Source organism: Phodopus roborovskii, unplaced genomic scaffold, assembly GCF_943737965.1.
Source record: "Phodopus roborovskii unplaced genomic scaffold, PHOROB, whole genome shotgun sequence".
NCBI lineage: Eukaryota > Metazoa > Chordata > Mammalia > Rodentia > Cricetidae > Phodopus > Phodopus roborovskii.
The window spans coordinates 32,648,317-32,709,264 of NW_026126407.1; the positions used below are offsets into that span (position 1 = coordinate 32,648,317).

At 40.6% G+C, this 60,948-nt stretch overlaps 2 protein-coding genes across 5 annotated transcripts; both read right to left on the reverse strand.

Annotated features, from left to right (window-relative positions):
* Nucleotides 1–18,996: 18,996 nt before the first annotated feature.
* Havcr2 (hepatitis A virus cellular receptor 2) lies at nucleotides 18,997–39,619 on the reverse strand. Its single transcript, XM_051179730.1, has 6 exons — nucleotides 39,217–39,619; nucleotides 37,730–37,813; nucleotides 28,909–28,949; nucleotides 26,819–26,945; nucleotides 23,648–23,684; nucleotides 18,997–21,741 (listed from the first exon to the last, which is right to left on the reverse strand). Exons 1-6 carry the CDS (start codon nucleotides 39,617–39,619, stop codon nucleotides 21,582–21,584), a joined length of 852 nt encoding a protein of 283 aa, XP_051035687.1. The 3' UTR covers nucleotides 18,997–21,581.
* A 15,725-nt stretch (nucleotides 39,620–55,344) lies between these two features.
* On the reverse strand, nucleotides 55,345–59,699 carry Med7 (mediator complex subunit 7). Of its 4 annotated transcripts, none has more exons than XM_051180891.1 (3): nucleotides 59,544–59,699; nucleotides 57,011–57,186; nucleotides 55,345–56,306 (listed from the first exon to the last, which is right to left on the reverse strand). In XM_051180891.1, the coding sequence occupies exon 3, from the start codon at nucleotides 56,287–56,289 to the stop codon at nucleotides 55,588–55,590; it is 702 nt and encodes a 233-aa protein (XP_051036848.1). In that variant the 5' UTR covers nucleotides 56,290–56,306; nucleotides 57,011–57,186; nucleotides 59,544–59,699; the 3' UTR covers nucleotides 55,345–55,587. The 4 variants fall into 4 exon arrangements, with proteins under 4 accessions (XP_051036848.1, XP_051036849.1, XP_051036850.1 ...); XM_051180892.1 differs by having other exon boundaries at nucleotides 59,373–59,629; XM_051180893.1 differs by lacking the exon at nucleotides 59,544–59,699 and adding an exon at nucleotides 59,233–59,380.
* Between the last annotated feature and the right edge of the window lie 1,249 nt (nucleotides 59,700–60,948).

The window sequence follows — 60,948 nt, forward strand, 5'->3', positions numbered from 1 at the left end:
ATGTAGTAGATACACATACGGATAAAACAACACACTGTATTTATTATATTCGCACTTTCTTATTTCCTTTCTGTTGTCATTCTTTCTCTATTTCTCTCTCTCTCTCTCTCTCTCTCCCTCTCTCTCTCTCTCTCTCTCTCTCTTTCCTTTTACAAACAGCACTCATTTCTGGCTGGCCTAGAAATCACTATTTAGCCTAGCCTAGAATTCATAGAGATCCACTTGCCTTTGCCTTCCAACTCCTGGGATTAAAGACACCAACCACCATGTATGACCTGTTGATTTGTTTTTAAGACAGGGGCTCACTCTGTAGCCTAGGCTGGCTTGCACTTACCATCCCCCTATCTCAGACTACTGAGAGATGGGATTACAAATTATCGACCAGCTCTAATTTTTAATTTTTAAAAGTGTAAAACTGCTGTCCAGAACTCAGGAGGTAGAGACAAGAAAGCCAGGAGTTCAAGGCCAGCTTTGGCTCACTAGTTAGTTCAAGACCAGCAGATGTCACTTGAGATCTAGTCTCAAACCACCCATTCCTCTCCCTCACAAAGCTATTGACAACGAAATAACTAACTCTTTATCCCCCTCTCCTATACAAAGAGCAGGGCCAAGGTTTTGTTTACAGTGTTGTTGAGCTAAAGATAGAACTTTTCTGACTTTAATATCAAATTTTTAAAGAGATTTAGAACATCATTAGGAGGGGATGAAGCTTTACTATCAGTCTGAAAAAAACAAACAAACAAACAAAAAAACCTAAGCAAGGGATTCCTTCTTATATGTCAGTAACATTCTAGAAATGGAACAGTACTTCCTTATCAGAATATTAAATCAAAAACTGAATTATATGAGTTTTAAAACTAGAATAATGCTACGAGTTTAGGATGCAGTTGGTAAAAGTACATTCCTGTTGCATAAAATGAGCATATACTTTGTACTGGGGTATATATTACTTGGTTTTTGCCTAATACCCTTTCAGTATCACAAATGAAATACATGCTATTACAATAAGTAGAAGCATTTGATAAGAATGAGCTTTCTTCCACAATCCCACCTCTCAGAGATTAGATTTTAGAATGTGTGCCATTTGTGGATGCTCATTCCTATAATCTCAGCTCTTGGGAGGTAGAGGTAGAAAAAACAGACATGAGAGATCATGCTCAACTATATATGGAGTCTGGAGCCAATCCAGGCTACCGTAGACCTTGTCTAAAAAAACATGCAATTTACTACTGTCACCTGTATCTTAAATTATTTTCAATTAAATAATTAAAACCAATTTTTAAAGGCAAAAAGATGTCACATGAATGCTAAAGTGTCCATTTGACATTGTATCCTTACCCCTCAAATGGAGAACACTACTATTTCCTCTGAATCTTCGAGTATCACATACATGCACATGTATTCTCCTCTTACTTGCCTGTCACATGCATATCACCCCATGTCTGACATACTTTTGTGGATCATGTTTTTTTAGCCATCACTTTTGAAATCTGTACAGGTTCAGTAAGTTCTTTGTAACTACAGGGGCCTGCTGTTTCCCTGCTCACTACATAACCCATAGTCGATAAACTCCACAGGATGTCTTTCTTCCTCTGACAGCTGTAGCCTCTGCAGCATTGCCAGCCACCTACTCACTTACCGGTGAGAAGTAAAACGACACCTGAAATGATGGCTTGAAGATGCATCATGGTGTTGACCTAAAGATAAAAGAGAAGACACTCCGGTTGGCTGTGGCACTCAGCACATAGTGCATGGTCAGGTCTTTAATTCTCAGAGGGCAACTTCCCATATCCTGATGATGTGAATGAAGCATGTGACCTGCATGGGACTGTGAGGAACCGTTTTCAAATCCTTCTCCAGGGCTCTGTTGGCTCCTAGGGGTGTAGGGCTCTGTGCCTTCCCAAATATATGAAAACCCATCTTCAATACAACCTCTTCTTTACCAGTCCTTCCATATATAGTCATCAATGTCACCCTTGATCTTAGCACAAATCAAAGAGCATGGAGCCTTCTAAAAGTGCACACATGCCCCTGGTGGAAAAGGCTGGTACTGCTCAATAGTGGTTGGTCGCTAAGCCTCAACCAACTTCTTCATTAGCAAGATGGACTGACTGAGCAAGAATATGAAGCGCTGTGACCAAGCATTCATATTGCCACACACATTGACCGCAACCACACCTTCCTGGGGGATATCTAGAGACACCTAGAAAAGTACTTGGTACAGCTCCAAACCTTCCTGATTACAAAGCTGGGTAGACCTGAGAGTTACAGGACCCATCCGCGCCTTATTAAATAACATTAAGAATATTTGCCCAGTCTTTTGAAGATTCTGCTGAATCTGCTGAAGCATATTCTAGGCTACTTATTCACAAGCATCTAATCCTCACAGAACTCCTGAGGCAGAATATTGGAAACCACTGGTGGAGCATGTGTGTTCAATTTCCAGCTTAGTGCAAAGTATAATGATTTGGATTTCATAAGTAGCAAATTATAATTTGCTTTGGGGTTATTTAATTAATATGTCACTAAAAGGTAATTCATTTATTTTTAGTAAAAACAAAGTTTTTTACTTTTTAATTTTTTTCTTTAATTCTTATTGCTACATGTAAATGTACATATAAACATATAAGTACAAATTATTCTGTTTGGAGACATTGGCACTGCTAGATGACCCAGGTTTGATTCCAAGTATCCATATGGTGGCTCACAACCATTTATTACTCCAGATCAGGGCAACCTATGTCCTCTTCTGGCTTCCAAGGGTACCAGGCACATATGTAGTACATACATACAAGCAAAATACCCATACACATAAAATAATTTAAAATAAATAAATACAACTTTCTGAGTCTGTTTAGTTTTGTTCTTATGTGTACATTTTATGGCTGACCATTTCATACTGGATAATTAATTAGGGAAATCATCCAGAGGGTAAACTCATTGTCCTTTTCTCTACAATTATTAATTGCCTGGAGCCCTTTATCTAAGATTCCTCACACCCATATTAGTGTGTTAACTGTTGTCATAGTTGTATGTTGTCATAGTTCAGGTCCTGTTTAGGCACCATGCATTTCATGGATACAGCTTCCCCATCCTATAGAGAAGACACAGTCTAAGATCCTTGTCCTAGGATCTTAGAATCTTTCCAAACATAATTGCATGATGTTCCCAAGCCTGGGGTGTATGGGTGGGTATACTGTGAAGTGGGCCTGAGAACCCCACAGTCAGTTTCTCTCTGAATTTTTGCCGGTTATAAGTTTTATTACAATCCCCATACATTTCATAGAGACTTTTCTTTGATGAGATGTAAGAACTACACTTAACTGGGTCCATGCTGTATAGGTCTAGCTTCCAACATGGGCAAGCCTGCCTGAATCCCACTTCAAGAACTCCATTTCTGCTCTAAAGATTCAGAAATTTCCTCAGAGAGGTGAGGGTGCCCCATCTCCAGCTTCTTGAAGCCAGTAGCAGCTGTAATGAATCTGCTGTGAGGTCCGCATCCTAAGGGCTGGGGCCCCTCACTGTTTAAATAATGGCCTTTGTACTTGGAAGAGATCAGAAAACTAATGCTGCAAATTAATGGTCAAATGTTGAGTTTTTTGTATGAAAATTAATTTTCCTTTTGAAAGACAACTTTAAAAAAATACATCCCACATGAAACTCAGCATTCTGACTTTTTGTCAAATAAAACAAGTTAGCAACACATAGCACTAACCATGCTGTCAATTTAGAGTTCTACTGAGGAAGGGGCCACTTACACAGGCATTCACTGACTCACACAGTCTGCTACGCTTCTTGACACAAACTGTCACTGATTTATCTCACATGGTGTCCTATGGCCTAGTTGCTCATAAAATGAAGAGAACAGACAACGATGTTTAATAGCTTTCCAGGTTCCCAAAGGAAACCTTCTCCCCATTCTGGAATTCACTGAGTAACTAGGTGAGGTCTACTATCGACTAAGCACCTTGCTGGTGGCATGAAAATAAATTTTTAAAAATGATAATATGCTTATAATAATTTCAAGATCATAAAGATATATAAAAATGACAAGGTATCCATGTTTACTACACAAAATACTAATATAATACTCACCCAATTGCTCATTCTACATATTTATTACCTATCTACAATGTCCTATGAATTTGACATACATCAATAAATCAAACCCTCCTGATCCCTTGTAGCTTGTATCTGTGCAGAAAATAAATTTGTGTTTTTAAAAGCATAACCAAAAAGAAAATCCATCAGGGCACACTGCAAGTGATAAATGATGTAATTATGAAAAACAAAAACAAAAAAACAAAGGGTTGGCAATGCAGAGGATCAAGAGGGAGGCCAGATATGGGAGTCGGGAACAACTTCACCAGGACCCCTTTTCCCAAGGAGCTTTCCCTGATTGTGACAGAATGAGTCACTGCTGGGATGGGAGTGACAGAACCTGCTATCTGAAGACAGCTGTGACTGCTAGACTGAGAAGCAAGGACACTTCAGTGTCTGTGGAAGAGACTGTATGGAACTCACCACCCCCCAGCCTCAGCTCTTGAGTTGCTTTCTTGACAGAGAGAAAGAAAAATCTTATGGAGCAATGGAAAGATGGGATCCAGTACCCAACTAGATGGCATCAGTTTAGACATAAGCAGGGTACAGAGTGTAAGAGCTGTGGGTTGGTGGCTTCCCCAATGAAGGAAGAAACTATCCAGGAGCCAGGGAGATGACTTAGTGAGTAAAGTCACTTCCTGCTAAACTTCATCACTTGAATTAGATCCTAAAGTTCCAAATGGTAAAGGAATAGAATAGGTTCCTGAAAGTTACAATCTCACATGTGGGTGAGCTCACATGCACACACATGCGCACGCACGCACACACATACACACACACACACACACACTCAAATAAAAAATCTGTAATATAAAAGAAATTTAAGTTCAGAGTGAGACTTCACAATTGTTGTGAGGATCTCATGAGAATCCATTGTGCCGTATTTGTTATATTATGAGTCCCCGTTTGTTTTAAGTTCGCTGTGCAGATGGGAGGGATGTAGGGGTGGAAGGGGCTTCCGAACAGTGAAAGTGCTGGCTGTTGGTGAAGCACATGATCAGGACAGACAGACAACCCAAGAAGAAGGGTCCAGCCACCAGCAGCCCCAGCTTTGGGGAGTAGTGGGAGAAATCCCTTAAAAGACATAAAGACTTTTTAAAAATCATTTTAAAGCTTTTTTCTAAATATTCCCCCTTTAGTTAAAGAATTCAGTGACTTCCCAGCCATTGAAGAATAAGTCCAAGTCTAAAAGCTGCTTATCCTCCCAGACTGACAGCTCCTTTCCCATCTCCAATACTCCAACTAAAGCAAAAATTTAGTTATTCCTGTCCTTGGCTACTTCACTGCTAACACAAAACCTCAAATGTCTGCAGCCAATTGAGGCTCTTCACACTGCATACAGCTATTTTGTACAAAATCCCCTGATCTGCAAACCAAAAGTCAATGAAGAACAATATATGGTCCCATAATATTGCATATTACTTACACACAATGGGCCTACATAAATAGAGCTTAATGCAGGCTATTTTCAATAGGTTTCTTCTTATTCCTCAGATTAACTTTGCTTTAAAAGACTTTGATAGCTCATCAATATGAGTTCATCATTCCATTTAGTAAGTCTTTCCCTTCCAAGAATCCAAAGAACTCTGTTGGATGCTAAGTGCCCTAATGTCTAGAGACTCAGTCCCCATTGTCATTCTGTCCCGCACACAATCCCACATCACCCCATAAATCATTCCATACAGTACAGAAACTCCAAGGAGCACTATCCTGATTGCTTCTCTCCAGCACAAATCAGCAGAAGACTGTACTCACTAGTTAAGTTGAAGAACCACAGCTTCCTTTACAGTCTCTCCTAGTCCTCTGCTGCAGATGAACTTCCAGAGCTGCCCATGGATAAAGATGAGTCTCTCCCAGAATTCCATCCTTATCTCCTAGTTGCACATTCACTTGAGTTGTTTGAAAATTGGGCCATTCCAGTTCTGCAATCTACATCCTAGATAGCATCATGATATAAACAGACTATAGGAAAATATTAGTGAATAGGAGCATTGCTAATGTGCTCCTGGGTTATCTCCCTAGCTGCAGAGAAAGTCTTCACTTTAGACCAGACTCTCAACCTGGGGATCATGCTTACTTTGAGATGACTGAAGAGTGCAGGTACTGTAAATATCTGGGCTGATCCTCTCAACTTACAGTTGAATAAATTGCACTCCAGAAAGAATAATGGATCCCGGCAAAGTCCATGGAGTAAGAACTGAAGTGAAAGCTGCCTTTAATTATACCCACTGTTCTATCATTCAGCTAACATCTTTCTAAAAAATGCTTACTAGCATCCCACACTCAGAGTGGAACAGTTGAAGGAGTACACCCAGCCCACAGTCTCTGCTTCCAAAAGCTTCGGGAATTAAGGGTGGAGCGGTGGATCTCTGTATAGTATAGTAACATGCTCTCCTGACAGAGTCCTAGGCCAGTCAAGGTAGCACACACGTTGAAATGCAATCTTTAAAAAGCTGAAGTCAAGCTTCTCCATACCCTGATGGGCTTTTCAGTTGTTACAAAATTGTCCATGGAGGCTCCCAGAGCCCAAAGTCACAAGGAACGATGTGACTACTTTCCTATCTGGCAACTAAAGGGTGCTATAGTGTTCAAATAAGAGTGTTTCCAGAAGGAGTTGTATTTAGGGCACATCCTGATGCCTCCAAATACAATATTATTAATTAATTGATTAATTAATGCCATATGTGGACTTCTTCAAGATATTGAAGATAATGACACAGATCTGTTAGGGACTAAAACATCAGCTGGATCACCACCGTCTGAACACTGCCTCTCAGAAAGATGGGTCACCCTCAATTTAATAACATTAGATTTCATGAAATGGAGTTAGGACAATCATTTGCATTTTGATTTGTGTTATTGTGATTATTGTTTGTTTCTTTCTCATTCTGTTTTGAGATGAAATCCCACTGTGTAGCACAGGATGGCCTGAAATCCCTTTTACAGAGGGTGACTTTGAACTTGTGACCTTCTTGTCTCCACTTGTGTTGGGGTCACCATCACAGGTGTGAGCTACCACCCAGGGTTTCCGCTGTGCTGAGGATCCACCACAGGGCTTCCTGTCTGCTTGGCAAGGACTCTACCAATGAGATACACCCACAGCCAGGGTGATCATCACAGAAAGAAATGTTAACACTCCAGGGAAGAGACCTTTCAGCTGCTGAGCACCCAGCTATACTGCCCATGCCAGGAACATCTGAACAAAGTGCATACTGAGTTTTGCCAACTGCTATCTGGCTGTCCTTAATCCATGGAAGTCAGTTGAATTTGAGTGATGCTAAAGCTGAGGATTTGTGTTTCCAGAGAAAAAGAGAAAAGGAGGACATGGTCAAGAACTCCTTTCCTGTGTCTTTCAGAATGGTGTCTTGCTGTGATCCTTTGCCTGGGTTTTGAATTCCCTGCTGCATTCTGACTTCCTGGAGGGAAAAACTTACGAATCTTTCTATCCATAGTGTACCTTCCAGATTTTATCAACTATGAATCAGGTGTTATGTAGGCGCCTATGGTATGGCATGCTATTAGTGACTAATTCTGACATGAGGGGTAGATTATAATAAGCTACCCAAGAAATAAACTGGGCTAGGAAAGAAAAGATTGTTGCTGTAGACAACAAATTTAAAATGGAAAGTGAAAGATATGAGGCAGGTCTTCAAACCATCAGACAGAAGTCTCCTAAAAGGGGGGGAGGGGGAACAGGGGTGGAATGGGTGCAGGGTCCAGGAGAACTCAGGATATCCTAGAAACAGGCAGGAAGCCAGCCGGTGTGCCTGAAACACAGAGGGCAAGGAGGGCTGGCAAAGTCAGGAGAAGGGCAATCCCCACCCTGGCCCCAGAAAATGGCTAAAAGATCCTCAACCAACAGAGTGGACGTATTTGACTGATAATCTTACAGAAAGAGCTGGAACACTTAGGCTATCATATGAGAAGGGATGAGGTGAATGAGCATAAAAATCACTGGGATTCCAAGGGAAACCTCCTGAGAATTGCTTGGGCCTCTGTGGTTAGGTTAATCTGGTTCTGTTTTGTTTTGTTTGTCTCCTCTGCTCCTCAGGCACCAGCCTCCTGACTGCTTGATTGCAGGTGTGTACCCTCATAGCCAGCTGAACCGGATTCCTCAGCCAAATGTGAAAAACAACTCAATTGAAAGACCATGCCAAGATAAAATTTTAGATTTCTGAGAACTGGAGTGTAACTCACTAAAATGTCCAGCATGGACCAAGCCCTGGCTTCAACACACAGCCTGGCGGTACACACCTACAATCCCCAGCACTTGGGAAGTAGAGACAGAAGGATCAGAAGTTCAAGGTCCTCAGAGAATACAAAAAGACTTGGGGTACAACATAGGGAACAGAAGACACTGTCTCAAATTTTTTGTTTGTTTTCTAAGGATTACTTGAAGCAGATGATATAGATAGAGATGATGGACATAGATACACATTGTTATATTGTTTAAACTGTCATTGCTTCATAGTTATAGTATTTTTTAAGTGTTATATTCTTTGACAAACTTCACACCTGCAACTCTAACCCTCAGCAGCATTTAAATGTAATAGGCTTTGTTATAATGTATACTCCTTTCAACCATATTTGAAATGGGGGAAAACAATCTGTATAGAGATATGGTTTAATAAAAACATATGGATTTGCTCCACCTAACCTACATATCTACCTAAAGTTATACAGGAAGAAAATGGAAAGTTGCAATATGTAATCATTTGTGGGTAGATGGATAAACAAAGTCTTATGGGAGATGTGCTGTGGGTCACAGGACATATCCCCTAGCTCATGGGACATATCCCCTAGCTCCAGAGGAGTGCTGAGCTCCTGAGATGTGACCAGTCAGGGTTGAGGGAATTTGTAAATGTAAATGCACATTGAATTTGTAAGACTTACAGTTGAAGAGAGTAAACACTCCCTAGTGACTGAAGCAAGTTCAGTGAAGGATTGTTTCCACAATATTCAACAGGTCTGCATGCTGCCATTAGAACAGAGACATTTCCTCAAACTGAATGAAAAAGACTATTTCTTGTTGCCTCTGTTTCTCCTTCTCCTGGCTCAGCAGGAGTAATGAAGACTGGAGTTCTCACATCTCATTGTGGTTATATAATCTTTCAGCTTTCAGGTGGATTATTCCATCTGGCGTCATACTCAGTGCTGAAGACTGAAGAGTCCTTTTAGGTTAGGAATAAGACAAGTCCACTTTTATTAAGAATTATATTTAAGAACAAGCCAAAGTAATTAAGCAAGAGAAAAAAACACCATGAAAATTAAAAACAAAAGTTCAGTATCGAGTTTTTATATGACATGATCTTAAATATAGAAAATCCTGAAGATACTAATGAAGCCAACAGACAAATATTAGTAGCATATTTATAGTCTAGTCCACATACAAAATATGAGTAATTAAAAGGGAATTGAAGACTAAAATACATGATAAACAACAAATATCTCCTGTATTAGAAAAGACAAAAGTTCCACTTCAGTGGTTTACTCAATGATGTTTGGATATAACCTCAAAGGCAAAAACAGCAAGAGTATACAACATGCGTGAATGAGGTTGCCTCAAACACTAGCAATTCTGCACTGTGAAGAATCTGACAACACACTGCAGAGAAAAATGAATGAACAAGGCAATATATTTATAAGCTATAGGTCTGATGATTGGTTAACACCCAAACACATAAATTACTAATAAGAAAAATCACTCATTTTAATGTTGAGCAAAGTCATTAGCACAAATTCAAAACAAGTCATAAGTCATCAGGAAATTCAAAATAAAACCAAGATAAATTAGTGACTTGCCATTGTTAGGATAGATGTTACCTAAGTGACAGATAGTATTAAGCATTCACAAGGTTATAGAGGAAAGGGACTATTGTAGAGTGTTGAAGGAAACACAATATACTGCAGCAGTTTATGAACAACATAGGAGATTTTCAAAAATTAAAAGTAGTTCAATAATATGCTCCTGTAATCTTTTTTTTTTTTTATTTTACATGTCGATCCCAGTTCCCTCTCCATCCCTCCCTCCCTCCCTTATACCCTCTCTGTCCCCTCACATGCACCCTTACCACCATCCCCTCACATCCTCCCACCACAATTCCATATGTAGGGCAATGCCATCCAGGTGGGGTCATGTAAATCTGTCAAGTCATTTGAAGTAGGGGCTAAGACTTCTCTCCTGTCTCTAGGTTAAGGGAGTATCCCTCCATGGGGGATGTGTCTGCAAGGTCCTTTGTGCACCAGGAATTCATCCTGGTTCCACTGTCTGAGGTCCCTTAGACTGATCACTCCTTATTGCTGAGACCTATATTCAGGGGGGCCTGAGTCAGTCCCCTGCTGGATTCCCAGCTATCAGTCTGGGGGCCCCTTAGCACCTCCTTGTTCAGGTCAGCTGTCTCTATGTGTTTCTGTAATCTGGTCTTATCCTCTCCCTCTGCATCAACTCAGTGTTTAGTTATGGTTGTTTGCTTCTGTTTCCAACAGGTACTAGATGAGGGCTCCATGTTGGTGGATAAGTTAGTTGTTGATCTCACTATCCGGGAAAGGCATTTATGGTAGCCTTTCCACAGTTGTTCAAATTGTTAGTTGGTGGCAGTCTTGTAGGTCTCTAGACCTTTCTTTAGGTTCAGTTTTCTCTTCAAACCAATAATGGCTCCCTCTTTTATGTGTTCTCTCTCTCTGTGTGTCTCACTCTCTCTCTATCTCTCTCTCCCTCACTCTCTGTCTCTTCTGTCTTCTATTCCTCCCCTGACTCAATCTTCCTAGTCCCACATGCTTTCCTCTCCTCCCCTTTCTCTTTCTCCTACTTCTCTCTACATTCACTGCCCCCCCTTCCCCTGTGCTCTGGGGGACTTGTCCCTTTCCCCCTTCTGTGAGTGACTTTATATGAATTTCTTAGAATACACCTTGTATCTTAGTTCCTGTGGCGGTGTGAATTATAGGCTGGTGATCCTTTGCTCTGTGTCTAAAATCCATATATGAGCGAGTACATACCATGTTCCTTTTGTGACTGGGTTACCACATTCAGGATGGTTTCTTCAAGTGCCATCCACTTGCCTGCGAATTTCAAGATTCCATTATTTTATTCTGCAGAGTAGTATTCCATTGTGTAGATGTGCCACATCTTCTTTATCCATTCTTCAGTTGAGGGGCATCAAGGTTGCTTCCAGGTTCTTGCTTTATTACAAATAATGCTGCTATGAACATAGTTGAGCACATGCCTTTGTTATATGGATGTGGATCATTTGGATATGTGCCTAAGAGGGGGATTGCCGGGTCCTGTGGTAAATTAATTCCCATTTTCCTGAGGAACTGCCATACTGATCTCCAAAATGGCTGTACGAGTTTGCACTTCCACCAGCAGTGGAGGAGTGTTCCCCTTTCTCCACATCCTCTCCAGCATAAGTTGTCATTGGTGTTTGTAATTTTAGCCATTCTGGCAGGAGTAAGATGGTATCTCAAAGTTGTTTTGATTTGCATTTCCCTGATAGCTAAGGATGTTGAGCACTTTCTTAAGTGTCTTTCAGCCTTTTTGATTTCCTCTATTGAGAATTCTTTCTTCACTTTTGTACCCCATTTTTAAATAGGGTTATTTGGTGTTTTGTTGACTAGTTTCTTGAGTTCTTTGTATATTTTGGAGATCAGCCCTTTGCCAGATGTAGGATTGGTGAAAATCTTTTTCCACTCTGTGGGCTGCCATTTGGTCTTGTACACTGTGTCCTTTGCCTTACAGGAGATTCTAAGTTTGAAGAGGTCCCATTTATTAATTGTTGATCTCAGTGTCTGTGCTCCTGGAGTTATGTTCAGGAAGCAGTCTCCTATACAAATTTGTTCAAGGGTAACTCCCACTTTCTCTTCTAAGAGGTTAAGTGTGGCTGGATTGGTGTTGAGGTCTTTGATCCATTTGGACTTGAATGTTGTGCATGGCGACAGACATGGGTCTATCTGTAGTCTTCTACACACCATCATCCAATTGTGCCAGCACCATTTGTTGAAGATGCTTTCCTCCCCCCCCCCCCATTGTATTCTTTTAGCTGTTTTGTCGAAAATCAGGTGTTCATATGTGTGTAGGTTTATATCAGGATTTTTGATTTGATTCCATTGGTCTACCTGTCTATTTTGATGCCAATACCAGGCTGTTTTCAGAACTATAGCTCTGTAGTAGAGCTTAAAGTCAGGGATGGTGGTGATGCCTCCTGAAGTTCTTTTATTGTACAGGGTTGTTTTGGCTATCCTGGGTCTTTTGTTTTTCCATATAAAGTTGATTATTATCTTTTCAAGGTCAGTGAAGAATTGTGGTGGGATTTTAATGGGGATTGTGTTGAATCTGTAGATTGCTTTTGGCAAGATTGCCATTTTTACTATATTTATCCTACCTATTTAAGAACATGGGAGATCTTTCCATTTTCTGGTATCTTCTATAATTTCTTTCTTTAGAGCCACAAAGTTCTTATTATATAGGTCTTTCACTTGTTTGGTAAGCGTTACCCCAAGATACTTTATGTTGTTTGTGGCTATTGTAAAGGGTGATGGTTCTCTGATTTCTTTCTCAGCCTCTTTGTCATCTGAATATAGTAGGGCTACTGAGTTTTTTTTAGTTTATCTTGTATCCTGCTAGTTTGCTGAAGGTGTTTATCAGCTGTCGGAGTTCCCTGGTAGAGTTTATTGGGTCGCTTATGTAAACTATCATATCATCTGCAAATAGAGACAGTTTGACTTCTTCCTTTCCAATTTGGATCCCCTTGATTTTTTTAAGTCTGCTTCCTATTGAGATGAGATAGAATTTTCAGTGCATTGAGTGAAATAAAATAAACCTTTAAAATTAGTATCAATGATTTCTATTTTTAAACTTTACTTATTAGCTGGGCAGTGGTGTTGCACACCTTTAATCCCAGCACTCGGGAGGCAGAGGCAAGAGGATGTCTGTGAGTTCAAGGCCAACCTGGTCTACAAAGCCACATAGAGAAACTCTGCCTTGAAAAAACAAACCAAAAAAAATTTATGTATTTATTCATTAATTCATTATTTTACGTATCTGTCTATCTATCCATCTATCTATCTATATTTATTTGTTGGTGTGTTTTTGCAGGCACATGTGTGTTCCTATGGATGTGTGTGCATGGACATACAGGCCAGATGAGGGTATCTCTTGTCCTCTTTCCTCACTCCATCTTTTCCTTTGAATCAGGATCTCTCCGTGAACTTGGGTCTCATGTTTTATCAGTAACTGGAAGCCATAAATGTAGAGCAATTCCCCTATCTCTTCCCACCACCCCCAAAGATTCAGGTGTTCTGGGGGCGGTGTCTTCTTATATGGGTGGTAGGATGCACAGGTAAGCTTGGGGTGGTGTCTTCTGTGGAGGCTGGGATGCACAGTCTGGCCTTAGTCATTGTGCAACAAGTACATCTAACTGCTGAGCCACCTCTTGAGCCTTGTCACCCGTTTCTTTTAAATACAGAGAGTAAAAATTTAAAATTGCTTATGTAGTTCTTGCTATATTAGTCCTGGACAGTGCTGGTCTAGAAGAAATTGAGTAATTTACACAGATGACTCCTGGGAAGTGAGAGGGATTAATGGGAAGAACAGAGACTAGGGGAATTCCAGTGTAAACATAAACTATATTTTTTGGTGTTTGCTTGGCTGGGTTTTTCACTTAATTGTTTTGAGATGAGGTCTTATGTAGCCCAGGAACCTCAAGTATCTATGTAGCTGAGGCTCTTATTAGATTCTTGAACCTTGTGGCTCCAGTTCTAGGGTGCTAGATTTCAAGTATACACCACCATGTTTGTCTTTTCCACTATATTTTATAACCTTTATTTTTTTAATATTTCCATATAGATTAGTGTAGCCTTTGCTTGTTATTTATTTGTGTTTGTATACCACTGACCAATATTTCCATTATTGTTTTGTTGTTACTGCTTTGTTTTTTGAGACGGGGGGGGGGGGATATATATATATATATATCCGATTGCTCTCACAAAAGCAATCCCCTTATCCAGTGCCAGAATTGCAGCCATCCCCCTGCCTAGTGCCAGAATTGCAGGCATTCTCCCCACCTGGAGTCAGAATTGCAGTCATGTGCAACCACACCTGGCTAAAGCATTCCCATGACTCCCCCTAAGGAACATGGCTCAGTTAATGGTATCATGCCAGTTTCTTTGTTTTGATCAAAGTTCCATGGGGTGTTTGATGCTGGCATTAGAGTAAATTGTATGATTACAGGGACACTTGCAATTTTGCTGCAGGTCCAAATTCTTCAGGATAAGAAAGTTGAACAGCAACAACAAGGAATAAAATAATACAAGGAGGTCTGTATCTTCCCAGGCCACTGTAAAGCAATTAGCTTCCATCAGGCTGCCCTGCCCAGAGTGTCCTTATGACACCTTGACTGGAAAGAAGCAGCTAGAAGGGTGTGAAATGTCAGAGATCTTAGCCTTTACCTGGATTTTCAAGATGGTGAAGCTGCTGCGTTGTATCAGGAACTGGTAACCTGAGGAGGATGGTTAATATCATTGTTGGAAGGAACAGTGAAAACCTCAGAGAACTGGAGTAGAAAGGCCTTGAAGCCCCTCACCCTCTGTGCTGAGCCTTCCTTCTACCACTGCTCAGTCAGGAGAGTTTGGCTAGGAGTTAGTCAATTGGGGAAATTGTTATAACCCATCAGAGAGGTACACAGCTGAGACCACACAACATTGGAGGTGGAGGTAGGAAAAGCAAGAGCTTAATGTTATCTTCCACTGCATTCTGAGTTCAAGGACAGGCTAGCCACTTAATAGCCACACACAGCTGAGCTGCACTCACAAAACACTGCCAAGCATTTGGTTGAGCCACAGCTGATCCAAAGGAAGTAAACAAACACCTGAGTGTAAATACAAAATCACTCATGAAGCTCCCCCCATTGTGCTTCTACTGGACAGTGCTGGTCTAGAAGTACAAAAGCAATGCTAAGGATCACTCCTTGGGGGAACAGGGGAGCTTCAGTGAAGAAGGCAGAGACTGGGAGGGGTTTACGTGATTTAAAACAAATGGGACCTAGTGTGGGGGTGCATGCCTCTCATCCCAGCATGCAGGAGGCTGAGCAAGAAGGATTACAGCAGATTTGAGATCCAGCTGGACTACATAGCAAATTGCAGGCCAGTCCTAAAGTACACAGCAAGAACCTGTATCAAAAAAATCAAGCAAACCAAAAAGAGAGGAAAAGAAAAAAGAAGGTCCAAGTTCAAGCAATAGGGCAGAAATTACAAAGGACAGTATGTCAGTGTATAAATTATAAGACTAAAATATAAAGTTACAATAATATAACTCAAAGGTGACACGCCTGTCATTATCATGTTAAAATAATTAGCTACTTTAACCTGATACCTCATTACTACATGTGAATAGTTAAATAATCCATTTTAAAAAATAATAAAACCTCATTGTTCTTTTTCTGGAAGAAGAAAAATCATATAAACAGAAAAGATTAGTATACAAATCCACACAAGGAATTGACCACAGAGGAAATAAGTGACTTGAAATACCCTTTATTTTTTATTACAGTTATTTATTTTTATTGTGTGGGCACGTGTGGAGGGTCAGAGCACAGCTCGGGGCAATCAGTCCTTCCTTCCACCATATGGAGTCCTGAGATCAAATTCAAGTCATCTGGCTTAGCAGACAATGCTTTCACCCACTGTGTCATTTTGCTAGCCAAAGCGACCTTTATTTCTAACAGCAGTAGACATGGTTAACACAGGACACAAAAGATCCAAAAGCCTGGAAAGAACACTTCTGACTCATGCTTCCTCTTTGCACAGGTCTCCAGATGAAAACCAAATGAAACTAAGCTTTCCTCAGTCTTGAGACCCCTAGATAAAATGGTTAACTTCCCCCTGCCTTCCCTACTTCTCATCCCAAGAACATGGAAGATCTCAGAATGGCTACGCTAGGACATCTCTTCATCTCAAGAAGGATCCAGATTATTTGCCTAAAAATCTGGGGATATATCTAGATTCTGTTCCTTTTCTGTAAATCAATAGATCACCTTTGGGAGTGGGCATGAGGGCCATCTGAGCTCCAAGTCCTACTGTTGTTTGATAATGAAGTTGGATACTGCTGGAAGTGGTATTGCACAATGACTATATTTCTCAAACTCAAGTCATGAGCTTAGAAATGAACACATCCTATTGTAAGTTGTATAGTATTTTCATAAATATCAATATGCTATTTCCACAAGCAATGCTATATTTATTTTAAAGGGGGAAATTATTCATATAAATTGACTTGCTATTATCAGAAGAGCCACTGAACTGTTTACAACTTATGTCTTGGGAATTTCACATCTATAAGTCATGGGCTAGGCAACCTCCCTTCTCAGAATCTGTCTGGTCTAATAGGAAATGCCTAAGCACTTGTAAAAGCAAGCTACACTATCACCACCACCTCTACCACCACCCCTTCTTTTTCTCTGAGACAGGGTCTTGTGTAGCCCAGGCTGGTTCTGATCTTTCCTCATACAAAGGATAACCTTAAATATAGTAAGGATGGCCTTGGGCTTCACCTTCAGATTTCACCTTCAGAGTGCCTGGATCCCCACCATACCCCACATATGCAATGCTGGTTTGTGCATAACAGCAAGTACCAAGAATTTGGGTCTCAAATTTGCTCTGCTATGCTGAAAGCCAGTGAGGCCAGGTGATTTACACACACACACACACACACACACACACACACACCTCAGAGATGGGGTTATAGACATGTGCAAGAAACTCATCTTGTTACATGGACATGGGGTTCTGAACTTGAGCCTTCAATAATTATAGAACAAATGTGTCTACCTGCTGAGGCATCTCAACAGCCTTTGATTTTTTTTGCTTCTTGGGAGGGTTTATTCTTGGTTTTGTTTTGAGATAAGGTCGCATGAACCCCAGACAGCTTGAACATGCTTTAAGATTTGAATTTTTTAAATTATTATTTAACTTATTAGTATTGTGTGTATATGATGAGTAGTGGTGAACATAGGCTCATGAATGCTGCAAGCTAAATGTAGAGGTCAGAGGACAACTTTAAGGAGTCTGTTCTCTCCTTTCATCATGGGCTTCAGGGATCAAACTCAAGTTGACGGGGGCTTGAGGATACAACTCCACTCATTTGGCCTTCACTGGATCATTCCATCCACCTCCCATCTACCCCTTGTTGCTCATTTGTTTTAATCACTTTTTATTTGGCTGCCCTGTCTCTCTCTCTCTCTTGAATTTATTTCTATATATTAGGTTTTTTTTCATTTTTCATATTACGGTGAATTGGATTTGTGTTACATTTTTAAAGATTTTTGTGGTTGTAGTTGTGTGTGTATGTATGTGTGTGCATACATACACGTCTGGATGTGGTACACGTGCCTAAGCATGTGGATAAAGACTAGAAGAGGGGATCTTGTGTCCTCCTCTATTCCTATTTCCATGAGGCAGGGTCTCTCTCTGAACATACCATGTGGAATGGTCTCACTCACATTTAGTGTAGGGCTTCTCACTGCAGTTAACCCAAACTAAAAAGTAACTCACGGACATGGCCAGAGCTGAGTCTCCAAGGTGATCTTAGATACCATCAAGTACAAGGTGATCTTAGATGCTATCGAGTTAGCACTCAATATCAACTATCTCACCATACAATCAGCCATTCTTCTAATTCTCTGTTAGGCAGGAAGCCAGGAAGCCCCAGCCATCCTCTTATCTCCACCCTTCTCCATTAGGGTGACAGGCATGCAGTAGACACCTGTCTTATTACACAGGATTTGAGTTCCAAACCCTAGTCCTCATGATTGCACAGCAACCACTCTTAACCACCGAGCCATCTCTCTACCCTCTTCCTTTTAAAGGCTTTAAGTTACCCCTTTGCTATTTACTGGGCCACTTATACTAATTCCTTTGAACCATCCATCACAAACACTTGATTCTAAGTGACTAAAGGTCCAAAACTAAGGGTTCTAATTCCAGTTTGCTGCCACCTTCTGGTGCCCTTGACCTTGACCTATTTTCTTTGATGACGACAGGAAACAAGAGAACATTGCCATAATACTTAATTTGACATTTATAAGCAAATGAAAACAAAAAACAATCAAATTTTTAATAAAGCATGTAAAAGGAAAAAGCTGAAATACTCTATGGTATAATTACTGACTTACGTATTTTTTCCCATATGCTAAGCAGAGAAATATACAATTCTAAAACATTCTTTCTTGGCTTTAAAAATGTAGCATTATCTTCTGGCAACAGTACAAACTTTGTGGTAGAGATTTTTGTTTTCTGCTGTTCTTAGAGACTAAACAGTGCCCAGCAGGAAGCAGTTACTAATAAAGATCTCCTGAATGAATTGGGCATTGATGGCACATGCCTTTAATCCCAGCACTCTGGAGGCAGAGGCAGGAGGATCTCTGTGAGTTTGAGGCCAGTCTGGTCTACAGAGTGAGTTCCAGGACAGGCTCCAAAGCCACAGAGAAACCCTGTCTCGAAAAACAAAACAAAACAATAAAAGGTCTCCTGAATGGATGGATATGATCTAGATATTTCACAAGGTCAGAAATGTGATTCATTCTAGTGTCCCAGTACCAAAGTGCCTGCACTTTGCAACTACTTAATAGTGTTTGTTGATAGGCAAGATAGACTCAGCACTCAGGAGGAAAAGGCAGGAGGATTAGGGGTTCAAGGCCATCCTGATGAGTTTAAGGGCAGCCTGAGATAGGAGACCGTATTTCAAAAACCAAAAGCCAAAAAGCAAAAGCTCTCAGAAAAGCTACCTGCTTCTTTTTGTAACCATATCCATACCATGAGCACTAGTTAGTTTTCTAGTTGCTATGACAAAATACCTGACAAAAGCCTCTTTAAAAGGAAAAGGTTTATTTTGACATATGAGTCAAGAGGACATGGTCCATCATGGTGGGGAGACATGGCAGTAGGAACAAGAACATGCTGGTCACATAGCAATGGTAGTCAGGAAGCAGGAAGAGATGGGTGCTGGTGCTAAATTTTCTTTCTCTTTTCATGCAGTTCAAGACACTAGCCCATAGAATGACCCCACCCACATTTACAGTGGGTCTTCCCACCTCAACTACCATAATCTAGAAAATGCCTCCCAGATCACCAGAAATTCATCTCCAAGGTGATTTTAGAACCTGTCAAATTGCAGTCAATAAACTATCACACCACATAAACAACCACCCCACCCCACTGATGTAAAAAGTCCCCTGCAAATACTAACACAGCAATCAACTTTGTTTCAATGCCCTTGCTTAGAGTCTTTGTCCAATGAGAACATTGATGGAGGAAACCATAGATCCAGTTTAAATATGCTCAAAGTCCTTCCCCAATAGTTTCACAACTTTAAAACATTTGTGAATACTTTGCTCAGCTGCGTGAGAGTTATTATCTCTATTTGATTTTTGTCTACTTCTCTCCCTTCCATACCCACCTAAGAAAGCCACGACTAGATAGATGTAGCCCAAACAACAAAATTCATACAAGAAAAACTTGTGCAAACAGGCAGACGCCTCTGTCCTCTGATCTACAAATGTCGTCTGATCTACACAGCAGTTCCTCAGTGCAAAAATCTTTCGACAAAGCTATCTTTCTGCTCATTTAATTTTTCCACTCTGGGCTGCTTTAATTAGGTTCTGTTACATTATGGGAGCCAACACAGATCAAGCCGTGGGAGCATATCACCATAAGCCAGACAAAATCCATCTCCACTAGCTCAGATATTTGGGTTGGTGACCACTGTCCTACCAAAGGAGCTGAGGCTGACTATACAGACTGCCACCAGGCCTCTGCCTTCTTTCTGTCAGCAAGGAAAATGTGTGCCCCAGTCACTGGTTCTTCTTCTGTGAAAAACACAGCTCCAGTTTCCTCTGTGAGCTTGACAGGAGAAGTTGCCCAAGGCACTTCCCCTTCAGCACACAACAAGCAAGGTTGGACTTTGGCAAAGAGTTTCCTTTTATAGTCACGGGCCAGTGAGGAACCTTTTCTTTTCATGAAGGAGGGTCTGGCTGTTGTAGCACAGGATGCTCACAAACTCTCCTTCTTCAGTCTTCGAGTGCTGGAATTAATCACAGGTCTGCACCACCACGATCCCACACAGGATGTAAAGATACACATCATAAAGAGGCAGCAGGCCCAGAGAGAACCGCCAAGAGGCCAGGCACTAGCAGGCAAGACTAACACCATTTTAGACTGGACACTATCTTGAGAAGCTGCAGATCCATCCCTGAACCCAGCTTTCGAGAGGAAAAAAAAAAAAAACTCAAACAACTAAAAGTCGTTCCAGGACCCTCATATCCTGCTGAATCAGCCTGACCCTTAGGAAACAGACATCTTATTATGGTCACCACATGTCCCAATAGGTCACCAGATGCTCTAGTGGAAAATTCCAAATGCTTACTTAACCCCAGGGCCAATTGACCCACGAAGTACACACCCAAGGCTTGCACTGCCTTAGCTTGAAGTTTTTCCCAGCTCACTCCCCTGTGGGTTCAGGACCCTCTTCTCACCCTCTGCATGGGAGTGCTGCTGGGTGACCCTAACTCAAGTTAATTTTTTTAAATAAACCTCTGTGTGTGGTGGTTGTGTTTGGGGGTCCCATGTCCTGGGCGTAAAACCTTCACTACTGCTAGTCCTGTTCTGATCCTTCCTTCCTTTATTTCTTGCATATGTAACCGTGTGTGTGTGTGTGTGTGTGTGTGTGTGTGTGTGTGTGTGTGTGTGTAGGTATATTTACATATGTGTGTGAAGACATATTATCTTTCCTCAGGATCACAGTCAACCTTATTTTGAGATAGGGGCTCTCAGTGAGTAGGAACTTACCAACTACGCTAAGCTGCCAGGCAACCAAGCCCCAGGGATCTGCTTTGGTTTGGTTTTGTTTTGTTGTTTGTTTGGTTTAGTTTGGTTTTTCAAGACAGGGTTTCTCTTTGTAGCTTTGGAGCCTGTCCTAGAACTAGGTCTTGTAGCCCATTCTGGACTCGAACTCACAGAGATCTGCCTGCCTCTGCCTCCCGAGTGCTGGGACTAAAAGCATGTGCCACCAACGCCTTAGGTTGCCTACATCCACAGAGAATTGCACCTATCTATCTTAGCCTAATATTCCCCCTATGTTTCCAGGAGCCTTGTGGACATATAACAATCCTGACTGTCCCAGTGCTCCAGAGACATCAGACAAAGAATTCTTAATGTGTGAAAGTACATGTGAGCTTCAACATCCATGATTAGCAGTCTCTGGGTTGGAAGATCCTATCCCTGAACTCAGAGGTAATGGTACATTTCAATATAGCATAGGTTACAGTTGAATCCCCTTATGAGCTAATTATCCCTAGGAAACAGGAACACTTTTCTCAGTGGCTGTGCACAGAAACCTCAAAGCTTTTTGAGTGACATATCTCATAGTTTTCAGAAAGGAAAATACCGAAGTCAAAAATGAAGGGGAGCTTTAAAAAGTGACAGCCCAGAGATGGTCAGGATGGCTGCCCACTGCTGGTGTAACAGTAGTACTCATCTGAATTCTGTATCTCATAGATGTTCTCCTCGATGGTATAGATATTTTCCTCAGATCGATTCCTGCCTGCTCCTGCATTCGCTAGCCCCACTGGAGGGAGGTTGGCCAGTGTGATGAGGCTGTGAAAACAAAAAACTACAGTTGATAGAAGAATCCCCAGACAACAGAGAATAGAGTTAAAGGAATAGTCTTCCCTGATGACAGCAGCCAATTGACACCCATTACCCTTTACTGGATGCTCCCTGAAGGGAACCCTGAAGGGAATTGTGGGGAACAATTAAAAGCATGATTAAGGGCATGTAATTATTCTTCATTTCCTTAGGTATGTAAACCATAGGTCCTTAGTCTTAGGAGTTGTGGGCTGAAGTGTTTGGGATGTGTCCAGATGCCTGCACCATACTTAAAAGTGGTTGAGAAAAAGCCCATGGCCTACTGAGAACTAGACAAAACAGGTGTTTCCAAATGTCAAGTAGGAGTTGAAGGTGAAGTGCTTTCATATACCCTGTGTGTTGTTTCAAATCTCTGTGAGTTCCAACAGTTTGAAAGGGAAGGAGAAAGTGTGAATGTATTACAGACACACTCAGACTGGAGTTAGAATTCTGTGTTTCTTTGAAACATCATGACTCGGTTGAACTTGTTTGTTTGTTCATTTGTTGGTTTATTTGTTTCTTTGTGGTTGGTTGTTCATTTGGTTGGGGTTTTTAAATTTTTTTTTTAGTACTACTGTACAAAACATAGGTTTCACGACAACCTTTTATAGCTATATATTCTGTACTCTGCTCGCATTCACACAGCTCATCATCATCTCTTGTGCACCTCCTCCTCTTCCCAAATAGTCTTCCATCTATTTTCATGTCATTCATATAAAATCTTTAATTCAAGACTGTCACACACTGTTCTGTGCATCTGTAGGCTACAAGAGTGAACAAAATGCATATATCCATAGATGTTATACTTTAGTAATCCTTGTGCCTCAGTTTTCTCAACTCTAGAAACGGGAATAGTGAGGGCCCAGCAGCGGGACTGCTGTGAGGAGCCCTGGATCTCATTCATTAGAGCTGATCACTGGTGTTTATCAGACACTGTGCTGGAGTTACAGAAGTCACACACACCACTCTGGCTCATAGTTCGCTATCGGTTTTCAGTTACAAGAGGAGCTAAATATCGAGCACATCATTTCACAGACAATGAACTGATGCCTGTCGGCATTACCTATGACTATCGTGTTTCCAGTTCCATTTCTAATGAAGAATAATGGTGCTGCTAATTAAATACTGTGTGTGGATTTATATGACCTTTCACTTTATATTACTTTGTCTTTGGAATATTCTGGATTTTCTTGATTCTGAACTAAGAGGTGGGTCCTATATTCACCAGGTAATCATATTTCCATTTGAAATACATTGCAATTTTTCATGTATTAAATCTTACTGAAACCATAAAATATGGGAGTGTGTGTGTGTGTGTGTGCATACAAGTATGTGTGCATGTGTGTGTGTGCAGTCAGGAGTGAAGTAATGATGAGGCTCACCTGAAGAGCTTTGAGAACAATACCACCTCGAGCTCTGCCCCCAAGATCCCAATTCAATTCCTTTAGGTATGTCCCATATCAGCAATATTAGTGCCTAGGTCATCTTACCACACTACCACAGTAGGAAATGCCCAGTCAGGGCTATAAAAACCCCAGCCACAGTGACTTGAGATTTGCTTTTTGTTGTTGTTGTTCTGTTTCTCTCTCACATGTTGATAACACCATGAAAATAGTAAACACTCAATCAGTTAAAGGTTCAAGTCAGTGGAAATTAGAGATAAAAAGTATTTGTTGGTAATAAGATGGCAAACTATATACCTCATCTTTAGAACTGAGGAAGCTAAATGTACAGGAGGACAACTATACATTGATTGTTTCATAAAGGAAGTCTAACCTAATTTTCAAAGCTCTGAGTAAGAACTTCTCAGGGGAACAATAAAATCATATGATAGTAGGGGTTCCCAATACCATTTCCCTTATTCCATCATTCTTACCTTGAATTCTGTAGCTTCTTTTTCTTATAAGAATACCCTAGGTAAAGGTGGAAAAGAAAGCAATTAATGCTTTTCTAAGATAATTTGAAATAAAATGGACTGATTGCAGATGAGAGTTGCTTGCTGAAGTTTGGCCTTGCCTTTGAACAAATTAAATCCACCTATCAGTAATGTCTACTGGGGCTATGTTAGCAGTAATAATGTGGAATTCTTCCTTAACAAACAGAAAGAAGATTATTCCGTGTGTGGGCTGCAGTTTGGTAGGCACCAAAGACACACAGCAGGAATTGTGAGCTCTGACTCCATGAAGTATGCATCTGAGTGAGGAAAGAAGGAAGGAGGAGAGGGAGAGTGGAGGAAGGGAAGGAGAGGAAGGACAGAAAAAAATAATTTCTAATTGCACTGTGTTATGAAATGAAACCAGCACCATACTAAACCATAACTAGAGAAGGTTAGGCAAGCACATTAGGACATGACTTTTGAGGTCTGTTACAAAGGATAAGAATGAGTCACCTATGTCTAGAGCTAGGAGAAATATTACAGGAACAGAGAATGCTCGGCAAAGACCTATATTGGTGTCAAAACCAAAACCGTGACTAGAACAAGAGAGTGGCCCCCAATAAAATTTGAGTGGTAAGCCGAGGCTTGGTCCGGAAGATCTTTTCTGTTACTACCCTGTAATTTCAGTCCTCGGGATGTGCAGGTAGGAGGATCAAGAGTTCAAGGCTAGCAAGCAATACCTGAGATCCATCTCAACCAAATAAACCAACTAAACAACAACAAAGAGAATTTGGACAGATGAGACAGGAAGAACTATATCATTAATGGCAGTATGATCTGGATACTGTGTAGAGAACTGATTAGGAGAAATAAAAACAAATAATCAGCCAGGCATTGGTGGCACAGGCCTTTAGTCCCAGCACTCAGGAGGCAGAGGCAGATGGATCTCTGTGAGTTTGAGGCCAGCCTGATCTCCAGAGCTAGTTTCAGGACAGGTTCCAAAACAATACAGAGAAACCCTGTCTCAGACAACCAAAACCAAAAAAAAAAAAAAAAAAAAAAAAACCAAACAGACAAACAAAAAAAAAGCAAGATGAAGAATAATGAAACAATCTTAGATATGTTTTTCACAGAGACTCTGACTGAAGTTGATTACATATTAAGATGTTGAAAAGAGAGGGTTCTGGGATGATTTCTGCATTTCTAGAATAAACAAGAGAGAGAAAGACACAGAGAGAGAGTGAAATGTTGGAGATGTCCAGGGCCTGACAGTTGGGTCCTGATGGATGGAATATGGAAGCAGGAGCCTTGTTTCTGACATATGAATGTATGAACCTTCAAATTGAACATACCAAGTGGACAGAGAGACAAGCTACACCAACATTTTAAGAGTTGAAAAGATTAAAGAGAATATTTAAGTACACAGAATATATGTTATAAAGTAGAAGGATCACAAAGAGGAAAAAGTCCAGATCGTGAGGAACTTCAGCTGCTAGACAAGGCAGAAGAGGAAATATCTAAATATTGGGGAGACTGACTGACCAATCAAATATAGCAAATAGTGTTTCCAAAGCCAAGAGAAGACACTTTAGAACAAAGTATGGAGCCTACCTGGGATATTATTGCAGAAATACTAACCACAATAAAGACAAAGCTATCCATGGCCATTAGGAAAATGAAAGCAATTGGGGATTAATTAAAATTGTATCTGTGACTCTTTAAGGATAGAAGTGAGATTGGCAGTTCAGAAGAAAACTGTAAATGGATAAATGAAGACTTGGCACAGTAAATAGACCTTTAATATATCCTTGGTTTGGAGAGGGTTGAAGAAGGTTAAGCAGTATTGAAGCATGGGTGGTCATCTAAGTCAGTAGACCATCCATCCACTCAAAAAGCAGAGGACTGATGGGTACTTCCCAGCCAGCTTGTGCCTATAATGTCATGGCTTAAGTGAAGGCCACCTCATTTGTCAGATTGCTACCCACAAAAATATTATAAGATGAACAGAACATTTTGATCTATTCCTTAAAACAACCCTCTATGCTAACCCTTGTTTCTCTAAATCCACTGTGGTGGGTTGAGGAACTCCTACAAACACCAAAATTCTAGTGTGCTTAAGTTCCTTGTATAAAACACCATTAATACCTGTCACATCCTTTCACACTCTTTAAATGATCTCTGGATGGCTTATAATATCTCTCGTGATATAAATGCTATACTTAAATAGCTGCTGCCTTCTTTGGGAGATTAAAAGATATATATATATATATATATATATATATATATATATATATATATATATATATATAAATTTTGACTTTATGGTTGAGTCCACACATGTGGAAACTGTGTGCACTGAAAGTTAGAAGTTATATGTGCTTTAGATTTCACCCATGCCTCTTTTAAAGACAAGAATAAGCATGGATTTATTAAACAAAAGAGAAATAACTCCCAACATGGGGTAGGATTCCAAGGGAGGAATACCCACCTACCTCCTTACCTTTTGCTTAAATTACAAAAGTCCCTAATTTCTAGGTGTTGGAAGAACTCAAAAAGTAGTTCATGTTATCATTTAGATTTCGTGTTCAAGTGATCAGTTCCCAGTGTTTACTGCAGTCTCTGGGCAAGCTCACGTGAGTATGTATGGGGTTCTTTCTTAGGAAACACCATTTACCAAAAGTGGTAGAAAACAATCAGGAGAAGTAAGGCTGATTTCAATCCCTATGTTCATCAATTAACTGTATGAATTTGAACATATTATTTAACATGTCGGCATGCTGGTTGCCCAAGCAGATTTCAGTGGCACCTAGTATATTTACATTGTATATTATAGTTATAGGACCTAACCTCCTTAAAGCCCTTGGCAACTTGAGTTCCCAGTCTGAATGACCAAGTCATCCTGGTTTTTCTCAGATGGCCCCAGCTTTACCAATAGAAGTTCCATATTTTAGGAAGTTCCTTTGGTCTTGTGAAAAATCTGAGATGGCTGATGACTCTACATAGATTGTCCCTGTTGTGTGTTAAGGACTGTCAACTTGTAGGACAAATGATTGTTTAGTCTAACCACCATCAGGTTTACCTTAAAAGTTATATTTCTATCTAGGTTTGCACTTGTTCCTATGGTAACCGTTCTTTATCAAAAAGAAAAAGAAGCAACATCCAGCAACTTACATTTAAGGATTAAAATACCAAAGATAAGAGCCAATGCCAGCCCAGCAGAGACCCCTACTCCAATGTAGATAGCCATTCTGATGGTTTCTCCAGAGTCCTTCATATCATCCGCCCATGTGGAAATCTGCTGGGGGCAGAAAACGGGAGCCAAGCTTGAGATGTCCAGAAACTAGTCATCAAGTCTCATGATTCAGGAGAAGGGCCACCCTTTTTATGGTTTCTTGGGATTATAGGAATGATAAAGCCCCCACCCCCTTGATCTATCTTCTTCTATGCTACACCAAAGGAATGAAATGTGTTAGCTTAATGTTTGTAGTTAGCAAGGAAATAAAATGCTCTCTCTCCAACGTTGTAGGTATAGAAGTCACTCTTTACCCTACCTGCACCCATCCCTACAGAGAGGCTTTATAGTGGAACCCTATTGCTTCAAAACTGTGTGTCCGGAGGGAGAAGTCCCAGAGTGGTCTACATGGGAAGTCTTTCAAGGAAACCTCCATTCACACAGAAAAGCAGTGCTGTAAGAACCACAACTTTGCAACCATACAATCCTGGGTTCAAATCTCACATCCCCAAGAATCCAGTGTTCCTGTGGAGTCATTGACAAAACTAGCATGGAGCCTGTTTCTTAAGGAACACTCAGTCTGTTGTAAACACTACTGCTGTTTCTCTCATTTCTGATACCAGGGAGTCAAACAGAATATCATTCTAGTTCTAAAATATAAGTTCACATTCCACCTTCAAAGACAGTAAGTAATAGTAAAGAAACTTGGGGGGGGGGAGAGAGAAGGCCAGTCAGTCATGGTACTGAACATCCATAATGCTAGCACTCAGGAGGTTAAGGCTGGAAAGTAGCAAATGTGAGGCCAGCCTGGGCTACATATCAAGACCCTATTTCAGAAAAACCAAGATGCTCGTGCACATACGGGAAGCACTAATTTGACTCAGTAGGTTATGTATGACAACAAGAAGACATGAACTTGGGAGGAAACATAAGGGGGAATTGGGAGGGGGAATGAAGTGAATATTATTGAAATACACTGTATTCGTGTGCAAAATAACCTAAGAACAAATAAAAACTACATTTAAAACAATACAACAATAAGCAATGAAAGCAATAGATCTCAGAGGTTAACTCCCCCATTTGATCACTACACATTGTTTCTATGGAAGCAGAATTCCTGTGTACAAGCACTGTGGGTTAAGCACTTGTGAGCAACAGAAGTTCTAGATGTCCCCTCTATCTCAAAGATGGGTGAGACAAGCACACAAGACGCCAGGCACTGACTGCGAGCACACAAATAAGAGTTTGAGTTAGATGAATGCAGGCTTCTAGACACAGTCCTAAAAAGTTGATTTTATTATCCGTATCTATTGATTACTGGTATGTGTGTGCACATGGTGATTAGAGGACAATTGTCAGGAATCAGTTCTTCTCCTTCCACTAGGAGTTCTAGGGATCAAGCTTGTGTAGTCAGGCTGGGTGGTGAATGCCTTTACCCCCGAGAAATCTCAATGTCTAGTCACTGCAGTTGCTACCACTGGCGGGCTTTTTAGTGGTCTTTTCCCTGCCTAGTTCAGTACGTAATAGTTCAGTACATAAAACCTTGCCTCTGGGTATTCCTGAGTGATGTCTTGTACATAAAGATGAATTTAAAAAAAAAAATGTGAAATTTGAGCTCTGCATTCCAGCACTGTGGAGGAGGATATAGGAAGATGAGGAGTTCATCGTCATCATTGGCTACATAGTAAGTTTAAGACCAGCCCAGACTACATGACACCTTGTCTCAAAATCACAACAAAGCTGAAGTGGCAACCCTGGAAACAAAGTCAAGGAACCTTCCACAGTGACACATGTAGTAAAAGATGAATGCTCATTTCTTCTTGGTGGTTTTTCACACTTAGCATGTGCCAGAAATGTCATACTCATATCCTACTTCTTAACAGGTCTATATGGTCAGACCTATCATTGCCAACACATGAAAGCCACAGGGTGTGAAGCCGAGAAGGGTAGAAGCTTTCCCACAGAAGGGGTGGCATGAAAGAAGTCTGCAGCCAAGCGCAATGTTAGCACACACACCAAAGTTACTTACTGTTTGATTTTTATCATAGAGGGTCCCCAGAGTCTGTGTCTCTGTCACACACATGCACACATACAAAGGAGAGGAAGTAGACAATAGTTAAGAATGCTTGTTTTTACTCCCAATCAAAGAAAAGAATTAAACCTATTAGTAATCCTGTTTACTAATAATTCTTCTCCATATGCTCCACTATAATTAGAAGACCAACAGAAGACACTGTTTGCATACAAACCAATCTCCACTACCTGTTAGGTCTTAAATCCAAGATAAATGTTTAATTTGGTGATTAAACAGTACAAAGAGAACCTGACTGCCAGGTTCTCCTAGCATCCCCCAGTTCCTACCTGCTACAAGAAACAGCAGGCATGCTTCACTCCCTTACCCTGAACTCTCTGGCCCAGGAGCTGGGCTGCCCTTCCCTATGTAATTCAACCCTTTTGGCAATGTCAGCCTTTTTTAACTTTTACCCTCCTGGCCTCTTGGTTTCCTGGTCCTGGCTTTCCCCTCTGCCCTCTGCCCTCTACTCAAATGGCCCTGCTCCAAGTCATGTTCACTCTGGACTCTCCCAGATGTCTCTGTCTCTGGATTTTTCCTCTTATCTATAATAAGTCTTCTCCTCCACCATACATATTTTTTTTTCATTCACTATGAATGTTGTAAGAAATGGAGACTTGAGCCTGGAAGACATTCACTGAATATATCCTTGGTTTTGTTCAGAGGTCTAATGAGTGATACAACAATCCAGTAACACTGATAACATTCAGTCATATTCCAATTAGCCTTTCAAAGACACTAAACTTTTGAAAAAGGTTACCTTTACTCATTGCCAAGTTACTTAGTTGTTTTCAAATGGAAACAATTGCTACAGCTTACCAGGAGCCAAGCATTTTGCCCAACACTTTTAATGAACTATCTCATTCAGTATGGAACAGAACTATTCTAAAAATACAAACTTGTGGAAAATGAATGACTGAGTGATGAATTCATCAGGTCTGAGTGACGAATGGGTCATCAAAGAAACTGGGAGGAAAATTAACAAATTCCTCAAACTGAATAAAAATGAAATATAGTGTAACTTGCAGAATATAATGAATGCAGCTATAAGAGGGAAGCTATGTAAAGGCCTACACTTTTACAAAATCAGAGAAACCTGAGGTAATAACAATTTGCCTCAAGGTCTTAGAGAAAGGAGAACAATTAAACCCAAAAGTAGCATATGGAAACAATAAACATTAGGGTAGAAATTAATGAAATAGAATCAAAAGGACCAGTACAAAGAATCAATAGAAAGATGAACAAAATCAGGAAACTCTTGGTCAAATACACAAAATTAGAGAAGGGAGACATTATGCCGGGTGGTGGTGGCTCACGCCTTTAATCCCAGCGCTTGGAAAGCAGAGGCAGGTGAGTTCAAGATCAACCTGGTCTACAAGAGCTAGTTCCAGGACAACCTACAAAGCCACAGAGAAACCCTGTCTAGAAAAACAAAAAACAAAACAAAACAAAAAGAAGGTGAGGACATTACAATAGCTAAAAATGGCACTTAGAAAATCATTATGACATATGTTACATTAAACTGAATATATAAAAGAATAAATTGGTTTCTAAACACATATGACCTACCAAAATTAAACCAAGAGAATCTAAACAATGCCATGTAGCCACCAATGAATAGCATGCCAGAGCATTATGGGTAAGCCACAGCTTCGTGGCAATACATAGTTTAATAAAAATGCTTTAATAATTAAGAGAGAGCCAGCCAATAGGAAGTCTGAGCCACTGGCCAAACAGTTTATAATTAATATAAGCCTCTGTGTATTTATTTGGGACTAAACAGGGCTGTGGGACCAGGCAGGACAGAAAATTCCATCAATAAGGGTGTCTATTTTCTCCATTCCTACTTGATACAATTTTTGAAGTCCTAGATAGAACAATAAAGAAAAGAGAACAGAAACAAAAGGGATACAAATGGAGTCAAAGTATTCCTATTTGGAGATGACACAATAGTGTTTGTATGAAATACTAAAGATGGAACCAGAAGACTATCTTATAGAGTTAGTTGATCATTTCAGCAAGTAGTAAGGACATAATCAATACACAAAACTCATAGCTTTCTTTGTGCCAATAACATGCACAATGAGAAAGAAATCAGGAAAACAATCCATTAACAATCGCTTCAAAAAAACAATATACTGTTTGGGTGTGGTGGCTCACACCTTTAAACCCAGCATTTGGAAGGCAAAGGTAAGTGGGTTTCTGTGGGATCAAGGCCACCCAGATCTAGACTGTGAGTTCCAGGACACTGTCTTTAAAACCAAAATAATACAGGGGCTGGAGAGATGGCTCAGTGGTTAAGAGCATTTACAGCTCTTGCAGCAAACCTGGGTTTTGTTACCAGAGCCCACATGGTGGCTCACAACCTACTATAACTATAGTTCAAAAGGATCTGAAGCTGTCATCTAGCCTCCATGCCCACCATACACGCAAACAGTGCACTTACAGACATTCCAGCAAAGCACTCACACATAAAATAAACATAAGTAAACAAATCTTTAAAAAAAAAAAACTAAGATAGAATACCTACAAATAAACCTTATCAAGGAATTAAAGAGTGCTATAATCAACACTTCAAAAGAAATTGTTGTAGGGTGTGTGCTCCTATCTCCTCCTGCTTTCTCCTCCCAGCCATATCCCTTCCTATCCCCACCTTCCTAGTGCTAGGATTAAAGGACTGTGACTCCCAAGAACTGGGACTGAAGGTGTAAGCCATCATCCCCTGGCTCCGTTTCTCTTTTAGACTGGATCAATCTCGTGTGCTGAGGGTGGCCTTGAACTCGCAGAGATCCGTCTGCCTCTGCCTCCCTAATTCTGAAATTAAAGGTGTGTTCCACCACTGCCTGGACTCTGTGGCTAACTAGTAGCTTAGCTCTGCATTCTTGTCTTCAGACAGGCTTTATTTGTTAAAGCACAAGCAAAATATCACCACAAAACACAAGACTACAAAAAGACTTCTCATAGACCAGCAGAAATATGAAAATATCTATCTTACCAAAAAGAGTGTACAGGTTCCATGCAATCCCCATCAAAATCCCAATGGCCAATCATCTCAAAAATGGGAGGAAAAATTCCCAAACTCGCTAAGACCTCTAATAGAATAGCAGTCCTGATCTCAAATTGTACACAGGGACCTGGTGATAAGCAGCATTGAAGTAACACAAAGCAGACAGGTAGCTCAACTAAACAAGATGGAGGGCTTATAAACAAAGCCACACAGCTACAGACAACTGCTTTTTGACAAAGGTGCCCAATACACAAACTGGAGGAAAAGGTGCTGGGGAAACTGGACTTCTACATGTGGAAAGACAAAGTTAGATCTTTCACATTCAGTACAAAAATCAATTCAAAATGGGTCAAAGAACTTAATATAAGAAGTGAATCATCTTCCTTCCAGACTAATGTGGTTTGATCAAGCCAGACCGCCTGAAACAGAGTACCAAGTGATTGTACATTCAAAACAGCTGGACAAAGCAGCCTTATGGACTACAGCCAGGATTTCTGCATCTTCTTAGAATCCCCCATGACAGCGCCCCTTACCAGCAGGAAGTAGTTTGGAAAGAACGATGCCCAAATTCCCAAATATTTTCTATAAATGTTTGTTTTCATTGAAATGGACTTGGTTATATAATATATATATATATATATATATATTATATATATAAAGAAGAAGTGAATCATCAAAACTTACAGGGACATACTTACAGGTACCAGCACAGACAAAATTTTCTACAAAAGGATTCCAAGCATAGTAATTAAACCAAGAACTCACAGATGAGATTGCACAATATAAAAAGCTTCTATAATAAAAAGATAGCCTACAGAATGAGAGATCTTTGCTAGCTATATAGTTCACAAAGGATTAATACCTAGAATATATAAAATAAGAAAACTTCAAAAGCTAAGATTTCTAAAACCAAAAGAAAAAAAACAACAAAAAATGGGTTAATGTCTGTTCATTACATGAAAAGATAGCATACACTTGGCCAATAAGTATGGAAAAAATTATTCAACATCCTTTATATTATTGAAATGAAAATTAAAACTACATAGATACTCTTGTTAAGATATCTATTTACTTGTGTGTGTGTGTGTGTGTGTGTGTGTGTGTGTATACATGTACGCGTGTGCATGGTATGTATACCTGTGAAACTCAAAGGAAAGCCTGTAGGATTCAGATATCTCCTTGCAACATGTGAGTAGGTGCCAGGAACCAAACTCAATCATCAGGCTTGGTAGCAATGTGCTGGCCTAACAATCACTCCAGTCAGTGTGGTTTATCATTAAAAAAATAAATAAGGCCGAGAGGTGGTGGTGCACACCTTTAATCCCAGAACCCAGGAGGCAGAAGCAGGTGGTTCTTTGAGTCAGAAGCCAGCATGGTCTACAAAATGAGTTCCAGGACAGCCAGGGCTATACAGAGAAACAAACAAATAAGCAAGAGCTAGCAACGATAAGAAGGAAAGGGGAATCCCTTACACTGTTGGTGATCATGTAAATCCATTCAGTCACTGTGGAAATCAGCGCTGAAGTTCCTCAAAAATAAATCAATAATAATCTGAAAAATGAAACTGGGGAGTGGTGGCACATGCCTTTAATGCTTGCACTAAGAAAGCAGAGGCAGGTAGATCTCTGAGTTTGTGACCAGCATGATCTACAGAGTGAATTCCAGGACAGTTAGGGCTACACAGAGAAACCCTGTCTCAAATAAAAACAAAAACCAACAACAACAACAAAAACAAAACCCTCTAAAAATAAAATTACTACATGACACAACTATTCAAGGATTCTAAGTCAACATACCACAGAGATAACTTTGCACATTCATGGTTATTGTTGCACTAGTCACAATAGCCAAGTTACAGAATCAACCTAGATGTCCATCAATACATGAATGGACAGAGAAATTATTACAGGGGTGTGTATACACACACACACACACACACACACACACACACACACACACACACCCTGGAGTGTTAGCCACAAAGAATGAAATTTTGGTCTCTGTAGGAAAATAGATGATGTTAAATAAAATAACCCCCCATACACACTCAGGAAAACAAATAATGTGTTTTCTCTTTTTAGTGAATCCTAGATCATATATAAATATTGTTGTGGTTTGCATAAGAAATTTCTCATCATGCGTGGTCCCCAGTTAGTGGTGATGTTTTGGGAAAAATATTGGTACCTTTAGAAGGTAAAGCCTTGCTAATGGAAACACATCACTGCGGGCTGGGTTTTGAGGGCATATAGTCTCATCCCATTTCTTCCTCCCTCTGTCTCTGTCTCTCTGTCTCTCTGTCTCTCTCTCCAGTGTACAGATAAAGTGACATTACTGCCAGGCCTTCTAAGCATTATAAACTCTATCCCTTAGGAAGTTAAAGCTGAAGTAAACCCTTTCTTCCCCCAAGAGCTTTTAGTGTTTCTGCCTGGAGAGCAAAAAAAGCAAACTAGAACAGATGAATAAAATCTTTCTAGTGGAAAGAAACAGAGGTGAGATTATAATGGGAAAGAAGGTGAACTAACTCGGGTAAGGAGAAGAGGGAGTGAATGAAGGATGAATATTGTCAGAATTGATGATCTCCTTGAATAAAAAAGTCTTTAGGAAACCTGTTCTCCATATAGACACCGATCAAAACTTAAAATTAAATAAAAAATAAAAGCAAATCAAGTGTTCTAACGAGACTGTTAGTCATTTTGGACCAGAGAAGACACTGAGAATGAGAGCTTCACCTGCTTTGTGAGCGTCTTCCCATGTAGGCTCACAGAGCTTTAAAGCTGCTTTTGTAATGCCAAGGCCCTCAACAGCCTTACCCAACAATGCCACTAACATGAAGAGAGTCACACAGCTCATCTGCCAGCTACCAGCTGCCATCTCTCCATCTCTCCTTCTTCATCTGCTCCTCTAGCCAATGGCTGTACTAATTTACACCAGGCAGAGGGGGCAAGGCCACAGTCAAGGCAGAAGTAGGAGAGCCTGTGGATACTGCATGGTGAAAACAAGTAGTTTCCAGAAAACTAGGAAACCCCTTTCATGTGGCCACCTGAGCCAGACTGTGGAAAGTCACAGTCACATTCTTGAACCCTCAAAATCTAAACTCCTCAAGATGCATGAGGGCTTTTAGCAAATCTGAGCCTAACTGACTATGGTTTAAATACTTCAGAGACAGTCTCAGCTTATCAAAGGCCATTTAAAGATTTAAAGCCTGAAAACCACAGGGGAGGAACTTCAGAATAAACAGGAATTGTCACCACATGAAATGTTTGAAAGGGAAATCTCACTTCTGCTTCCCCAGTATCACAATTCTTGATCTAAGTGACAAGACAGACCTGTTCTCTCTCTTTGTATGTGTGTGTCTGTATCTCTCCTCCTCTCTCTGTGTGTGTATGTCTCTGTCTCTCTATGTGTGTCTCTGTTTCTGTCTCTCTCTTCCTTTTTGAGACCATGTCTCATGTGGTCCAGCTTGTCCTCATACTTTACTACAGTAGGGTGACCTTGGTCTCCAGGTCCTCCTACCTCTCCCTCCTGAGTGCTGGGGTTGCAGGCCTGTGCTACTATACTTGATTATGTGATGCTGGGAATAAAACTCAGGGTTTCCATAGCTAAACAAAGAATCTGCCAATTAAGTTAACTTCTAGCCCTAGCCCTGACCCCTTTACTTTTTTCCCCCATTTTTTTTTTTTTTTTTTTTGCTATAAATAAGAATAAGAGATGTCTGTAATGTTGTTTTCTTTTTTTCTTGGGGAATCAAAGATTGCACTAGAATATGGGCAGCACAAATAAGGAATAAAATGGTCATGAATGTATACAGATGCCACAGTTACTGTATACTTGGCACAGAGGTTCTAGGGATGTTTCTTGGCACTACTAATCTTTTTATAGTCATTTGGTTTGGGTTTTTTTTTTCAAGACAGGGTCTCTCTCTGTCTCTCTTTGTCTCGCTTTGTCTCTCTCTCTCTCTGTGTGTGTGTGTGTCTCTCTCTCTATCTCTCTCTTTTTCTCTCTAGCCCTGGTTGTCCTGGAACTGGCTATGGCATGGAATTTACAAAGATCTTTCAGCCTCCCAAATGATGGAATTAAAGATGTGAGCCATCATGCCTGGCCCTAATCTTAATAATATGTATATGTACCACTATTTTTCCACTTTCAGATAAAGAAACAGACTTTTATTTTATGTTCATGCGTGCAAGTGTGGGGGGGGTTGCCTGTGGATATGCTATAGTATACATATGGAGTTTAGAAGACAATCTGTGGGAGTTCCACCATTTGGGGACCTGGGATCCACTCAAGTTGACAGCCTTGGTGGCAAGGGGCTTTATCTGCTACACTAACACACCAACCCAGAAACAGGACTATAGAGAGGAACTCTCTATAGAGAGGAAACGAAATTTCAGACAATTGGGGCAACACTACAGAGATCAGAACTGGTCGGAAGAGCTGGATTTAAGACCCAGTTTACTCCCACTGCAGCAATGAACCATTTCCTCAGTCTGCCTGTTAACAGTGTCAGTGACAGGCGCTAATGTACCCTGAGAACACACTGTGAGCAGACACTGGACTAACTATTATGGACTCATTTTCTTATTAAAATCCCACAGGATGCAGCTTGTGAGATGAGTCTTAACCTATTTTTCTTTCCTGTTACTGAAAAATGAAAAGAGCTTCATAGAGTTTAAGAGCAGAACTCTACCCAAAAATACGATGAAATTAACCTCCCTGGTCCATGTGCTCTGAGATAGCTTTTCTGTCCTGTTTGTCTTCCTGGACAGCTTCCAGCTTTGACCCTAGGAAGAATTTAGCTCCTCCATATGAGGCTAACATCTGAGGAAGCTGATGGTTCGCATCCATCTAGAAAGAGCCCTGGTTTCACCTCATCAACCCTTTAGCCCCTAATATAAGCAACAGTGACAGCCCAGCATAAATCAGAAATCAACGAAGACAATAATCCATTACATTAAGTTTACTTAATATTTAACTGAAATAGAATCATTTCTTGTTAGAAGATATTTTTTAAATTAAATTTTAAGTAAGGGCCAACAAAATGACCCCATGTGTAATGGCTCTTCCCTGAGACCTTAGTCCAGTTCCCTCAGCTCATGCAGTGCAAGGGGAGAGCAAGTGCCTCCAAGTTTCTCTTGTACCTCCACACGCCATCCATGGCACACAACACACTCACAGACACACACTCTCTCACACAGAGACAGACATACACACGTGCACAAACACACACACACTCTAACACACACACACATGCACACACACTCTCTCACATACACACCCATACAAAGAGATTAATTTATTAAAATGTAATAAATTAAAACTTTTTAAGTAAAATGAAGCCTTTGTTGGCTATGAGCCTTAGCCTTTAATAGATGAACCATCTCTTCAACCACAAATGACTATCTTCCTAAAAGAAATGATGGCAATAGTAGATTTTTCTTTCTTTGTATAGCAAAAAATCTGTGGATACCCAAAATAATTTCTCCATGTGGAGGCTGGGGGGTGTCATTTTCCTCAAACAGGAAACTCAGAGGCCTCTGTATCACACCCCTTCAACAGAAGAGGAAGGAACTGAAAGGCCTTGGCCCAGGTTTCTTGGCTAGTTTGTGACTTACACAGAATCCTAACCCAGGGGCCAACTTGTGTGGCCATGACCTCACTGACCTCAAACAATATCTCAAGTGCAAAAGGTGATTTTCTTAGCCATTTATCATATTCAAAACTCTGTGAACTGAGATAGGAGCTAAACACATCCCCCCTGTGCTCACATCTCACCTGAGTAATCTGCCTCAGTGGTCAGAGTTCTTGCAGAAGTTGTAGTAGGGTCTCCACGAGCAGTTGCAGCTGGGATGAACTTGGCTTGAGTCAGAAAACAATATTAAGGATCGCGAACTTTTTTTTTTTTTTACAGTTATTTATTGGGGAGGGGGGAAATGTGCAGGTCAGAAAACAGTGTTCAGCTGTGAGTTCTGTCCTTTCACCATGTGGGTTGCAAACACAAAACTCAGGTCACCAGGCTTGGCAGTAAGTGAGTTTATCCGCTGAGCACTCTCCCCTGCCCAGGAATAAGGCCTTAAGCCAGGAAATCCACTGAGCAGCAGGGAACATTCGAAAGATGAGAAATAAAGAGACTCATATCCTCATCTTCAAACTTACATGACACATTCACAGAGAGGATAGCATGCACTTCAGATGTGTAACCATGGCAGGATGTGGTTGTCATTGCTACAGTCTAATTAGTGATGGTACTAACAATTACATGAGAGGTCACACTAAAGCTCTGCATAAATATCACCTTATAGAATCCTCTCAATGGCCTACATGGTAGTTAGCCATATTAAATATATTTTACAGCTTAGATTTTTGTGAAGTTAAAAAAAAAAAATAGGAAACTCAGAATCCATCTCCAGATATGGTAATGGCTTGTAGGTGGAGCCCAGGCACCAAAAGGAGATGAAGAGACAGTAAGAGTAGTGGATGGTAGTGGCTGGCTCCAAGGAAACAGTCTTCCATACCACACAGGACAGCTGCACATAGGAACTCACAGAGACATTGACAGCGCTCACAAGATATGCACAGACTCAAACCAGACAAAACCCAGCACTGAGAGGGGAAGGGGACACTGGTTCCCATTCCTACCTAAGCAGTTACTTGCAATTGAGACCAGTCAGGAAAGGAAAAATCCCATTTCCTCCAGTGGAGTATCACTGGGGCCACACTCAAGAGCAGGCCCCTTGCCAGGTAGTTAGCCAACAAAAACAGACACCGTTTGATTTTGTACACTTTTTGTTTGATATTTTTTATATTATTGGCTTTACTTGTCTGTTTTGGCTTTTGGTAGGACTTTTTGTCTTTGTTTTATTTGTGTGTGTGTGTGTGTGTGTGTGTGTGTGTGTGTGTGTGTGTGTTTAAGAGATAGAAAGTACATGAAATTGTATCAGTAGGAAGGTGGGGAGACTCTGACAAGAGTTGGAGAAGAGGAAAGAGCATGATCAAAATGTATCATGAAAAAAATAAATGAAAAATAATTTTTTTAAAAAAAGTTTCCATGTGATCTAATGATCAGGCAAAGTCTTGAACCTCTGGTCTAGGAATTTCTTCCTTCTCTAGAACCGCATCTTTGAGTATGAAAACACATGGAAGGTAGGTATATCACAGATGAGGCCTCTTCATCCTAGGTCCTCTCATTAGCTAGGGAAGTCAGAGGTCATGATCCATTGGTGATTCTTACAGACAAAGAAGACATGGAAAGGTCTACTCACCTGGTGTGATGACTAATCGCAGGTTTGACTTTTCATCATTCCCTAGACCAGGGAATTCCACCCTGCAGCAGTAGATCCCTTGGTCATCTACAGTCACATTCTCTATGGTCAGGGACACATCTCCTTTGAGGAAATTCCCCCTGAGCTGGTATCTTCCGGATTTCTTATATGTCACTTTTCTTTCATCCGTGCTGAGAACCCCATTGCTACACTGTGACCAAGGGCAGGGTCCCTTGCCCCAGCACACGGGTACAGGTGTCCCAGAGCTAGGTAGAGTGTACCTGCAGGGCAAATATGCATTCTTGCCGACCTGGACTATAAATGCGTCTTCCAAAGACCCTACACAGAGAGGGAAGGAGGGCAAGACAGTGAGAGAGTGGGTCCATTTCTGTCGGTAATGCATCCCAGAATAAAAGAGGGAACTGTGGCTGCCCTGTCGGGAGGAGGATTGACTATGCCAATGATTCTCTGACAGCACAGGAAGCAGGGAGCCCTGTTCCGACACCTGCTATGATGCACATTCCTCTAGTCCTGGGGCTTGGCAGGTGAAGACGGGAAGATTCCGAATTAGAGACCAGACTGAACTACAGAGCAAGTTCCAGGCTAGCCTGAGTGATGGAGCCATCCCTCAAAGAACAAATTAACAGGCCAGAAAATGATGACTGCTGGTAATCCCTATACTAAGGAGTCTATGGCAGAACTGCAATGAATTTGGTCAGTCTGGACAACCTATGCTCATTCCCTAAAATGTCTGCCTCCATTGGTCTGAGAAGGAACATGAGAATTTGCATTTCTCTCAGTTCCCATGTAGTGTGGGCCCTTGACTCCACCCTACCCCCCAACATACACTCTTTTCCGCCCTCAGAGAGAATTGTGAACAGTTTTTTGAAGATAAAGAACCTGGGCAAATGAAATAAACCTTCAGAAAATGGGAATTGTTGGCCAGGAAAATAGCTCACCTATCTGGGCTAGTTTTTTGTTCATTAAAAAAAAGAAAAGTAACCCCATCCTCATTTTTAGCTTGCATATTTCATACTACTCATACGTTACATTGAAGTTTAAAATAAATTCCTTTGTAATAACACATCTACATGATAATATATTCAAACCACATGAAAGACATATGAAAGCTGGACTTCCTCTCCTAATTCTTCCTACCCCCAGCTACCCCCTCCTGGAGCCCAAACATTAAAAATATCCATGTGATGCTGTTCTCCGGCAATGCTTGCACACATAATTGGACACCATCATTTCCTCTGCATCATTGTGATTGCCAGTTCAATTAGGCTACCCATTTGTATCATGGCTATTTATCAAATTTAGTCACCTGGTCTGCCACTATTGACATTTAGGTGGCTTCCAAGCATAGGCTATTACAAATAACACCAGTATGCCCATCCTGTATCTCTGTCTTGCCCTCTGTGAAATAATCTTTCCCCAACTGAAAAGGTACCAGCCCAAACTTACTTGCAAGTAGCAGTAGCAACAGCAGGAGGATACAGTTGAAAGTAAGAGGTGAAAACATTAGTATGTGGCAGGGAAATCAAAGGCCAATTCTGTGCAGGCAAAGCTTTAACTGTCCAGTTAAAATGGTACTTCCTCTAACTTCTATCTACTCCAGAATCGTGAGCGCCGACCACACCCACTGAGGTCAGCCTATTTCCCAGGGTGCCTCACCACCAGCGATTCCTCGGTTAGACTTGCTAATCTAGTCACAGCAGAGAATGTTCCTGTTCTGTGTCAAGTCACACTAGACACAGCCTGCAGGCATGCTGACGTTTATCACATGACATCAATAAAAAGGAACCCCTATTTCAGAGAAAGAAAAGTGTTAGTCACAGTAAGAGGAGGGTGTATTCTAATACCTCAGATAAAATAACCTGAGATGGTCCATGTACAAACCCAACTGGCTACCAGGGAACAAAAATATAAACATGTCACTCATGTATTCCTGCAGTCAGATCACTCTCCATCCACCCATCCATCCATCCATCCATCCATCAGCCTGTGACCAGTGTTCTTGAAGTACCTGCTTTGATCCAGGCACTGAACTGGGGAATAAAACAATGAAACCTGACATGGTGGTACAAACCTTTAATCCCAGGCAGAAGCAGGCAGATCTCTGACTTTGGGCTAGCCTGGTCTACAAAGCAAATTCCAAGACAGCCTAGACAGAAAAACTTTGCCTGGGAAAGGGAGGGGAGGGGAGGAAAGAGGAGAGAGGAGGGAAAAGAGGGGAGAGGACAGGAGAAGAGAGGAGAGGAGAAGAGAGGAGAGGAGAAGAGAGGACAGGAGAGGAGGGGACAGGAGAAGAGAGGAGAGGAGAGGACAGGACAGGAGAAGAGAGGAGAGAAGAGAGGAGAGGACAGAAGAGGAGAGGGGAGAGAAGAGGAGAGGAGAGGAGAGAGAATGTAATGAATAGTGTTATATTCCTTATCTTTTTTTATTTTTCTTTTTTTTTCAAGACAGGGTTTCTCTGTATTGCTTTGGAGCCTATCCTGGAACTAGCTCTTACAGACCACGCTGGCCTCAAACTCAGAGATCCACCTGCCTCTGCCACTTGAGTGCTGGAACTAAAGGCGTGTGCCACCAACACCCAGCTATATTTCTTATCTTTACATACATAGATTACTTTGATTTCATCCTCAGTCTAATACACCTTACAATGTAATCTATAAGTTTATTGTATCTACTTCCCTTGTTTATAATGGTTTATGAGGCAAGGAAATTACCAAGACACTGTGACATGTGGTGCGTGCTTGTAATTCCCAAACTCAGGAGGCTGAGTTAGGAGGTTCACTGAGTATGAGGCCAGCCTGGGCTACATAGAATGCCCTCTATTAATGAGACCAAAGAAGTTGTGTCAGGAATATGTGCAAAGCTCCAAAATCATTCCAACTTTGACCTTCAAACTTTCAAAATCTTCCATTTAGGAAACACCTGCTTCAGCAATGTTTCTTGCCCAGTATGTAGATAGAACAGAGTGGATCTCAATATTCCATTCCATCTCTGTTCCGCTGGAGGAAAGGGGGACTTTGAACATGAATTGCCAGAATGTGTTAAGTCCCTGCCATGTCATTATGACCAAGGTACCATGTCAGACACCAGCATTCTCAGCCACTGAAGAATGACATTTATCTAGACACCTTGAAAACCAAAGGTTTCCCGCAGAGGGAAGTCAGCTCACAGACTGGGTGATTTCTGAAAACCTGGTGGGTTTTTGCTGTATCAGTCCTTCCTAGCCCTGTCACTCACCTTGCCTTAGATGCATTTACTTTTATTTTTTATTTCATTTTTCATTCCAACCAAAGTTCTCCCTCCCACCCCTCCTCCCCCCACCCCTGCCCTGCTCCCAGCCCCCCCCCATCAACTACTCCAAACAGGTAAGGGCTTCCATGAGGAGTCAATAAAGCCTGGCACATTAACTTGGGGCAGGACCAAGCCCCTCTGTGTTAAGGCCAAACATGTCATCCCCTCGTAGGGAATGGGCTCCAACAAGCTAGCTCATGCACCAGGGATAGATCCTGGTCCTACTGCCAGGGTCCCCTCATTTAATCTAAATGTCTAACTTGTTCAGTACATGAAGTTGCACAGCACCATGCAATGAGGGATACTCAATATCCTCATTTTATAGACAAGAGAGACTCAGGGAGAATGACTGGTCCCACTGCACATGTATAGCAATTTAAAGTAAGAACAAGACCCCCCCCAAGCCCTATACTTGCATTATAAACTATGTTGCATGAATTTCATATCTTTACTGTCAACTACTATGAACAAACTGAGGGAAGTATTCCAGTACAATGGAGAGAGGCTCGGGGCCATATTTACTCTGCAAAGGCCTTGGGGAAGGCTTCCAAAGCACCAGCTGTTCTGTATCATCTATTCAATGGCAGTTCCTAGAACTGAGACCAGCTTTTACTGCCTTGCTTTGTCTTGCTTGGCTTTGCTTTGTTTGACATGAGGTTTGATGCAATCTAGGATGACCTAGATCTCTCTATGTAGCCCAGGCTAGCCTCAAACTTATCATCTTTCTTGCCCCTGCTGCCCAAGCTCTATGTTATATATATATATATATATATATATGTATATGTTATATATATATATATATATGTATATTCAATCATGCCCATTTCTTTTAGCAGCTCTGTAATACACTGATATGTATATATATATATATATATATTAACTTATTAGATCATCATTATTTTATTATTTATAAAATTGTTACTAATTTATTAAAGTACAGACATGAAAGAGTCTGTAAAGATCCACATAATCCTTTTTCTGTTTGTAAGGGACTCATTTCTGATTTTTTTCCATATTAATTTCTTTTTTTCTTAACTTCTTAATAGGTTTTTTGTTATGCTAAAACACAAGGTCAGCATCATAAATGACTACATTTAGCAATAAGCAACATGAAGGGGAGGGAAACAGAAACACAATAAAGCCCTCTGTGGATGTATTTTATAGTTTCCACGGAACATAAACTTAGATAATCTCTTAAACAAGTAGTCAAAATTAGTCCTTGAGGGCTCTTTGCCTACACATAGGAGTATACTTTATTGAATTGTTTATTTTTTAAAGTAATATTTAGTTCATTTTCTTTTTATCATTATTTTCATTTTTATTCCGTACACAGTGCCAACATGAAGGTCAGAAGACAACTTGAGGAAGTCTGCTCTCTCTTTCCACCCTGTGGGTTCCAGGGATCAAACTCAGGTCTTTTGGCTTGGTGGCACCTTTACCCTGTGAGCCAATCCATTTTCTATCGTAATGATACTCAGATGAAGTAGCATAAAGAAAAAAGTTTTATCAAGGACAGTTTTGGAGGCTCAGCATCATAGCATCAATGTTGGCTAAGCTCTGGGAGGGCCTCATGCAGAATGGCATCATGCTGGTGGGAAGGTGTGCAACGGGGAGAGATCACATGGAGATGCAGCAAAGCCGGTGAGGAGGCTAACTTGCTCTCTGTGTGACAGCCATCTTGTGTCTGTAATAACTACTTTCAGTCCCTCCAAAGATGGTGTCCTCCTCGAGATCTAGTCAAATTCCCCCTTGGGTCAACTCTTGAAAGCCTCACCTTTCAATATGTAAACTACTGAAGAACAAATAGCATCAAAGCCAGCTACGTGTTCAAATGTACAAACAGTTATAGGAATATGAAAAAACATACATTAGGAGCCTTGTTCCTACCCCACACCCCTGTAGTTATACCTTAGACTCCTACTTTCCTCAAGTCTCTGGAAACATACAAAAAAAGTGAAATGTATTCTTATTCCTTTTCATTTAAAAAAATTGTTATTAGGGGTGTGTGTGAGAGAGATAAAGAGACATCAAGAATGAGAGATACAGGGGAGACACACAGAGAAAGAGATGAGAAGGGGTAGGAGGGAGTGTCAGATGGAGATGGGAGTGGGGCATCAGGAACATGTCAATGTACCAAGGTCAGAGGACACTCCTAGGAGTTGGTTATCTCCTTTCACTGTAGGTTCCAGGGATCAGACTTGAATTGTCCAGGTTGCTCAGAAAATGCTTTGAACCACTGAGCTGACTCACCCTTTTCTTATTTAGACAAAATGGTATACTGCATGGACTTTTTATTCCTTGTATTTTTCTTTGCTTTGCTAAACTAAATTTTTTTTAAAAAAAAAATCATAGACATGTTATGCTATCCTCTCAGACTTCAATGTGCATCTATTTCCAAAAGGAAAAAAAATGAAATCCTTTTGTGTAATTATGATACCACTACTACTCAAATATATATAAAATTGTTGATCATTTTTTTATACCTCACGTTAGACCATAATCAAATTCTCCTATCTTAAAAATATTATTTGATTTGTTTTGATCCAGACTCAGACAAGGTATCCACATGCAGCTGGAAGTCTCTTTTAATTGATGACAGTCTTCTCTTCACTTCCCTTCACTTCCCAGTCACTGCTGGTTCTGTAAACAGCATCTGTGTGAAATGGTATGCATTCTGGGCTTTTGGGCTTGTCTGCTTCCTAGTGGTATCATGTACTTCACTTCCTCTTTCTGTCATTCTGCCATAGTTCCTGCAAGGGAAATTTAGCTCTAGAGGTTTAGTGAGCTTCAGGTTGATTTTTTTTTAATGCTTCATAGCTTGCTCTGTATTTGATATTGCAACACAACTACCTGATTGCTGTACAACTAGAGATGCCAAACTGGTCAGCCCACAGCTTTCACTCTTAGCACTAGTTTCTGAAAACCTTTATCTCCTGTAGTGTAGCCTCATCTCTTGCTATAGATACACGGATTGCACTGCCTGAAAATAAACTAAGTGTGGTGGCTCATGTCCTTAATCTCAGCATTGAGGTAATTGAGGCAGAAAGGCTACCACGAGTTCAAGACTACCTTGGGCTACATTATGAATTACATAGCAGCATGAGGTACACAGAGAAGTTTGTTTAATGTATTCATCATAAAGAAATGATAAATGACCTACACATGGTAGTGTATACCTACAACACCAGAACTTCAGAAGCTAAGGCAGGAGAATTCAAATCTAGTATGCACTACGTAGCAAGAACTTGTCTCAAAAGATAAATGAAAAAAGAAAAATGAAATAAAAAAAATCAAACCAAACATTATAATCATCAACAACAACAAAATGCATATTTGAACACTGGAGGGGGGGATAAAGAGAGAGACAGAGACAGAGATACAGATAATAAAACAAGAAATGGAAAAAGAAAGCCAGACATGATAGTGCAGGTCTGAAATCCAGGTTACTTGAGAAGCTGAAAATTACAAGTTCAAGGTCTTTCTGGGCTGCAGAGCAAGTTCAAGGCCAGCAAGAGTAATTTAGTGACTAATGTAGAATATTAGTTAAAGATGTGTTACATTTGTTTATGCCCATGGAACATTTGCTTAATGATGCAAAGATGTGTTGCATTCTTTTATGTTGCATTTGTTTAACTCTGAAGCTGTGGTACTTTGCCTGCCTAAAACACCTGATTGGTCTAATAAAGAGCCAAGCGGCCAATAGCAAGGCAGGAGAGAGGATAGGTGGGACTGGCAGGCAGAGAGAATAAATAGGAGGGGAAATCTGGGAGAGACAGAGCAGCAAGAAAAGGAGGACACAGCAGCCAGCCACTCAGCTAAACAGCAAGCCAAGAGGAAGAAATAAAGAAAAGTATACAGAAACAGAGAAAGATAAAAACCCGGAAGCAAAAGGTAGATGGGATGATTTAAGAAAAGTAGGCTAGAAATAGCCAAGCCAAGGCCAGGCATTCATAAGAAAGAATAAGCCTCCATGTATATTTATTTGGAGGTAAAAAACAACAAGTACAAGACTCTGTCTCAAAATAAAAAGTTTAAAAAGAAAAAGGGTTCTAGTGAATATTTCTGTGATAGAGTACTTGCCTAGCATACATGAGGATGTCGAATTCATAGTACCACCCCCCCAACAAGGTGAAATTATGTTTGCAGAGTAAAAATGTGATTTAAAAATTAAAAATCACAAGGTATGCCATAAATATGTAGAGTTAAAAAGAAATAGAAGTTTTAAAGTTTTGTGGGTTTTTTTTTTTTTTTTAATTTCAGGACTAGGCTAGGGATGTAGCTCAGTGGTCAAGTTTTTACCTAAGACATACCCAAGACCATGAGCTTGCTATTCAGCATCATAAGGAAGTGAGTGAATGAATGAATAGAAATAAATAAATGAATGAATAAATGTACATTTTGAGAGCAGTGGATGCTGGGAAGCAAAAAGAAGCATCACCTAAAAAACTTCCAAGGACAAAGGAAGGAGGCTTCAAGATTCAGGAGTCTGCTATGACGGTTATTTTTGATTACCAACCTGATGGGGTTTAGAAACACCATAGAAACAAACTTTTGAGTGTTTCTGTAAGAGAATTCCTAGGTTAGAATAACAGAGGTGGTAAGATGCATCCTAAATGTAGGCAACATCATGCCATGGATGGAATCCTATACCGGAAAAAAAAGAAGAAGAATAAGAATGCAATTTAAGTACCAGCATTCGTTTCTGGCTGCTTCCTATGAATGTAATGATACAAGCTGCCATTATTTCCCTGTCAGGTATTTTACTGTGCCAACAAGGAAAAAACACTAATGTGACTGTCTTTCCAAATAAATGTGGGTCTTGGACTAGAGATATAGCTAGATTGGTACAGTGCTTTCCTGGCATGAAGCCCTGGGTTTTATCCCAAGGATCCAATAAACCAAGCACATGTTTGTTATTCCAGCACGTAGGAAGGAGAGGAAGGAGTATCAAGAATTTAAGACCTTGTCTCAAAAAACAAACAAATTATGTATTCTTGTTCTTAAAAGAAAAAGAAGTGTTGTGTGTTTCACAAGGACTTAAACTTCACAACCTTAAGAAGATGATGATCACTTGTATTTGTAGTTTTATATCTGGTAATTATGAATGCATGATAGATAAATTAAGCTTTAGGTCATATTCAGACATATACAAATACTTAGCACCCTCCCCAGTGCTCTTTACCCAGAAACACAAAAAAAATCAGTGGTCCAGTGAGGACAGGTTGTCTTCTGATATCTCACGTTCACTGGTCAAGAGGCTTCTATGGGAAGACAGATCCTATCTGAAAAAGCAAATGTCCTCATCATGGAGATAAGAGGGCAGTGGGAAGAATACCCCTCACCAGCTCACTCAGACTCCAGCCATGCAGCTACAAAGGATGAAAAGTGTGTACTGGTGAAAACGTTCTGCTGAAGTGTGACTCACTGTAGGAAATCCTGTCTATAGTCTCATCTTGAAAATGGGAGATCCCACTACTGCCCACAGAGGCTGTGCAGATGGGAAGTGGTACAACTTGTCCTTTACACTGCTCACCAGTATGGCGTTCTTCTTTCTGACAACTTACTAACAGCTATATAGGTTCAGCTGGGTAAGTTTCCATTCCCTTCAGTTCATAGGCACACTCACCATCAGTCTGATGAGGTACCTTTTATGCTTTCATTTCATCTTACTACTTCAGGTCTTCATCCACGCTCCGTGTATGCTCATTTTTCTCTGATCAAAGACATCCAATTCAAGATCATGCTTAGCTGCTTTCCAAAGTGCCTGATCTCCTTTACATGTCCATTGGCAGCAAAAAATCTTCTGTTACATTGTGCCTTTGCCAAAATCTTCTTGTCAGACAATTGTTTTCCAATAAAAGGGCTGGGCAATGATTTCACAATATGGCTTTAAGGTTTAAAATTTGTTTAATAGAAACTATAATAGAATGTTGTATAAACACAAATTTATGGATTATTCAATATTTTTATGCAAGTAAATCTGGACTAAAAAATACAGCCACTCTGCTACAGTCCATTTGAAGCCTCACTCCAAGTCATCTGTTCTTTCCTGGCCACAACACTTTGCTTCTGTAGGTAAGTATTACCCTTGATATTGCAATGCAATTTTGTAGTGATGTTTTTGGCAGTCTTATGCATCCAGGACTGGCCTCTTAACATTCTATGTATCCTAAAACAGCCTTGAACTCCTCTTTCCTACACCTCCCCAGTGCTTAGATTACAGGTATGTGCCACCAAAACCAGTGCTGAGGATCAAACCCAGGGCTTTTAGCATTTTACACCATCACTCCACCAACCTAGCACACAACCACCAGTCCTCTCTTTGTCTTTTTTTAAAGTCTCACTACTTACGTATGAATCTCAAAATAATGCATGTAGTTCTTTGTTTCCAAAAATTTAGGAATGAAATCATGTAATCTATGGTGTTTTGTCATCTATTTAACTGGAAAGTATATCTGTAAGATCCACCCTGGCTATTTGTATCCTTGTGGGACTTTTTGTTATTGAAAAGTCTTTTTGGAAATGGATATACCTCAAATTGTCCATTCCCGTTTTCATCATTTTTGAAAATTTCATACAAGTATACAATGGAATGTGATCCTAACTATTCCCCATTTTCCCCTTCCAACTTCCTTGTATCTTTACAAGCCTCCTTCACAACTTCGTGGAGCTTTTGTTTTGCTTGATAACCCATTTAGTTCAATTAGTGCTGTCCTTATCTACACGGGTATGAAGACATCCACTGGAGCATGGGAAACTTACTAGTGGTCACATCTTCCAAAACAGTTGATAGTTCCTCTCTCAGGTATCAACTGGCAAAGACTACTCTGTAAGGAGTGGGAACTGATATCTACCCCATCTGTACTGCAATTCTGGCTGGCTTGATCTTGTGTAGGTCTTTTTACAAGTCTCCACTAGTGAATTCATGATTGCACAGCCATCTCATGTCCAGAGGACAGCATCCCACACACAACACTCCTCCCCATATTCCCATTTTTACATTCTTTCTGTCCCTTCTTCTGGATGTGCCCTGATCCTGGGGTGAGGGGAAGTCATTAATAGAGATGTCCTATTTAAAGCTGAACACTCAGTCTCTCATTCTCATCATTTTGACTGTTACACATTTTTCCATTTGACTGCTGCCCACTGCAAAAAGATGCTTCTCTGGCTGCTTCTGAGAGCAGCCAGAGTTTGTTGGCACCAGGACCTAGGCTAGGCAGATGGGACCATTCTATTTTTTCTTTTTTTAAGTACAATTGGGAGTTTATTAAATGGTTAAGTGGTTTTTTAAATATGTTTTAAGTACGAAGGTTAATATATGAAAGGTGTTCAGGAAGAAACTAACACACACACCTGAACATGGGAGTGGACGTCTCAAGAGTTGTTGTCCCTTCTGTTTTAGATGTTTCCTTTTCATTTCAGTTACCTATAATGCCACTCTGGACATTCTCATAGATAAATACTGATATTCATGAGTCTTTTAAATGTCTTTCTAAAAGTAGAGTTAATGGATCTGTAATCTTGTTAGATAATGTTCAATTAGTTTCCAATGTTCTCATCAACCACAAACATATAGAATATATTTTGCTGAGTGTCATAGTGCACACCTATAAACCAAACACGGCTATTAAGAAGGCACACAAGTTGATGACATAATGGGTTTCAAAGCAAATTACAAATCTCTTTGAGCTGTGGTATTGTCAAGATTGGCTTTTCTGTTTGTGGTTTTGATACAAAGGGTTTTTTCTCAACTGGTAAGGATGTGGGAACATGTCATATGACTTTAACTTGTATGTCCCTAGTTATTAATAAGCACTTTTCATTTATACAGATTTGAATTTAATTTTAGAGAAATACTTGTTCAAGTTCTTTACTCAGTCCGTTGGGTTTCTGTTTTATATTGACTAATACAAATAATTCATAATTTTTGATGTTAGTCCACTACTGACTTCATCTGTGGCAAATATTTTGCCACTCACTGTAGCATTTTGGCACTTCCTCTCTCTCTCTCTTGATCTTTCTCCTTCTCTCCCTGCCTCCCAGATTTGTATGAGTGGTTTGCCTGCACATATGTATGTGCACTTTGTACATGCCTAGTACCTGTAGACATCGGAAGGTATCAGACTCCCTGGAACTGGAATGCTAGGAGCTGAACCAAATCCAAAGTCCAACAAGTGCTTTTAACTGCTGAGACATCTGTCCATCTCCTGAACACAATTTAATTGATTTTGTTGTATGGAATAGACCAATCTTTTCTCTTGTGAATAGTTAATTTTTGTATTTTAGTTTAGTGTTTCTTCTCTTATTCAGAGGTTTAAAAAGTATTTGCCTATATAATCAAAAGCTTGCTGATGTGAGAAGAGCAAATATGGTGGCCTGAAGCATCCTCAAGCCAGCTGGCTTCTTGATCCAGTTGGGCTGACCCCACATGTGAAAGTCTGAGAACAACTTTTAGTAGTTCTCATTTTCTACCACATGGGGCCCAATTGGTGAATTCAGGTAGTCAAGTTATTGAAAAAGCACCTTTGCCTGCTGAGTCATCTCGCCCAACTGGTTCCACTTTTTATAAAAGCATAAATAACTTTTGCTACAATAAAAAAAAAATAGTATCTATTTTGTCTTTAATTCTTCTACACCTGAGTTTTGCATGTTTTACTCCAACCCCATCTACTGAAATTCCAAGATTTTCCCCTCACTTTGTAATTCCATTTCCATGGTGTTTTATCATGTTATATAGACACAGCTTTCCTGGCTTTCAGCTCTTTTCCAATTTCTCTGCCAATGCAACATTTTGCTTTAATTATAGTAGCATGATAGATATTGGTAACATGCAGGGAAAATCCTTTCCTTTATTCTCTGTCTTGGTCCCTTTAATAAAATTTATGAATCCTAGAATCAGTTTAAAATTTTAGAATATGATAGAAAACTATTAACTTGCACTAGAGTTAAAAATGAATTCAGGACAAATTTGGCCCTTTTCAAGTTCAGTTCCAATCCACAAACATGTTTTGACTCTACTTATATTTAGGTTGATTTTGAAAATTATCTTAATGAAATGTATTCCCTATAAACTTTATTTTTTGAGATAATGTTCTGGAAGGTAGGGCACCCTAGTCTGTAAATGCACCCTCTTATCCATTTCACCCCCTAGAATGCTGAGATCCCAGGTGTTGGCCAGCCATCACTCCCACTTGCATTATGGGTACGTTTTAATAGTTATCTCTGATTCAACAGATTATCAACTACATATGTAAAGACCTAATTCAGTTCTGAATGAGGATAACTGAGCAGTTCATAAGCAGTACCTTTAGGTTTTATTTTGGTCCTCGCTGCAACTGCCTGTAGCCTTACACTTAAGTAAGACTGCCACTTATTGGCAACATCATCTCACTGCAATATGAAGCCTGTTCTTAAATCTCTAATGGTAAAGGTCAATAGTTTGCAGAAGACAGACATTTGCGTGGAAGTACACTCCCCCCCCCCATAGATATAACCAAGTATCTGCAAATGAAAAATATAAATAGAAGCTGAGTGTGGTGACACCTGCCTGAAACGAAAACACTCAGGAGGCCAAAGTAGCAGGATCACTAAAAGTCTGAGGCCAGTCTGGTCTACATAGTGTGTTCCAGTCCAGTCAGGGTTAAGTAGGAGGACCTTGTCTCAAAATACCAAAAATAAACAAAGTAAACTTTTAAAAAGAGAGTGGTGGGAAGGATATTAGCTAATGTCCATAGCTTTCTAAGTACTACTGCATAATACACTGCTGTAGCTATAAAGATTATTTTGTCTTTTTTTTTTAAAAAAAAAAAAATGGTTTTTCAAGACAGGGCTTCTTTGTGTAGCCTTAGCTATCCTGGAACTCTGTAGATCAGGCTGGCCTTGAACTTGAGAGATCTGCCTGATTGTGCCTTCCCTCTGAGAGCTGGGATTAAAGGCATCTACCACCATTGCCTGACTAGTTTTTTTTTTTCAATGTTCTTATTTTTGTAGTATATTTATTACTATTATCAGTGTGTGTGATGTATGTAGAAGTCAAAGGACAACTTTGGGGGTCCATTCTCTCCCTTTACCAATGGAGGCATCCTACTGGCCCTACATTAGTATCTCTGTGATAACACTTTGGAATTTAAAATAAACCATGTGGTCCATCAGCCAAATTGAATCTACTGTCTGGTTTTAAATTTCCACAGTGAAGAATTTTACATTTAAGTGGCCCAAAAACTCAAAAGAATACTTCACAAAATGCTTGAATAAATAAAATTCAAATTTTGTTGTCCATATTTTATTCCTACTGTTCATATATAAAAGTTGGATTAGAACATAGAACATAGTGCTTTCATTTACCTAATGTCTATGACTGCTGTCAAGTCATAGCATAGCACTCAAGTACATGAAACAGAAATTGTATGATCCTCAGTGCATTACTAAATGGTTAAGACAAGGAAGCAATTCCAGCCCAAGTAAACCGTAAACTTGAAGCTTCAAGCTTCAGTTTTCATGACGCTTAAGAACACTAACTACCAAGAAGGGTTTTTAGGTACTTACAAACACTAAAATCTTCTCAAGCTACACATGTCTTAACCAATTCATCATGCTTAGTATGTTCAAAAGAAGTCATTCTTTCCATTTACAAATGTTTTCTCTAGGGTTATGAGGTATTTATAGGCATGGATTTCAGGATTAAAAAACTGGAACAGAGCTATCTACATATATAACTTAAGAGTATTACAAATTAGAGGACTGAGAATGATGTTCAGTGCTTTGGCTATGAAACAGAATACCTACTTCCTTTTTTGTTTTGCTTTTCGAGACAGGGTTTCTCTGTGTAACCCTGACTGTCCTGGTACTTGGTAGACCAGGTTGGCCTTGAATTTACAGGGATCTGCCTGCCTCTGCCTTCCTAGTGCTGGGATTAAAGGTGTGCATGTGGTAATTTGAACGTCATTGGCCCCCATAATCTCATAGGGAGTGGCACTGTTAGGAGGTATCACCTTGCTAAAGAAAATGTGTCACTGTGGGGACAGGCTTTGAAGTTTCCTATACTTAGGATACTGCCCAGTGTCTCAGACCACTTCCTCTTGCTGGCAAGACATAGGACTCAGCTACTTCTCCAATACCATGCCTGCCTACACACCACCGTGTTCCACCACGATAATGGACTGAACCTCCAAACTATAAGCCACCCCAATTAGATGTTTTCATTACCTGGCCATGGTGTCTCTTTTACAGCAATAGAAACCACAACTAAGCGCACTACCACCACTTGGCATGGAATACCTATTTTCTAACCTGACTCTTTCACTTATTAGTTGTATTATCTTGGCTGCATCAAACTCTCTGAACCTGTACTTCCTCCATCTATGAGTGAAAATAGGTTGAGTTGTGGATAACTTTGTATGTGATCAGAACAGTGCTACTAACACATTATACGTGTTTGCAAATGAGATAATGTGGGCAAGTTGATCTGAGTAGGCTACCTTGGAAGCAGGACTCTTCTGAGGGTGCTATAATAGCTAAGTGACTAAGATACAATCTTACCAAACACATACCAGAAAAGAAAAAAAGAAATGTTGAGACAGAGTAACAGCTGCTCAACAGCAGTATCTACTTAGGGAAGGCCTATATCCATTTGTGAAGGCAAAGAATGTACATTTCTCATAGAACTGGATCATAACCATTTAAAATTGAGCTCTGAAAGCTCCAGGGCTAATAAGACCTTGATGGAATAAATCCTTTTGCTCAAACCAGAGGCTAAGAAATTGTTTGTGGTTTCCTAGGAAACCAAGTGTATTACATCTATGGGTGGGTTTGAACTTTGAGGTTACATGAGAATCACATCAAAGGCTTGTTCATGATGTTTCAAGCTTTTGGTTCAGGTATGGCATAAAAACTTTTATTTCTAATAGGTCCCCAAGAAAGTTATGTTATAGCTCCAGTTATATTTTGAAAATCTTTAGTCTACATTAAGACAAAGACAGGCAGGTAGCCTTTGATAACCAAGCTACCCTCCTAAGACAAGACCATGGTTCAAGAGGAATGAGTTAGAAGAAAGTGCAAAAATTAAAATCAGTTTTCCAAAGAATTCTCTTGCTCACATACAATAAAATTAGCTAAGACATGGAGCTGATGAAAGACTTACCTGTTACTGTCATTCACGGCGAGGACTCAAACTTAACTTTTGACATCTTAAGTAGAATATAGTCACATGGCCTCACGTGGATGTATGGCACTGTGTGGGGAAATGTGGCTACACCGCTGTCCAACAACATATCTCAGAAGAAAATAGGAATATTTGGTACACATTTAGCAGTTTCTATTACTAAACCTTTTTTTCATTGTAAGCTTCCAGACTGAAGACCTGAGGTCGGCTTTAAAGGAATAATGCAGGGGTTGGAGAGATGACTCAGTGCTTCAAAGTACATATTGCTCTTGTACAGTACCAGTTTGGCTCTCAGCGTCCACAGAAATGGCTTGCAACCACCTTCACTCCAGCTCCAAAGAAGCCAACATCCTTTTAGCCTCTGCAGGCAACGCACTCACACGCACAAAGACAGCTAACAAAGGAAACAGTTAGCACATAGATATTTTAATGACTAAAATGAACATAAACTTAGTGACCAAAGACTGACTACCTGACTGGGGGGTATTCTATGGAAGATAAGGAGGAAGAAGGCTGTGATACTGAGTTTATAGAACAATCATCAGGAAAATAGCTCCTGTATTGTTTTGTAATAAATCTAAACACTTTAAAATTTCACACGTAGTTTGATGCCCTTTATTAGTCTTAAAGGAAATAACTCCCCCCCATAAGAATGACAGTTCAATATTACTTCAAATTTTTATTCCACCTCCAAAAATAGGACTATCCCATACAATAGCAAACATTCTGCTTTTTTCTGGTCATTACTCAAATATACTTTCTTACCTATGCTTACTGTTAAATTATCACCTACAGCATTTCAAATGAGAAAAGTTCCTTTATTTTTTAGTTATACCTTTTAAGACTGCCCAAGAGAAAATAAACTAATATACGATGCTACTCACTAAAAGAAAAAATACTCTTCATGGTCTTTCATTCATTTCATCAACTAGGACACATAAGGCAGCATCTTTCTCTATAATCTGGTCCCTCCTGTGCCCTGAATTTTCTCTTTGTTGTTCATTCTGTCCAGTACAATTGCTGTTATCATCAGTATCCATTGGCTCAGTTTTAACTCTCATCCCTGCTTCTGAATGGGGCAAATCATCAGGCAAAGAAGCAAGGCAATTTTGAATCATTTCAATTACTCGTTCCAAGTGTTTCTGAAACCTCTCAGCTGTTTCAAGACGTTGACGTTTCTGGACCTCCATCATGACTCTCAGGGTCTCTCTTGCTTGATGAGGTCGATATTCGTTTATAAGATGATGCACATGTACAAAAAGCAGCTTAAGATCTTCTAGCTTCTCTTCTCGTTTTATACTCCCAGGGCTCCTTATTAAGATATCTAAAAGGTCCAAGAAATTAATCAATATAGACATATTGAGTTTTCTCAGTTCTTTCTTGTGATCAAATTGCATAGGATGAAGCCGTTCAATGCCCTGACTTTCCAAAGGGCGAATGATAAGATCATCACATTGGAACTGGTTGCCAAACATCATGTAACTGTCTTTAATTGGAGGGGGAGGCTTGGGAGCTAAGCCTTCCTGAATATTTTCATCTGTATATTCCTTGATGTACTGCATTGGAGGCGGTGGAAGAGCACTCACTTGCTGTGGTTCACCCATTGTAGACAATCAAGAACCTAACGAAACAGAACACAGATTCAGAGCAGAACACTATCCCCCAACCCCCATCAGTGTCTTCAGAGTATGCCCTTCCTCCTTCTGACAGGACAGGGTCCAAGACAAGACATCTCAGATTTAAAATTAACATTTACAAAAAGGGAATAGCCAATCAATTATTATCTAATTAAAGATTATGTTGTTAACACCCATATTATTTGCCTTTATCTCCTCGGTGCTTTCAACAGTAGTTAATAAACAAAAGTTACACTTTTTCATATGTAAAGAAAATCTGAGTGAACTGGAAGCTGGGGCAGCCCCACATCAGTTGGGTGTCTGCTGAGGCAAAAGAAAGGTAACAGCCTACAGATGGATGTTCAGGGTCTTGATTTTGCTTTGTGCTTAGGATTTCCTGTTGCCACCACCCCCCACCCCGACCATGGGGGGTGGGGTGGGGGGGGTCTGTGAGGCAGAGACATCCAGAGAGGCCACAGCATCCCACTCCAACAGGTAACTGCAGTAATGGCATTGAAAAACAAAAACAAACAAAAAACAAACCAAAAAAACTTCCAGAACACAAAAGATCCCAATACCTAGCAATCTCTCAAAGATAGACCTGGGCAAAGTATACTGAAAACAAAGGGGTGTGGTGGGAGGGAGATGCTCTTATGACATGTGTCACGGTATCATGAAGCTTCACTGATTAGGAAGAAAAGTTACCAACCTATGGCCAAGGCAGCCTGGTCAACACCAACTTCGACGTTCAGAAGTGCACTGTGAATTCAGACCATATTATCTTTAAGCTTCCTGGTGTTAGGTAAGTATGCCTTGAAAACTGAGAACTTGTTGACCAGTCAAGACAACAGGTATGCTAATTTCACCCTAAAGGAACAGGTGACCCTGCAAAGGAAGAGGAAGAGAAAAATAAAGCAAAGCTGTGGCTTCTTTCAAAGAAGATACAACTTCAACAAGAGCCACTAAACAATCTCTAGCATCTAAATATACAATCAAACCAAGGTATGTAGATTTTGTATATGAAGGAAATTCTGAGAATATGAAGCAGTGTCACTTGGAAATCTTACAATTATTTGAACCTCTTCAAGTCCCCATCACCTGTTAAAGGGCACTCTTGTCTGCCAGACTTGATGTGACTATGAAGTAAGGACACCTGTTCTGCCTGGTTAGGAAAGAGGGATGCTAGGGTTAAGGAAGGACTCATGTATTCTATGTAAGTTGACAAATGTAAAGCATGCAAAGTGGGAAGCAGCCAGCCAAGTCCACCAAAGGTTTGGCACAGAACTTTACTGTTCTTTTTAAGCATTTTTTTTTTTTTTTTTTTTTTTTGTTATTTTGAAAAAGTACCTACACTGTCATAGATGTGGGTCACACTATAGAACCCAAGACAGCTGTGAGTTCAAGGCCACTCTGGACTACATATTGAATTTTGGGTCAGCCTGTGCTAAAAATACTACCTTTAAGAACTAGTATTTTAAAAGTATGTGAAGTTGGGTGTGAGATATGGTGATGGTCTACAGGGTATTAGAGGGGAAGGAGTGGGTATGATCAAAACACATTGTATGTGTGTATAAAATTCTCAAAGAACAAAATATAAATTCTAAAAACTAAGAGAAAAAGGTCTATATCTGAGGTGCTTTTGTATGGTACACAATACACTATTTGTCACATCTGATGGGGGGGGGGAATAGGCCTATGTTGGAACATACTCTGGGAAAAAGAACTTCTTTCCCACAGTGAAACTACCCATGTTTATCAATCTCATATCACAATCACTTTTGCTTTCTATTGTACACTGGTTTCCCAAACCAAACACTTAAAGACCCTATAAACATTTTGACAAAAACAAAACAAACAAAAACAAGCACTGTTAAATTTCAAACTTCTATTATTATCCAAGCTTTCTGGAGGAAGCTCCATCTTAAAAGTTAGTACAGTTTTAGTAACACATTAGCATTTTATGTACTTCCCAAATAACTAAAAATAATAAACCTCAACACTGCAACCCACATGGTCAAAATAACCTTTGCTATTCCAATTTAAGTGTATTATCCAATGAGGAGATTCCTGAGTGCCTTTTCACACTGATCTGAGTTTCAAGATACATCATCCATCTTCCACCAACTGGGGCAAGTAACATATGGGCTCTGTACCAGGATCACACTTTGAATAAGTTAAATCTGAGGTCAGCCACCAAATTCTTCAGATTTCCAACTGTTTGGACACCCCACCCACTCAACCTCACACCTCTTCCCCTAAGTACTTCAGTATATACATACCTAAAACACGAACGTTCTCTTGCAACCACAGCCTAAGTTTCACCCACTGAGGGCTTTAGAAATTGAGGCTCTGTGCTTCCCTTCCCCACGCCCACCCTAAACCCGCAGTTTCCCAGAGGCTTCCAGTAAGTGACCGGCACCGGTAAATTACACCGTCGTTTCATCTTCACAACAACACAACCACTCCATATTCGATTTTAGAGACAAGAAGACAATTCCCAACGTGTAAAACTTGGTGCCATACATCAAAAAGCTGGCAAGTGGTAACAGCGGGACTCCTCACGCTGGATGTTTTGTTTGTGGTTTGTTTCTGCGCCTAGTACAAATCCCCTAACTTCACTAATTGGCGAAGCTTCCCGCGGAACAGCCGGCCACAGGACAGGATCCGCCCATCACCGGTTTAAACCGAACTTTTCAAAGCCGCTGGAGGCCGTAATTTACTAGCACTTGCAAGGCTCACACTTCCTAGTGTTTGCTTTTGGGGGGAAAGCATCGCAAGCTCAGAGACGTGGTCCACTTTGTCCCCTATAACTGGGACCCCTCGGAAGTCTGGTGAAGGGGGAATCCGGATCCGCTCCTGCTCGTCCCCACCGCCCCTCTGCCCCCCCCTTCCCCCAGCCCCTGCGCTCCCAGGTGGCTCTTCACATTTTACCAATGGTGACGGGGGACAGTACAGGCTAAGGCCACGACAGTTTAAAAGCCGTCGGCGTGGGGACGAGAACTCGGGCCTCCCAACCTCCAGACGGGCTCGTCCCACACGTGGGAAGCCCGGAGGGGGAGCACTCGGCTCACCTTCGGCCTCCGGCAGGCTCCGCGGAGCGACGGGGGGGGGGTAGGGAGGGGCGGGCCCGGGCTTCCCAGGATGCCCCGCGCCGGCCCTCGGCGCTCCACGCCCGGAGACGCAGCCGCGGGGGAGCAGAGAGAGGCTCAGGCTGCGGTCGCTAACCGCGGCCGCTCGCTCACCTCGGCGCCTGCTTTTCCGGTAGCGACTTTTCCTCAGCGCTGCAGAAGCACAAGTTCCGGTTGCCTTCTCAGGAAGAAGCCTCTGACGCTGGCCTTTAATTGGCTACCAAGGCTGTCCTAGAACAGGTCTTACTCCCGCCCTCAAGGCAATGCGCATGCGCACTTCGGCATCTCTCTCTCTCCTCCCCCCCCCCCTCCGCTTCTCCCGGGATTCTCTCGGGCATCTTCCCCCCTCCCACCTTCCTCCCCACTCCCGCCACGCCTAGGTCAGGTCTGCAGGGTGCCTCTTCGTTCATTTTGTCAGTGGAAGAAAATACTGTCTAATAATCCTATTCCTCGCCGCCCCCACTTTTAAATGAGACTCTTAGAATTAAAAAGGGAATCCACTTGCCTTATTTAAAAATCAGAAAACACGGATAAGCAATATTCTGTCAAAGCTCACCTCAGCATCAAAAATGTTTTTAATGTAAGGTTGTACTCCGTGATATACGTACACGTGTATAAATATTTGCAAATATATGTAGATATTTCTGAATATGATTAAGACTAAAATTCTAAACTTCCATTTCCCCCCTCCAATTCACTTTTATTTTCATTTAGGAATTCAAAGATGTCTATTGCAATTCTTCCACAAACTGACAAGTGAAAGAAATTAATTTTATGTAATTTTTTTTAATGGAGGGAGGGAGCAGTTTCACTGTGTAGCCCAGGCTGGCCTCAGATGTCCCTTCCCAGCCTCAGGAGAGTACATAATGGGCCTTCAGGCCCAGCAGGAAAACTTTCAGCTTAGGCTTTTGTTTTCGGTATTTAGTTTAGTTTTGTTTTTCCCCCCACAAGAGTTGTTCATATCCAAGTTCATGGGAGTATTAAGGATGCACACTGCGTATTAAAAGTAAGATAAGAATGTTCTGGTAAAATGGCTCTGCTTCACAAACAAGATCCTCCCAGTTTCCTTCTTTAAACATGGAGAATTGCAGGTATAAAGTGAAGTGCAGTCTACTCACTGCCAACTTCAACAGTTACATGCTCAACATCGTTTCATCTCTAGTCCAGTATGCAGCACTAAAAGGTAAGGGCTCTTTATTTCTTCATAGACCCATAGAATTATTACCTTGCTGAAAAGATATTAGGGGTCATCAAAGGAACAGAACTGGTAGAATGAATATATATGCATATATGGTTTACTAGAGTGTATCACAGGATACAGTCCAAGTAGTCTAACAATGGCTGTTTCATGCCTGGAAGGTTGAGAATCCTGTAGTTGCTCAGTCCAAGAGGTTTCTCCGCAGCCCTCATCTAGCGCTGGAGGCCTGAAAGATTCCTGGAAATCTGCTGGTCTTCAAACTATGTAGGAATCCCAAAGAAATTCTGTTCCAATACTGACAAAGGAATGACAGAACCGGAT

Excerpts from the sequence above, each read along its gene's own strand:
- Havcr2 (XM_051179730.1), bottom strand. The coding sequence starts at position 39,619 with ATGCATTACCGACAGAAATGGACCCACTCTCTCACTGTCTTGCCCTCC. Across the intron at positions 37,814-39,216 it reads GCGATTAGTCATCACACCAG|CCAAGTTCATCCCAGCTGCA; the intron begins GTGAGTAGACCT and ends TTCTGACTCAAG. Across the intron at positions 28,950-37,729 it reads CACTGAGGCAGATTACTCAG|AGACACAGACTCTGGGGACC; the intron begins GTGAGATGTGAG and ends TGTGTGTGACAG.
- Med7 (XM_051180891.1), bottom strand. The coding sequence starts at position 56,289 with ATGGGTGAACCACAGCAAGTGAGTGCTCTTCCACCGCCTCCAATGCAG.